This window comes from Eleutherodactylus coqui, chromosome 3 (assembly GCF_035609145.1).
Source record: "Eleutherodactylus coqui strain aEleCoq1 chromosome 3, aEleCoq1.hap1, whole genome shotgun sequence".
Lineage (NCBI taxonomy): Eukaryota > Metazoa > Chordata > Amphibia > Anura > Eleutherodactylidae > Eleutherodactylus > Eleutherodactylus coqui.
Genome location: NC_089839.1, coordinates 102,430,084 through 102,502,172, shown reverse-complemented (window position 1 = coordinate 102,502,172; position 72,089 = coordinate 102,430,084). Strand labels below are relative to the sequence as shown.

At 46.2% G+C, this 72,089-nt stretch overlaps 1 long non-coding RNA gene across 1 annotated transcript; it reads left to right on the top strand.

Annotated features, from left to right (window-relative positions):
• Positions 1-15,228: 15,228 nt before the first annotated feature.
• LOC136619793 (uncharacterized) lies at positions 15,229-42,081 on the top strand. Its single transcript, XR_010791034.1, has 3 exons — positions 15,229-15,288; positions 41,790-41,878; positions 41,953-42,081. It is a non-coding gene; the product is annotated as an uncharacterized lncRNA (long non-coding RNA).
• Positions 42,082-72,089: the final 30,008 nt, after the last annotated feature.

The following is a 72,089-nucleotide window of genomic DNA, read 5'->3' as shown; positions in this document are numbered from 1 at the left end:
GAAAATGAGCAAAAAAATACTTTTTAAAATGTACTTATTTAATTTTGCTTTTTGACACTGTTTATGTCCCTGAAGGGGACCTGATCCATAGCAGCTATGATTACTATTACAACCTTATCGATTGTAAAAACAATCATAGGCAACAGTAAAGCAAGACGCCTCTATCTAGCATCCTGCCACCCATCGCAACCCATCGGCCCTCTGCGATTACATCGCAAGGGTCCAATGACATCACAAGGAAAGCGCCCTTCCTCTGTGAATCCTTTAATTTGCCGTGATCTACATAGATCGTGGTATGTAAGGAGTTAACAGCAGGGGTCACTGTCCTTCTGCACCCCGGCTGTCACAGCAGGAGGCCGGCTATCAGAAACAGTCAATGGGAAACCTCGCATCACACGCCATACAATCTGTTTTCCTGTCCCATTGAAAACAATAGACAATGGATTTTGAGGAACATGCAAAGAAAACATGCTGCAATTTTTTTTCCTTGCACCAAGATGCGGTGCGGGACAAAAAGAGAAAAACGCTCATGTATATGACTCCATTCAAAAGAACGGGGTTCTAATTTGCACAATCTTCTTGGCCATGTGAAAGCGCCTAGTGATAAATCCACCATGTGATAAATATATATGATTTTCCCTTCTGGCCGCTGTCAGTGATAATTTCTTATCTGCTTTCTTAAGGTGGTCCTGGCATCTTTTCCTGGAAGGAACACCTTCATGGCCATCAAGGTTGTTGACAGAGGAAAGAGCAAGGCAGACGTCATAAGGAGAGAGCGGCGGATACTCCTGAAGGCCCAAGACTGCCCCTTCATCTACCATCTGTATGCCGCACAGCAGTCTGCAGACCGGGCCTACTTCATCACGGAGTATCTGTCCGGAGGAAGCCTGGCGGCGATGATCAGGATGTGCGGCAGCTTGGACATCAACCATGTCAGGTGAGTAAATGACTAATCAGGAGACGGGGGGATACTGAGGGCGACATGACAGATATAGAAGAGTGGAGGGCGTACAGGTGACACTATGATGGTGACATGACGTCGGGGACTTATTTCATGTCATTGATACTACACTCTTTTCTCAGATTCTACACAGCGGAGATTGCATGCGGCCTCCAGTTCCTGCACCGACGCTACATCATCCATCGGTAAGCACAACTTTCCCACATCTCCCTGTTTCCCTGGTGAAGATAATGTACCCAGCTTTCCCAGAGTCCTGAATTAGGACTGGTTAAGCTGTGGTACATTATTTCTCTACTACATTATTACTGCATCACTCAACAGATTAACCTTTTTACTTTTCTTCATTGTAGTGACATAAAGCCGGCGAACATCATGCTGGACGGAGATGGACACATCCGCCTGATTGACCTGGGGCTGGCCCAAGACGGCGTCGTCCCGTCTAAGAAGATCAGCGGAGTGACAGGCACTTATAGATTCATGGCCCCAGAGGTGCTTCGTGAGAAGGACTACGACGCAGCAGTCGACTGGTGGGGCCTGGGGATTGTCGTATCCTGGATGGCGACAGGACAGTCCCCCTTCTACCACGGCTCCTCCAGGAGAAAGATCATCAAGTCCATCACCAGAAAGAAGCCAAAATTCCCATCTTGGCTAGATGCTGACGTAAAGCATCTTCTGAAGAGACTGCTGCGGAAGAAGCCAAAGAAGAGGCTGGGTGTCCACAAGAATATCAGAGGTCACCGATTCTTCAACACCGTGAATTGGGAGGAGCTGGAGATGAAAAGAGCAGAGCCGCCATTCAAACCCTTCAGCAGAGTTCCCAGGAATCGAGACCTGCCGTGGCCGGAGGGTGGTACACCCCTTCACCCTGTGGACGGATTTTCGTACACTTCACCAAGCTGGACCCGGTAAGATCTTCCTCCTCTAGGGTTGATGTTCTTCAGGCAGACCTCTGTGTTGATTATCATTGTTCCTCTGGTGTCAGACAGCTCAGGAGGTCATATAATAACATTATTATTGCTCCTGTAAATACCATGTCTCTACTTCTTCTTAGGATGACGAGAAGAATCCGATTGTGAAGGAAGCCGCGACCATCTGGTAAGTATCCTCTATACACACTCACACATACATATCTGTACACCTATACACACAGGACACCTACAATCATATCCATACACTGTAGCAAAACTTCACATACCGTAGAAAGCTTAATACATAAACCATTTCCTCTAACATAGCAAAGGACTTTGGGGAAAATATATTAAGACCAGCAATATGGCCTCTATTATGGCTTCCACAATCACAAAACTCCCAATACCTCATAGTAAAGACACAGTTGCAGAAAATAACTTTTTTATATCAGATCCCAATCAGATCCTGATACAAGTCATTATGTTACAGTAGTTCACTGGTTTATATCCACAACTGGTAACACTGACAATTCCTTCTTATGTCTTGTAGGCTCGGCCCACGACAACTGTCTGCTGAACACACGACTCTGCTGCTGTAGAAGACCCCGGCTTACCAACAACATCCTCTCTCCACCAACTGCATCCTGCGTATTACCATCATGCTACCCCGACCTTGGCATCCTTCGGCTGGCATCGAACATCATCCTCTCCTGAAGACCCTCTACGCCCCCAGGAGCGGCCTGTGCTTGATTGGTAACTGGCGAGTTCAGGAACAATAGCCCGAGTGACTATCATCCCTGAACTCCTGGTTACTAGTAAGACCTCGGCACAGGCCAGGTAAGCAGCACGCACCACATACATGAAGGTTAGACACTAGTGTAGACACTAACACATACATAGACACAAATATACACACAGATAGGTGTAGATGTCGGCTTTGATCTTGGGACTTGCTCTGATCGCCATATTTGGGGTCAGGAAGGAATTTTTCCAACTTGAGGACAATTGGCTCATACCTCAAGGAGGTTTTTGCCTTCCTCTGGATCAACTCACAGCCTTAAATAGGGTTAGGTCTTATTTATAAGGAATCAGCCACATAAATAACATAATATAAACATAAAGAAACACAATCTTTAGCTGACATCACATACACCAGGGAGGTGAGCGGCTGGCGTTTGATCCTGAGATTTATTCTGGTCGCCATATTTGGGGTCAGGAAGGAATTTTTCCCCCTTAAAACAGGATAATTGGCTCTTTCCTCAAGGGGGTTTTCGCCTTCCTCTGGACCAACACAGTCTATAAACAGGTTTAGTTCAATACACTTTAGATTCCCCACAAACAATAAATGGTAAGAGATTTATTTAGATTTCTGACAACAAGAATACATTCTAATAAGTCAGGTCAGATGTCGGCTTTGATCCTGGGACTTGTTCTGATCGCCATATTTGGGGTCAGGAAGGAATTTTTCCCCTTTATACAAGGATAATTGGCTTCTTCCTATCAAAGGGTTTTCGCCTTCCTCTCGATCAATAGCCTCAAAATACCTCATAATAAAATCTACCATTTCCTACAGCTAGAAATAAAATGTTCTTTCTCCCTCCATAAACCTTTGTGTCGGTGTCTTTATTTCTATTGGATGTCTTAGGCCTCATGCCCACAGCCGTGGCGGACTCCGCTAGTGGAATATTGCAACGGAGTCCACCACGGCGCCCCGGAAAACCCTAACACTCAGCTTCCGGTTCCGCCATGCTGTTACCGTCCTTCGAGCCGGTGCGCATACGCAGTACAGTGCATGATGCGCCGGCAGTGCCAGATGATGCAGGTAGGCACGCGTTTTTACGCGATACTTCCGAAGGATAGCATGACGGCTATGTCAATGGAAGCCGGCCACGCATATTCCCATGGCAAATAGAGCATGCCACCGTTTGTTGCACGCTGCGGAATTCTGCAGCGTGAACATTTAGCTGTTAGGTTCAATAGAACCGAATAGCTCCGGGGTAACGCCGCGGATTTCCGCCGCGTAAAATGTGGCAGAAATTCGGCAATGGGCATTAGCCCTTATTTAATGTTCTCTCAGACAAAAATGAGCGATAATCGCTACATGTAAACGCAGACATTGTGTACTTTTAATTTGATCGATGGATTTTAGCTAAACTTAAAATTCATCATGCAGCCGCTGAAAGACTGAGCACAAATACTCCGTTTGAACGTATTTTACTCATCCTTCAATAGACTGCAGGATGTTCTCCCTGTGGTATGTTTACACTAGCCAGGAGGAGAATAATGGAATGTGCAGGCAGCTGTTTGCACAGCTTGGAGTGTGTTTAAACACACACTGGTCTCTGCAAACAACTTCTAGAGGTCCTTTTACATGCAAATGAAGCTGATAAAGTGTTAATGTCCATTAACACTTTATACAAATAGATTGCTAAATCTTTCAATGTTTCAGTCCTTTGAAAGATTACCTTTGCACATAAAAGGGCCTGTAGTTATGCCCCTTCAACCTTCAGGGCTCAGACAGACAGACATTTTTTACATGCGTATATTCGCGCATAAAAAAAAAACATGTGACCACATCCATTGACACCCATATGTTCTTTTGTACGTGTCAATTTTATGCACATGTAAATATCGGACATGTGACCGCTACCATTGAAAAGCATTGGTTCTATATAGATGCGGATCGCAAACGCCAAAAACATTCTCAGCAAAAAACACCCGTCTGCCTGAGCCCTCAGATCACATCTGTCTTTTTGAGTTCTAAGGAGAATTGATGGATCATCAAGAGTGCATGTACCACAGGGACACCACTTAGGCTGGGTTCACACAGGGCGGATTTACAGCGAAATTTCCCTGCAGAATTTCGCTGTGGCCGCTAATACCAAAATTAGCCAGGCATGTGGACGAGACTTGTCAAAAATCTCATCCACACGGGGCGGACAATCTGTTGCGGCAAAACCAGCATCAGCTGGCGCTACGGCGCCGTTTCCTTGGATGCAGCATATCAATTCTTTTTTTCGCTGCGGCCTTGATCCTCTCTATGGGAGAGCTGGACGCAATGGAAAAGCATGTGGCTAAGCCGCTCCAAAACCCGAGGCTAAGTCCTGTAGGTTTTGAAGCTGCACTTATCCTGCAAAAATCTGGCAGTTTTTTGCTGCGGCAAAACCGTGAAGCCGTCCTGAGGAAACCCAGCATTATGGTGTGAGAAGAAGACAACACAATATGATTAAAAAGAGCATCGCTATTAAGGTATTGTGCTTTACTGCCAAGGACTTTTAGTTCGGGTCATTATATCGGTGGTCAGGAGTCCTATGCGTCACCAAGATTTCTGGTTCCATCTATTTTAGGCCGGCTGCACACGACCGGGTCTGATTGCAGATGTGGATCCTGCACCATGACCTGCCCTGTGCCCGGCCGGTGACACCGTGTACCTGTCTCTTCATCTTCTATTTTGTACTGCGGATAGTTCGTGCGTGTCGACATCAGACACGTGCACTACAGTTTTTTATACCTCTGCTTTCCCCGCATCACCGCCTAGCAAGGACACGGGAGCGGACAATATGAGCGGACATGCGAATGTTCTATTGGCTTGAATTGGTGCAGAATGCTGTGGATTGTCCGTGCAGGAGGCGACTGCAGATTCCGTAATTCAAACCCCATTATGTGCACAGCAGAGCCCGGTTATGGACCTATTTGGCAATATGGCTATAAATTCCTTAGTACAAAGGTTTATAGCCCCTGTACACTATTGTGCACGTCTGTCGGGAACGGTATACATGGAAACATTCTCCAAGAAGCTGTAATCTTGTCATGTGAATGAGCCCCAAGAGAACCAGGGAGTTTAAAGGGCTTTTTCTCTGCTTTGAAGTTTTTAGGAAGAACTGTTAAAAAGGCCTTGGTGACTGGAGTTAGGGTCCTTTTACACAGTGATGATCATTTCTGCGCTTTTAGGGTAAATGCACACAGGCAGAAATTCTTCAGCGGGATTTCCCACAGAATTTCCGCTCGTGCACGCTGCCATAGGATTGCATTAGATAATGCAATTCTATGCAGACTGCCGCGATTTGACCGAGTGAAAACCCGCGCGGTAAACAAATCGTGTCACCTCTGGCGCGCCGCCTCTGCTCTGCACATGTGCCGGCTGGGCGGAAGATGGCACACAGCAGAGCGGAGTAGACGCTGGAGGAGGTAAGACGCGGGGGTCACTGCAGGAGCACGGCTCGCATCCCACTGTGAGAATTCTCGCAGCGGAATCCGACCCAGCGGTCTGCATGAGGCCTTATCATCGCTCAGTGAATGGAGGTGGAGGCGGCTGGGGATCTTTCCGGCCCATCTGCCTCTATTCACAGTAAATATGCAGTAATTCATAAATGTCGGTGCATGCACGTACACTGAACGATAAGTGCCAAAATACTCACCAATCTACTACAACACCCAGACAGATGGAAATATCTAACAAGTTAGTACACACAAGGGATTGTATTTTGGCCAGAATATGTAAGTCCACAAGCCCACGTCCTCTAGATGGCGACAGGCAGTAACACACACTGAACTGGACAATTCTCACCTAATGTGTAAACACCTACATACAGACCTTGAACATGTCACTGTTCACACCAACGAAGAGACAAGGGAATCCTACCCAGAACCTCATGTGTGCAATAACACCAAAGCAGAACATGCATGATGCCAAGCTCCACAGTTCTGAGAGGGAATGATATAAATGACAAATGACTAGAACCCTCTAGTAAGAGGGGCTGGTATATATGTGCAACAGACCGGTGGAGGTTGGCTAGCTGGAGCAATACACAACCAGCCAGCTCAATCATCCCACACCTGTGGAAATGTGCTGCTGGAAACCCGTAGCACTACAGGTCCCAGTAGCACAACATGACAGACACATATCGGTGTCAATGTATGTAATTCCTGCACTTCTGTATAGTAGTGCATTAGAAAGCCTATGAGGTTAGTAGAGGCTGAGCCTCCTCGGCCACAGACCCGGAGGCTACATCCAAGCTTCAGGGTTCCATAGCAACCCATTGAGACCTCGTAATCACATTACGGGGGTCCAATAGGTGACAGAGGGAGCCCCCTTCGTTTATCTGCCTCTTATATTCCGCCGTTACACTGCAACGTGCAAAGAGTTAAATAGCGTGTAACAAAAGGTATCTTCAGTCCCCACTGTTAGAACAAGTGCTCAGCCATTATCTGACAGCTGAGCACCTGCTCCCTCTGGCAGAAGAGACCTGCGACAGACTTCTAATGCAGCGCCATATTTCTACAGCGCTGAAGAAAAAAAAAGAGCTTTAAACGACCGCATCTGGAAGCAGAAATGCTGCATAATTTGCCACATTCCACAGCATTTCCGCCAAGTATAAACATAACCTAAGTCAGCTTAAGGTATCCTGCAGAGTGGCATCAATAGTAATAGTGCTTGCCCTATATCAGCCCCAGTAGTGATAGTGTCCCCCACAATGGCCTCAGTAGTAATATTGTCCCCTATAATGGCCTCAGTAGTAATCTTGTCCCCCACAGTGGCCTCAGTAGTAATACTGTCCCCCACAGTGGCCTCAGTAGTAATAGTGTCCCCTATATCAGTTCCAGTAGTAATAGTGTCCCCTATATCAGCCCCAGGAGTAATAGTGACCTCCACAGTGGCTTCAGTAGCAATAATGTCACCTTTATTGGCCCCAGCAGTAACAGTAGCCTCCACAGTGGCCTCATTAGTAATACTGTCCTCTGTATTGACATCAGTAGTAATAGTGACCCCCACAGAGGCCTGAGTAGTAATACTGTCCCCTGTGTTGGCCTCAGTGGTAATAGTGACCCTCATAGTGGCGTCAGTAGTAAAAGTGTCCACTACATCAGCCTCAGTAGTAATAGTGTCCCTTATATCAGCCCCAGTAATAATAGTGACACCCACAGTGGCTTCAGTAGCAATAATGTTATATATATATATATATATATATATTGGCCGCAGCAGTAATACTGTCCTCTATATTGACATCAGTAGTAATAGTGACCCCCACAGAGGCCTGAGTAGTAATACTGTCCCCTCTACTGTCGCGCTTAGTAATAACAGTGACCCTCAGTAGTAATACTGTCCCCTGTATTGGTCTCAGTGATAATAGTGACTCCCCACAGTGGCCTCAGTAATAACAGTGACCCGCACAAAGGCCTCAATAGTAATACTATTACTGCTGGGGCTGATACAGGGGACACAATGATTAATGAGAATGTTTAGAATTGTAAGAATCATAAGATTTTTTGGTGACCTTTAAAAAAGAAAAGAATTGGTCACTAATTGTATTTAAAAAAAAAAAAAATCCCTAAAATCCTATATTTTCATACTGATCATCAACCCAACTTTTCCTGTTCTGTACGGAAAACTTTTCAGCAGTCACTATTATCACAGGCAGGATTGCAATGAAAGGTAACACCTACAATACATGTAGATAAAACAGGATGTACCATTTAAAATAGGTAATGGTCACAGCTCACCTCTTCCCCCTCCCTGCGAAATTACCATTGAACATGTCAAAGCACATGTCTAGAACAGTCTCCCATAGAAGCAATGAGTCCCTTCCTGTCCGTTGTGTAAATGATCCATGAGGCTGCTGTAAAGCGTATCTCTAAATGCTGTTGAATGCAGAATGGGCGGCCCCATAGTCATGCACTGATAATAGAATTGAAGAAAAATCTACAAATCGGAAAATAAAAACAGATTACAAAAATAAAATGTGCTATTATCGGGTTTTAATTAGTAAAACCCTTTAAGGAACAGGCTGTTATGCACCTTAGGGACTGGACACTTTTTAAAGAATTTACCCATGTGCTGGTTTTACTGCCCTATTGTTTTTCCTTCAGCTACCAACATAATTTTTCCCCTGACATATGGGGCTATTTTTATATCTTTTTTCAATGACTTTTTTTTTCTATTTTTTTTCAAAAGATTTTTTGAAATTTATACCTGTTTTTTTCTTAGTTTATTTACGCTAAAATAAAGTACAGGAATGGGTTCCTCATTTTGCTTTGGATGTTTAGATATATATTTTTTGTATAGCTTCGGATTACAGGATGCATACGATGACGGTTTGGGTTGGTGTCGGCTTTGGGTCATTTTCTTTTTTACGTGTATAATTTTATTGTATTGTTTTGTTCTTTTACCAATTTTTAAAATAATTTTTGTTTACTATCTATGATAGCCATGACGTCGTTTTCACGACCGGCGGATATATGCTACCATCTGAGCTGTCTTCCACTTTCCCTCCCCCTCCCCGACTCACTGCCTCTCCTCTCCTCCGGCTGTTTGCAATGGCTGTGGAGAACAGGTGGGGAGGGGGCAGCAGCTTAGCTCCACCTCCGTCTCACCCCTCCCATTGCAAACAGTCAGAAGGGAGTAGAGATGTAGAGAGCTGTTGAGAGGGAGGAAAAGAAGAAGAAAGCTCAAATGGTAGTGTATATCGCCGGCCGTGAAAACGGCGGCCGATATACGCTCCTGTGAATTTTTTTTGCTCGTACCAATGGTAAAGATTAAAAATATTGCAGCAGGTTCTATTTTGAGTGATTTTGTTCAAGAATGCCCACTATTTTCTGTGGGTGCATGAAAAAAAGGCCTCTGGCTTCCATGACACCTGGACGGCTCCAGCTACGATTGTCAGAGCAGAGGCGTATTCTAAAGTGATAATGCGCTAAAGGTCAGTTTATTTGACGGTCACTTACCTTGCAACCTTTGCATCACATTTGCGATGTCCCTGGTGCTTCTGTTCGCGAGCCGTGAGGTGGCCATGTTGACTCTTCAGGGTATCCTTAGCTATAGGAATGTTGACTCCAAGTTTAGCTCTTAAGATGTCACACAATATCTTGCACGGCTCTCCTGAAGCATGCTCTACCTCCTATTCCCACTAGGCGGCTGATGCTTGAGTCACTGGCACCAAAACAACAGCAGACCACTCACGACTTCACTGCCGCTTTCAATCTCTTCTCATGGGTCCTGTCCTTAAGCTGCCTGAAAAGACACAGAGGTAGGATTTAGAAGAGACTTGCATGCTTTCTTGCAATGCTAAAACCTGTAAATCTCATTAGCAATTCCGACAAAGATTGGCAGGCCAGGATATGTAGTATTATTTATGCCAAGCAGACAATTACTGTTGAAAGCGCATTTCCTGCAACCGCGCTGTATAGAGTGAAATATCCGTAAATATAGTCATCCGTGTGAGCGATGCGCCAGTACTTTATATATCGAAGACGTAACTGCTACCTAGTACTATCCAAGATGCTTCTAATATACTCTAACCCCGGACTTGTACGAAAGGCAACAAAACCATCAGCAAGAACACTATAAACGTTCTAAACAGGTAAGTGCTGTATAATGAGTTTAATCATTTCAAGCCTAATGCCCTCTAAGATGATTAAATACTGCAAATATATATACACCGAGGGTGTGAGAGCAGTGATCCCCGTAGAGGGACTGTCCATATAGCTGCTGTATGATCCGCGCCGGGAAAAGTCATTCTACACGCCAATATCCCGGTCTTCTGCTGTGTTAGGGCATGTAAGGGGTGTAAAAGACATTAAAGACCTCTGTGCAGGAAGATATGGGTAACTTCTAAGATATGATTAAAGGGAATGTCCTAGGGATAAAGAATAAGCATCTGATTGGCAAGGGTCTGACTGCATGGATCCCAACGATCAAGAAATTAGGAACTTTCACATGTCCATGAATGTTCGGACCAGTGGTCATGCGTGTGCACTACCTCTCCATTCATGACAGCCAAAGATAGTAGAGCAATTGGCTTGTCGATGTGACTACCACAGCCATGTGACCACTACAACCAATCACTGGCCTCGCTAGCATGTATGGCACATGTCTACTGAGGCCTCGGATTGGCTGAGGTTGTTAACCAGAAGTATAGTGCATCACTGCACCAGGAGAATAAAGAATGGCTGGGACCCCAGGAGCATCGGCACCAGAGTGCTGGGTGATTTAACGGAAGTGTAATGATTGCTATTTTTATAACATTTTACTGTTAGCTTTATTTCTTAAACTCTTGGACAATCCCTTTAAGAGACTGCAAAAGTGAAATTGACCAAACATAAACCCCTGACTATAATCCCTGTGGATGCCATAGAAGGTGGCTCCCGGCTCCGGATCCTTCTGTATGTGTGTCGCTCTATAAGACCAATTTCTGCATTGGCAGCACAACCCATAAATACATGACATTACCGGGCATCAGAGCAGCCGGATCAGGGCTGATCACTATTGATTTCTATTAAAAAAAAAGGGATGGTCTACCGAAGACAGATGTTTTAAAATTGAACACCTTCACCATAAAGGGCGTATATATACGCCCTCCTGGGGAAGGTTTGTGTGGAGCGGGACTGGGAGCCAATTTTACTCCAGAGATGGTGAATACCGACTATTTTTGACAGCTGATAATTCACCACAACTGCCATGATCAGCGTGAGCGCTAACACCGATGGTTAACCCTATAAATATCCAATCGGAGATTGAGAGTCCCGAACGGCGCCCTCGTGATGAGATTGCGAGGTGCTGTTCGCTTGTCATGGCAGCCCAAGGCCTTTTGAAGCCCTCAGGGCTCCCTGTGGCCCGTCATAATAGAATGCTGATAAAAATACCATATACAGCAATAAGTATTCCATCAAATGTTAAAGTCGATTAAACAACCTCAAGTTCAAGTACCCTAAGGGGACAAAAAAAAATTTATTGTAAAAAACATACTAAAAGTTAAAAAAAAAACAACTTTTCTTGTATTTATAATTAAAAAATACAAGCAAAAAAACCCCCCAAATATATTTGGTACCGCCGCTAATGTAAAAGTCTGATCTAAAAAATAATGCATTATCTATCCTGCAGGGTGGACGCGGTCAGAAAAAAGAAATTACACAATGCCACAATTGCGCCTTTTTGGTCACTCTATGTCCAAGAAAAATCACTCTGCATTTCATCTAACATTTTATTTTCTTGTGTGAATGCACTGGGGAATAAACCTTTTAACAGATTTGCTTTCTCCCCATCACCCTCTACCATTCTTACAGGGCCTACACATTCCATTTTAATCTGTTTATATACTGTTTATAGGAGAAGGGGCTAATAGATCCATTTTGGTGCACAGATGAATTATTGATTTACTTGTACTTGTAACACATAATCGTGTTATTACTAGTTGGGAATATTACCAGACTTGGCAGTCCTGGAGGTCACTGTTTGGCCTCAACCCATTAGTCCAGCCGTGAATCAACTCATCCACTCGCTGACGATTTGTGTCAGTGGTCGCAGCTGATGGTCTCCCACTGTGTGGTTTGTCTTCAGTGCTGGTTTCACCTTCTGTAAACCTCTTCATCCACCTGTGAACATTCCTCTTGTCAATGGTGTCATTCTGCAGCCTTTTGTGGATGTCGGACAGCCTTCATCCCTCCTTCATCAAGAACTCTATGACAGCACGTTGTTTCTGTTTGGAATCCATTACTGACCTGCAAGGAAGATCAAGATTCTGAAGCCCCCGTATAGAGGAAGAGTCCCTCCAACTACATGTGCAAGTTGAACAATCTACATCAATTAATAAAGAATTTATGACCACTTCTGCACTTTCGGTACAGCCCGCAGATATATATACGTTTTTTTTTCTTTACTAATTTTAATAATAAAATGTCTTCTTTAATAATATAGTATTTTCTGTTGCCGTCTTCTCACCGCCATAACCTTTTTATCTCTTAAAAAGCCGAGTCACAAGTATAGATCCGTGACGGGAGGTGAAACTTTTTAAAAATCTTTTACGTGATCGCCGTTATCCATTGGATAGCAGCGACCATGTGACCAAGGACCACGGCCCCCTGTGGCATCTCCAGACTCTCGGCAACGTTTCGTAGCCAAGAGCGGGGGGATTTTATATTATCCCGGCTTTTGTGCATGCGCCCGCTATTTTGGCGACAGGCACGTCCGCAACAGCCAGGGTAAGGTCCACATATAAATCCGAGGGCCGATCGTAATCTCATCTCCCCTCACAGACATAATCCATGACGGGAGAGGTTTTCTTTTACACCTTTTTTAAACTTTTACATGGTCGCTGTTATCCATTGGATAACAGCAATGAAGTGACCGGGAACCACATACAGCAGCTTCCGGTGACAGCTCTGTGCTTTTGACTACTCATACTATGATCATGGGTTATTCGGGCGATACTGGCGATCGTGTAACTGTGGGAAGGGGGCTTCTTGCGGCCCCCCCATGACAGCTCCAGGTTGTCGGTTACCTCCGGGAGCTGGCAGCCAGGAACTGCGATGTCCAGAGCCTGCAGGGCTTTAATCCCCAGAGGAAGCATGTTTTTACGTCCCCGGGAATTACAGCTCACTTAGGCAGGACGTAAAAACACTATGGAGTGGTCAGATTAGCATTAATTGTGAAAACATGTCTCTAAAAATTACCAAAGAAGTATTTTAGTCAACTTAACTTCCTGGCAGAGGATAGGATAGGAATTCTTCACTTTCACCCCAAAACATTCATAGCCACAGTGTTGTAAAAGTGCTTGGGCTTCGCTATCGCGTTTCAAGTCATACAGGTGTCACACGGGTGTATTATTATTGTGCATGCGCACTTCTCCTATATGCAGCTCGTGATGTCGTTAGCCCATTGACTTGTATTGGATCGCTCACATCTGCGGGTTTTCACACGTGTATTACTGGTGCAGAGAATAAATCCACAGCATGTTCTATCTGGACGTGTATTACGTGTGCGTGGGGATTGGCGGGCGCAGCGAGTATGAATGTCACTGTGTGAGCCCGGCCATATACTCAGCATACATAAAGGGGTCGTATGACATTAAAACACGGACAGCGCAACGGCTTTCTTAGGCTGGGTTCGCACAGGGCGGATTTCTCAGAATTGTTGTCCACACGGGACAGCGAATCCGTCGCGGCAAAGCCGGCAAAAGCCGGTGCTGCGGCGCGGATTCGCTGGCCAGGCCGCTTCAAAACCTGCGGCACAGTGCCGCGGGTTTTGAAGCAGCGCTTTTCCCGGAGGAAATCTCACGCATGTGAGAACCCAGCCTTACATTACAGGACCCTGAGGGGCGGAATACGGCAGGATTACTTCATGTCCCTAAACTGTTGATCTAATTCCATGCTAGTCATCATACCCGCTCAGCTCCATGCCAGCCCTCACACCCCCCTCACCTCCATGCCAGCCCTCATATCGCCCTCACGTCCATGCCAGCCCTCATAGCCCCCTCACCTCCATGCCAGCCTTCATACCCCCTCTCATCTCCATGCCAGTCCTCACAGACACCTGAACTCCATGCCAGCCCTCCTACCCCCTCACCTCCATGCCAGCCCTCATACTCCTCTCACCTCCATGCGAGCCCTCATACCCCCCTCACTTCCATGCCAGCCCTCCTACCCCCTCACCTCCATGCCATCCCTCACACCCCCCTCACCTCCATGCCAGCCCTCATATCCCCCTCACCTCCACGGCAGCCCTCATACCCCCCTCACCTCCATGCCAGCCCTCATATCCCCCTCACGTCCATGCCAGCCCTCATAGCCCCCTCACCTCCATGCCAACCTTCATACCCCTCTCATCTCCATGCCAGTCCTCACACACACCTGAACTCCACGCCAGCCCTCCTACCCCCTCACCTCCATGCCAGCCCTCATACTCCTCTCACCTCCATGCGAGCCCTCATACCCCCCTCACCTCCATGCCAGCCCTCATACACCCTCACCTCCATGCCATCCCTCACACCCCCCTCACCTCCATGCCAGCCCTCATACCCCTCTCACCTCCATGCCAGCCCTCATACTCCCCTCACCTCCATTCCAGCCCTCATATTCCCCTCCCCTCTCTGACAGCCCTCACACCCCCTCGTGCAGGGCTTCCCTCCGCAGCCTCCTCTCCTCAGGCAGCCTTGTGTTGTGGCTGACAGTCCTGCTCCTTGGTAACCAAGTACAACAACTAGTCCGGGCTGCATGCTGACTAGACCAACTTGTTACCCCCGTGCCGTACAACTGACATGTCCTCCCGACCCCCATGCACACATACAGTATATACACACAGCAGTCTGTCTGTCTGTCTGTCGGGATATACAAGATATCACTGGCGTACATATACGGGGTGCTGGGGGTGCGGTTGCGACCCGGCCCCTGAGCCCCAGGGGGCCCACGGGGCTTACTTTGCAGTCAGTCAGGCGACACTGACTGACTGCACTTACTTTCACTATGGTCTCTGCGCAGGCAGGAAGCCTCTCCGGGCACATCGGCGCTCCTCCCAGGACCTCCGCTCAGACCCCTCCCCCATCTGGTTCTCCAGCACAGAGATCATCAGAGGGGAGGAGTCTGAGCGGAGTTCCTGGGAGGAAACGCCGATGTGCAAGAGGGGCTGCCTGCGCAGAGACCATAGTGAAAGTAAGTGCAGTCAGTGAGAGGGAACGTCCTCGGTATGATTAAGAGGGGGGAGGGGAGTGAGGGGTGTTCTGTGTGTGATGGTGAGTGGGGGAAACGAGGGGTGTTCTGTGTGATGGGGAGTGGGGGTGAGTGAGGGGGGTTCTGTGTGATGGGAGTGGGGGTGAGTGAGGGTTGTTTTGTGTGATGGGGAGTGGGGGTAAGTGAGGGGGGTTCTGTGTGATGGGGAGTGGGGGTAAGTGAAGGGGGTTCTGTGTGATGGTGAGTGGGGGAAACGAGGGGGGTTCTGTGTGATAGGGAGTGGGGGAAACGAGGGGGGTTCTGTGTGATAGGGACTGGGGGGGGCGAGGGGGGTTCTGTGTGATGGGGAGTGGGGGTGAGTGAGGGGGGTTCTGTGTGATGGGGAGTGGGGGTGAGTGAGGGGGGTTCTGTGTGATGGGGAGTGGGGGTGAGTGAGGGGGGTTCTGTGTGATGGGGAGGGGGGGTGAGTGAGGGGGGTTCTGTGTGATGGGGAGGGGGGGTGAGTGAGGGGGGTTCTGTGTGATGGGGAGGGGGGGTGAGTGAGGGGGGTTCTGTGTGATGGGGAGTGGGGGTGAGTGAGGGGGGTTCTGTGTGATGGGGAGTGGGGGTGAGTGAGGGGGGTTCTGTGTGATGGGGAGTGGGGGTGAGTGAGGGGGGTTCTGTGTGTGATGGTGAGTGGGGGAAACGAGGGGGGTTCTGTGTGATGGGGAGTGGGAGGGCGAGGGGGGTTCTGTGTGATGGGGAGTGGGGGTGAGTGAGGGGGGTTCTGTGTGATGGGGAGTGAGGGGGGTTCTGTGTGATGGGGAGTGAGGGGGGTTCTGTGTGATGGGGAGTGAGGGGGGTTCTGTGTGATGGGGAGTGAGGGGGGTTCTGTGTGATGGGGAGTGAGGGGGGTTCTGTGTGATGGGGAGTGAGGGGGGTTCTGTGTGATGGGGAGTGAGGGGGGTTCTGTGTGATGGGGAGTGAGGGGGGTTCTGTGTGATGGGGAGTGAGGGGGGTTCTGTGTGATGGGGAGTGAGGGGGGTTCTGTGTGATGGGGAGTGGGGGGGGTTCTGTGTGATGGGGAGTGGGGGGGGTTCTGTGTGATGGGGAGTGGGGGTGAGTGGGGGGGGTTCTGTGTGATGGGGAGTGGGGGTGAGTGAGGGGGGTTCTGTGTGATGGGGAGTGGGGGTGAGTGAGGGGGGTTCTGTGTGATGGGGAGTGGGGGTGAGTGAGGGGGGTTCTGTGTGATGGGGAGTGGGGGTGAGTGAGGGGGGTTCTGTGTGATGGGGAGTGGGGGTGAGTGAGGGGGGTTCTGTGTGATGGGGAGTGGGGGTGAGTGAGGGGGGTTCTGTGTGATGGGGAGTGGGGGTGAGTGAGGGGGGTTCTGCGAGCCGGCACCTGACTTCACTATTAGAGGTATGCTAGAACCGAGCCGCTGTATTGGTGACTGAGGGCTCAATGCCACAGCTGTAAGCCTACAACACTGTGGGAGACCACCGGCATCTCACACATTTCCCAACCATGCACGCTGCCGGCAGGGACCACATATGGCCTTGTGTAGCACTGCACATGCACAGGGGGATTCTTTTTTTAATTCCCCACTCTGTTTAGAGTGACAATGCGTATGAAAACAATGTAATGTGTATGGGCAGTGTATCATACAAGTGTACAGGGCTCACGTTACGTGGTACGCAGAGAAAGAGAGCATGCTGGGATTACCACGTGTGCATAATACGTGGTGAAAACCTGGTCGTGGACATGAGCCCTAACATGTGATAAAAGTTAGCTCATGCTGTCTCCAATGTATGTGTGCCTGTATTATGTATGTGTATATAGAATTATTTTTTTCTTTCCTGAGGAAGCAAAGCGTGCCTTGAGGCTTGTGTTCTGGATGTTTTAAAAATCTAAAACCCCTGATTACTAATGATCCATTGATGGGTCATTAAAAAAAACAGTAATGTAGCTAAAAGTGATATACAAGGAGTAGCTGTGAAAAGGAGTGGTGGGTGGACGGGTCTGGAAGGGGGCCCCAAGCTAAACTTTTGCACCCGGGCCCATGAGCCTCTAGCTACGCCCCTGCACGATATATCACAGCTCATCCTCCCGTCTCCCCCGACTCACCGTGTTTCCCGCCAGTGATGACTGCCGCATCCTCCTGTCAGCAGCCCGGCTCCCATCACCGGAGTAATGTCCTCCGTCCGAGACTGTAGCACTGAGGCGGAGAGTGAGGCAGCCGAGGAGGAGGGCTCTGCTCTGTCACCAGCCTGGAGGATGTCACGACAGGGGCCGTCTACAGAATACATGTCCCGACAGACGGCTGCAGTCCCCTTCCCACGGCCGTTCACACACTGCGGCAGCGGCCCCCATTCTGTAGGGAAGCAGCTGGTGGCCCTATTGGGGCAGATGAAGAAGCCATGGCTGGTGGCTGAGGGTTCTGCGATGGCTGTTACCTCACAGCCTGTCTCAGGGCTAGTCACACATCCGTATGTTTACAGCGTATTACATGGGATCTGTACGCCGTGCGATACGCGGTAACTCAACATCACTTACATTGCTGTACGCTTATCAGAAGGAACTGCGTAATACACAAGCACCATTAATACGTGAGTTAGAGCCCATTATTCTCTATTGCCAAGCATATATACGCGTATGTATATACAATTACATGCATACGGGCGGGGGTATACGCATCATCACTAAGGGGAGTATAAAAAGACACAGGTGTGCTGCGCATGGCGGGGTGCGTGAGTACACAGTCATGTGCAGTAGGATTTTGCCGCCATATGCAGGGTCACAGCCGGCTCCACGCTGCGCTTTACACTTTTGGCCGTGTGAGCCCGGCCTTAGAGCTTCTTCACACGACCATATGCAGAAAAACACTCGCCGCAGCGCATTATAGTGAATTAAGTATATTTGCGCTCGTGTTTGCGTGTAGTTCTGTACTTTGTGCGAACGCAGGGCCAGGTCACACGACACACCCCTCCGTGGATTAAAAAACCATTTAGCTTTAAAAGCTCCAGATGTGTTGTATTCCCCGTGTTTTGCGCAGTGTTTCACGCTCCCTCTTGCGTATTTGCGCTCCTCCCATAGACTTCTCTGGGGGACTTTGCTGCACAAACCACAGGAAAATACAACAGTTCCTACTTTTGTCCAAGTACGCAAAATCCTCGTGCAAAACGCACTCATCGGAGTAAATACATTGACGTTCTATTACACCTTTGCTTTAGGTACGCAAAAGCATGCGCAAATATGGTCATTATGTTGGCCATCGCTCCCGGGCCTGGCGTCAGCTGAAGGTCTCCCTCTCTTCCCTCAGGCGGCTGCAGCCTATCGGCCATGCTGGGGCCAAATGTATGAGCCCCCCAGGCAGGGCATCCCTCTCCAGGTAGTCGGAATAATGACAGCCCAGTTCCCTAAGGGCTCATGTCCACGGGCAAAAGAAGAATTAAAATCCGCAGCGGATTTTAACTCTTCTCCTGCCCGCGGATCCGCGTCCCATAGGGATGCATTGACCACCCGTGGGTAGATAAATACCCGCAGATCGTCAATAAAAGGGATTTTAAAAAAAATGAAGCATGAAAAAATCTGGACCATGCTCCATTTTCGTGCGGGTCTCCCGCGGGGACGGCTCCCGCGGGCTTCTATTGAAGCCTATGGAAGCCGTCCGGATCCGCGGGAGACCTAAAATAGGAATTTAAAAGAATTTACCCATCCGGAGCGGACCGGGAAGGTCTTCTATTCCTCACGGCCGGATCTTTCTTGCTTCGGCTCGGCGGATGTGCCCGGCGCATGCGCGCAGCACGCCGGCGACGTGCCGAGTTCATCCGCCGGCCGAAAAAGGAGATCCGGCCGTGAGGAAGAGAAGACTTTCCCGAACCGCTCCGGATGGGTAAATTCTTTTAAATTCCTATTTTCAGCGCTCATGTCCGCGGGGCAGGAGGGACCCGCTGCAGATTCTCCATGGAGAATCCGTAGCGGGCCTAATTTTCCCCGTGGACATGAGGCCTAAGGGCTCATGTCCACGGGCAAAAGAATTAAAATCCGCAGCAGATTTTAACTCTTCTGCACGCGGATCCGCACCCCATAGGGATGCATTGACCACCCGCGGGGTAGATAAATAACCGCGGATGGTCAATAAAAGTGATTTAAAAAAAAAATGGAGCATGAAAAAATCTGGACCATGCTCCATTTTCATGCCAGTCTCCCGCGGGGACGGCTCCCGCGGGCTTCTATTGAAGCCTATGGAAGCCGTCCGGATCCGCGGGAAACAAAAATCAGATTTTACTCACCCGCTCCGTTTCTTCTCTTCGCCGCCGCGTCATCTTCTCTCAGTCGCGGCCGGATCATTTTGCTTCGGGACGGCGCATGCGCGGGGCACGTCACCGACATCATCCTGCGCATCCGCCGGGCCGAAGAAAGAAGATCCGGCTGCGACGCAGAGAAGATGACGCCGCGGCGAAGGAAGTATCCGGAGCGTGCGGGAGGTGAGTTAATTCTGATTTATTCTGATTTTCAGCGCTCATGTCCGCGGGGCAGGAGGGACCCGCTGCAGATTCTCCATGGAGAATCCGTAGCGGGCCTGATTTTCCCCGTGGACATGAGGCCTAAAGGTGCCTACAGGCGGAGCGATTATCGTTCAAACAAGCGAAAGTGAATAAAAATCGTTCAGTCTAAAAGCGAGCCAACGACTGGACGACAAACGATATTCATTCGCGTTTCATTCATTTTCTGCAGGCATATACGCCACCATCGGCTCCTTCACTTATTGTTCCGTTTATACAGACTGAATGATTCAACAATGGATCTGCCTGTCTAAACAGAGAGCACAAGTGAACGAGGCCGCGGTGACGCCATTCGCCCGGTCGAACAATAATAGAATCGGCTCGTCTAAAAGGACCTGAAGACAACTTTATATTGAACAACCCGATAGCTAGGCTCAGTCTCCGGGGGACGGAGGTTGCAATTAGTTACAAACCCGCAACTAAAGAATAAGGCCAGTTTCACACGGCTGATAAGATCGGGTGAGATTTCTGCGTTGCGAGACGCACAAACATGAATCCCATTCATTTTAATAGGTTCATACACATGAGAGATATTATCCCACATGGCAGCACGGTGCTATGTGAGAAACAGATCGCAGCATGTTCTATCTGGCTGCGATATCGCCCATTGCTTATTGAAAGCAATGGGAGAACTCGGTCATCCTCCATTACAGCAGCGGCAGGAGATTCCTTCATCCTCTCGGGGAATCCCTTAAGATGTGGTGGGGAAATCCCTTCAGCCCTGACTGGGGTGAAGCGATTCCCTGCGGGGATGAAGGAATCCCCTGCTGCTGCTGTCACAGAGAATCTCCCAGAGTTCTCCCACTGCTTTCAATGGGGCTGGCGCTGCTGCCACATGAAAATGCCTCACATCCACAGGTCTTTCACGTGACCTTCTGTAACTAGTGCTGCTTAGAGTATATACAAGATTACTACTTGTACCCATTAGGCCGTGTTCACATGGTTGGACCTCCTGTAACTAGTGCTGCATAGAGTATATACAAGATTACTACTTGTACCCATTAGGCCGTGTTCACATGGTTGGACCTCCTGTAACTAGTGCTGCATAGAGTATATACAAGACTAGCTGATATACCTGGCTTTGCCCGAGTTAATTTGGTACTGGTGTTTATCTGGTGTTCACACGGAAAATCTTACGAAGTCGTGGTTACTTTAGAGATACTGAAGAAAAACATATGTTCACCATTTTGCATAGTTCTCTGCGTTACCCAGGAAACACCACGTGGAGGAAACCATGCGACGTTTCCTTTATATAAAATGTCATCAGGAAGTGAGAGAATTAGATTACGTACATAAAATTTGGACACTAATTCTTTTGCGCTTAGAATTGACTAATCGAGTTGGGACCCATTAACTTTTCATATTTATGACACAATCAATGCTTGTGTCAAATTTCATGTTTTTATGACATTGGGAAGTGAGAGATTTTCATTATCTACGTAACATTTGGACGCTAATTCTTTTGCACATAGAATTGAATAATGGTGTTGGGACCCATTAGCTTTTCCTGTTTATGACATAATCAATGCTCGTGCCAAATTTCCCATTTCTATGACACCGGAAAGTGAAAAAATTACATTCCGCACGAAAAATTTTGAAGCCAATTCTTTTGCGCTAGAATTGAATAATCGAGTTGGGACCCATTAGCTTTTCCTATTTTGGAGATAATCGATGCTCGTGCCAAAATTCATGTTTCTACGATATCGGGAAGTTGGAGAACTTTTGGCGAGTCAGTCAATCAGTCAGTGAGTCAGTGAGGGCTTTCAGCTTTATATATACAAGATTACTACTTGTACCCATTAGGCCGTGTTCACATGGTTGGACCTCCTGTAACTAGTGCTGCATGGAGTATATACAGCATTACTACTTGTACCCATTAGGCCGTGTTCACATGGTTGGACCTCCTGTAACTAGTGCTGCATAGAGTATATACAAGATTACTACTTGTACCCATTAGGCCGTGTTCACATGGTTGGACCTCCTGTAACTAGTGCTGCATAGAGTATATACAAGATTACTACTTGTACCCATTAGTCCATGTTCACATGGTTGGACCTCCTGTAACTAGTGCTGCATGGAGTATATACAGCATTACTACTTGTACCCATTAGGCCGTGTTCACATGGTTGGACCTCCTGTAACTAGTGCTGCATGGAGTATATACAAGATTACTACTTGTACCCATTAGGCTGTGTTCACATGGTTGGACCTCCTGTAACTAGTGCTGCATGGAGTATATACAGCATTACTACTTGTACCCATTCGGCCGTGTTCACATGGTTGGACCTCCTGTAACTAGTGCTGCATGGAGTATATACAGCATTACTACTTGTACCCATTAGGCCGTGTTCACATGGTTGGACCTCCTGTAACTAGTGCTGCATGGAGTATGTACAGCATTACTACTTGTACCTATTAGGCCGTGTTCACATGGTTGGACCTCCTGTAACTAGTGCTGCATAGAGTATATACAAGATTACTACTTGTACCCATTAGGCCGTGTTCACATGGTTGGACCTCCTGTAACTAGTGCTGCATAGAGTATATACAAGATTACTACTTGTACCCATTAGTCCGTGTTCACATGGTTGGACCTCCTGTAACTAGTGCTGCATAGAGTATATACAAGATTACTACTTGTATCCATTAGGCCGTGTTCACATGGTGGAATCTGCATTACTCCGTGTGCACACCTACCGTGTGTACAAGTTGCGCCCGAGTGATTGGGGTTTAACTTGCATCGGACAACACGCGGACACTTGTCCATGTGCTGTCGGACTCACTTGGATATAGCACATAGCCATGCATCAGCGTGATACGGACAGGAATAGAGCATGCGATGAGTTAGCGGTCCTCGTTAATCTGCATAGACCCATAGGCTATAATGGGGTCATGTGCTGCCCGGGATTTACCACAGACAGCACATGGCCCAAAGGCTTCATGGAAAGAAGAGAAGTGACATGTCCCTTGTTGATGTGGATTCCGCAGCGGTGTATCCACATACAGACTGAATGCAAGTAGTTGGTGTGCGTACCTACGGCAGCTCTAATCCAGATCCATGTCAGAGATCTACCGTTAACATGCAGATTTATGCCATGGATTTCCATTGAAGTCCGTGTTGGATGTTTCTGACGCTGAATATGGCCTGACTACTGGAAGACGGGGAACAAGGGGTCTGGTGGGACAACCGTCATCGGTGGGGGGCATCAGGAGACGTCAGCAGCCGCAGGCACAAACTCTTCAGCTACTTGGTTTATGTAGGTTGAAAACAGACAAATATCCATCAAGTCCAACCTTACTAAGCGATTAAAATCACGCCCGCAAAACGTGACCAATGGTTTCACAAGCCGACATCCACAGAAGATCTGTACTTAGCTCTCCAAGATGTCTGGAACAACCTCCCTGCCGAGCTCTTTCACAAACTGTGTGCAAGCGTTCCTAGAAGAGCTGATGCTGTTGTGAAGGTAATGGGCGGTCACACCAAATACTGATTTAGATTCCTCTCTTCACTCACTTTGCATTTTGGTTTTTGATGAAACTGAGAACACTTCTTCTCTTTCTGAAAGCATTCTCACTTTGCAGCATTTTTCACACCTGCCTACGGTCTCCCTCATAGAGACATTTTTTACCACGACTAGAGCGGCGTTTTCAGCATCGCGGTATAGCGCTCCCATTGTTTTCGATTAGACCGCTCAGACAGCCGCTCGATTGCAGTGACTTTTAGCACTGTGATTTTCCAGCAGGGTTTGTTCTATTTTTGAGCGTTTCGCGTTCCTCATCAAAACTAAAGTAAAATGCTGCAAAGCCCCGCAATTTAAATCGTAGCGCTTACCACAACGCCTGTGTGAGGGAAGCCTGAAACTACTGTTGTTGTATGTGTTACATTAAGATTAGAGATGAGCGAGCGTACTCGGCCAGGCCCTTTTTTCGCCCGAGCGCCGCGATTTTTGAGTACTTCCATACTCGGGCGAAAAGATTCGGCAGGCGCCGTGTGTGAGTGGGGGGTTGCAGCGGGGAGTGGGGGGGAGAGGGAGAGAGAGAGGGCTCCCCCTGTTCCCTGCTGCTATCCCCCGCTCCGCCACGCCTCCCCCCGCCCCCCCCGAATCTTTTCACCCAAGTACGGAAGTACTTGAAAATTGCGGTGCTCGATCGAGTAATTACTCAAAACGAGTAGGTTCACTCATCTCTAATTAAGATCAAAATGTTTGAGATTCTAAAACATGAAATGACTTGGAAGTTCTGACAAACACATATATCCCACATACAAAACACGAGGCACAGGGATTACAGAATAAGGCCGCGCTCACACCTGCGTGACGGTCAGTTCACGGTTTCCATTTTTAGAGGAGAGAAAAAATGATTTATTACCCAAGTGATTTCAATGGGGTTTGAAAAATAACAGAAAGGCTTCTGTTTGCCTTCATTCTGTCAGGCCTACGTTTTTTAAACAGAAAAATCACGCTGCAGACTGCGCTATTTTATCATCCAAAGAAACGAAAATCTAATGAAATGGAAGCATACGGAAGCCTTTCTGCTTTATTGAAACCCCATTGGAATCAATGGGGAAAAAATGGATTCGTTGTTTTCTGTTTTATTTCAGTTTCTGTTCTCCAAAAATGGAGCAGAGAGACGGAAACCCTGAAGCGACCCCAACGCAGGCGTGACAGCAGCCTTATACTGCTAGAGAAGACATTTGTCACATCTTAGAGAAGCGATTCGAGGAGCATCTGAGACCTTCCGGAATCAGCAGTAGTAATACTATAATAATGCTGACTAGTAATACAAAGTATAAGGGCAGGATCAGAATCTCCATGATTTTGCTGTGATTTGGTGATAAATCCAGTCTCATGTAACACTATTTTGCTGCAGGTTTGTATTATATAGCATCTTGTAAGATCCCCGATGAATATCCTTGGTAAGGGCCTCAACACACGGGCCGTTATGTGGCCGCATGATGGGACGATACGAAACCACTGATCACTGGTTTAGTTTCCACTACCGGGACGCTCGCATGTTGTGTGCAAGAAGAGTTACGGCAGGACCCGTCTTTTCACGCTCACACACACTGGCGCGAAGTTCGAAGAGTCAGAATATGTTGGGGTTTTTCTTGTTTTTTTTTTTTAAAACCCCGCTTCATACGCTAGAACAACAGGAGCTAAAATAATTCATGCAGATTAAAAATCAGCTTCATCCCTTTTAGCAGTGATTACTTGTGTGCAGTGACCTCTTCTTCTGCTTGTGTAGAGCTTGTTGACCACTAGACGCCTCTAAGACACACAGAAGGTTTTTCTTGGGATGTAAGAAGCTGGATGGTCATATTAAGGAATTGCCGACACCTGGACCGTTCTGACCAGACTGTTAGGAGGTGTTGGGACCAGTGGATGTGTAAGGGCACACAAGGGGACTGGGCTCAGGACCCCCTCGACAGACCACCAGTAGACAACATCATATGATCGTTCGACAAGTATGAGCAGTTCAGAAACAGGTGACACCATCGTTAGACCCCTGCATCTGTTGTATCCATTTCCAGGTGTTTGGCTAAAGGACCTTTGGTCTCATGGCACACATGATGTGTACTGCCTTTGACACCCACCATCACCATTTGTAGTGGTGTTATGCACGATTAAACTGGATGCTACAAAGTGGATTCCAGTTGTCTTCAGCGATTAATCCAGGTTTAGTTTGGGCATTGATGGCGGCTGTGTTCGTGTTTGGAGACCTGAGGGTGAACACTGCAATCCTGCCTTTGCTGTGGAGCGGTACACTGCTCACACTGCTGGTGTGATGATCTGGGGGCCATTGCATGACAGTCGGCTACCGCTAGTGGTGGTACGAGGGACAATGGCAGCTCAGTGATATGTTCAGCACATCCTGCAGGCACATGTGTTGTCTCTCATGGCGGCCTCCAACAGGATAATAGTTGGCCGCCCACAACAAGGGTTTCTAGGAATGTCTCTACAACACTGTCACACTTCCATGGCTGCCCAGTTGCCAGATTTATCGCCAATAGAACATGTATTGGACCATCTGGGATGCCAACTTCGACAGTCTACGAGTTTGCATGTTCTAGAGGCTCAATTACAGCAAATGTAGACCTCCTTCCTTGGTCTCTCACAACTCACAGCCTCTCCCACTCACAGAGATGGCAATACTCTTGATCTAGTCTTTCTCCGTCTCTGCTCTGCTTGCCACTTCACTAACTCCCCTATCCCGCTCTCGGACCATAACCTCCTCTCTTTGCCTGTCAAGCTGCCTAGAATCTCATCAGACCCACCAGCCTACCATATGTACAGGACCTTCAGACCGTTCACACCCAAAACTCTGGCATCTCCCCCTCCTAATTCAAATAGGCTATCATATCCCAACTGCTAAAGAAATCGACTCTTGACTCGACCGATGCTGCCAACTACCGACTCTTCTCAAATCTCCCCTTCATCTCCAAATTATTAGAAAGCCTAATTTACTCCCGCCTTAAAAGCTATCTATCAGAAAACTCTCCTCTTGACCTCCTACAGTCCAGCTTCTATCCTCTACACTCGACAGAAACTGCTCTGACTAAAGTGTCAAACAACCTCCTAACGGCTAAATCGAGGGGCAACTATTCCCTACTGATCCTCCTCCCTTGCTGTTGGGGTCCCCCAGGGCTCAGTCCTCTGCCCCCTCCTTTTTTCCATTAACACAGCCACTACCATCAGGACAGACCATCAGGAGATTTGGCTGTCAGTACCATCTCTACACCGACGACACCCAGTTATACACCTCCTCTCATGACATTACAGCACCGTTTCTTCAGTATGCAACCGGATGTACGTGGTCTCTAACCCTATGTCCACTCTCTACCTTAAACTGAACCTCCCAAAAACTGACCTTCTCCTGTTTCCGCCCGCTACTAACCGACCTCATCCTGACATCTCCATCTCAGTGTGAGGCACCACAGGCCCATTCGACTCCAATCCCTCCTTTACCCCTACATCCAATCTCTGGCCTGAACAGTTCGCTTGCACCTCAAGAATATTGCTGCGCTCCAGTCGGCAGCTCTGTCCAGGTCTTGGACAGCTCCTCTGCTGAAACCTAGCCATGCTTCTCTGTTTCCCTGTCTTGTCCCCACCATGTTCCTGATTAGGCCTCCTATATAAAAATGGCCATGCTTCTGTTTCTGATTAAGCCTCTTATATAAACCAGGCCATGTTCCCGCCTCCTTTGCGTGAATATTGTGCCTCAGCAGCCATTGATCAAGCTCTACTACTGCCTGCTTCTCTGCTATTCAACGAAGACCTTCTGATAAGACCCCTGGCTTCCCTTCCGACAACGTGACCCACTTTCTCCATTTCTAACTCAACACTGAGACCTTCTGATACCGACCCCTGGCTTCCCTCTTGACAACACGACCCATCTACTCCATTTGTTCTGCCCATAAGACCTCCTATTGCGGACTCCTGGCTCGTCCCCAACTACTCTTTCCACATCTGCGGCTGCTACACCTAATGCTCCAACCCAGTACCTAAAACAGCTATAGAGATAATGTATGAATGTTCCTTATGAGAGGAATTATATACAACTGTAGAAGTGTCATGAGGATTTTTTACGGGGGTTCCAGGAGTAGGTGAATGAGCAGATTCCGCCAACCTGGAGTCTTAATGCCACACTGTATGTGAATGATAGATAATAAATGCAAGGCATTGGTTGGATGTTGGCCAAGATACATGAGCCCACTAGCCACTTCACGGTTCCTTGCGTTGTAGTGGGTCCCTACACTAATATAAATGCATCACAGAAGGGGAAATCAAGAATTAAAAACAATCACAGAAAATGGCCGTTACTTACTGAGTAAGGAGTGCATATAGATGCATCCTCTCACCATGCAGGTAGCTGACCACCAAATGGAGGAGCCAATAACACCTGTGCAGGAGACCGATAAAACAACCACTCACACTGCCTCTTGATAGTGAGGGGGGTCCTGCACAGGTGTTATTGGCTCCTCCATTTGGTAGTCAGCTACCTGCATGGTGAGAGGATGCATCTATATGCACTCCTCAGTCAGTAATTAACGGCCATTTTCTGTGATTGCAATGGGGCCGCCAACAGCAGCCGTGGCCCCATTGAGGGCAATGGACACAGACCTGCATTCATGCATGTTTGTGCATGTACATGGGTGCGCGGTTTTGTGTGCACCTATGTATGTACAAGCTCATGTGAATGCACTCTCATGCTGAAAAAAGACACATCCATCCAGGTGAGCCTATTACTCCCAAATGTTGATCCAAAGGAAGGCAAATAAACAAACAAACAGTGAGGTAGAAGCCAATTTTCCTCAATGAGGCTGGATGTCCATGGGCGAGGTGTCATTGCGAGATTCGTGGCAATAAATCGCACACGGAACTCGCATGCCAGGATTACTATGGAAAGCGTAGCCTACTGCACACAAGCAGAAAATGAAAGCGATTTTCCGCTCGTGTGATTAAAATTGCTGCATGCAGTGACTCTTCGTGGTGAGCCTATCATTAATATAGGCTGATCGCGAAGACCTTTTATTGCTTCCCCCTCCTCCCCTATGGCAGAGGGGGGAGCACTAAGGCTGCCTGTTCATGGGTGTTGCGGTTTTACGCCCGCGGGCAAGCAGATTTCTGTCGTGGAAGGACACTAAAGTCACCGCAATTATCCTATCATTATGATAGGTTCATCGAGGAAAATATCGTGACATGCCGCAAATTTTATACTTGAGCGGAAAATTGTGGCGGATTTCCATTTGTGTACATCGGGCTGCGCTTTCCATAGTTGTCCTATGGCAAGCGTTCATTGTGTTACCCGCATGTGGATTATCGCCGCGGATAACGCAATGCAGAATTGCCCGTGGACAGGAGGCCTTAGGGCTTTTACCCACTAGCGTTTTTTTCATGCTGCAATATCGCTGCGTTCCCATTGAAAAAAGCGCAGCGATATCACAGGGGAAAAAAAATCCTCCATGACTCCAATCTGGCGATTAGAATAATCCCCGGATCACCAAACCTTCTGTAGTAATCAGTGATATAACATGTAAGATTGTATCGCTCAAGAAAGGCGTCCAGGCCCCTCTTATATTCTTTTACCAACTTTGCCATCACCACGTCCTCAGGCTGAGAGTTCCATAGTCTCACTGCTCTTACAGTAAAGAACCCCCTTCTATATCGGTGTAGAAACCTTCTTTACTCTAGATGTAGAGGGTGCCCCCTTGTTACAGTCACAGTCCTGGGTATAAACAGACGATGGGAGAGATCTCTGTATTGTCCCCTGATATATTTATACATAGTTATTCGGTCGCCCCTCAGCTGTCTTTTTTCTAAACTAAATAATCCCAATTTTGATAACCTCCCTGGGTATTGTAGTCCGCCCATTACGTTTATTACTTCAGTTGCCCGCCTTTGTACCCGCTCAGGCTCTGATACGTCCTTCCTGAGTGCCCCTAGACCTCTTTTAATGCATCTGATGATCCTATTTGCCTTGGCAGCAGCTGCCTGACACTGGTTACTTCAGTTAAAGGGGTTGTCCCGAGGCAGCAAGTGGGTCTATACACTTCTGCATGGCCATAATAATGCACTTTGTAATGTACATTGTGCATTAATTATGAGCCATACAGAAGTTATAAAAAGTTTTATACTTACCTGCTCCGTTGCTGGCGTCCTCGTCTCCATGGTGCCGACTAATTTTCGCCCTCCGATGGCCAAATTAGCCGCGCTTGCGCAGTCCGGGTCTTCTCCTCTTCTCTATGGGGCTCCGTGTAGCTCCGCCCCGTCACGTGCCGATTCCAGCCAATCAGGAGGCTGGAATCGGCAATGGACCGCACAGAAGCCCTGCGGTCCATGGAGACAGAGGATCCCGGCGGCCATCTTCAGCAGGTGAGTATGAAGACGCCGGTCCGCCGGGATTCAGGTAAGCGCTGTGGGGGTTGTTTTTTTAACCCCTGCATCGGGGTTGTCTCGCGCCGAACGGGGGGGGGGGGGGGGGTTTAAAAAAAAACAAAAACCGTTTCGGCGCGGGACAACCCCTTTAAGTTTACAGTTAACTAAAACCTCCAAGTCCTTTTCCATGTCAGTGTTACCCAGTGGTTTCCCATTTAGTGTGTAATGGTGACATGTATTTCCCTGCCCATGTGCAGAACCTTATATTTATCATTGTCCCTGCCATTTCTATGTTTTGCCTCTAGGTGGCAGAACTTACCTTACTATGATTTTGTACTTGCTATAGGGCACAGAGCTTTCCCTGTACAGTTCCACAGAGTTTATGGTTAAAAAAACCAGACAAATCCCATTACTATAAAAGTAGTTATTTTATATGAAACATAACTATGTTTTAACCAGCCAGCTCCTTTGTGAAGACCCGATGTCCAGGTGCGGATTTTAATTATAAAATCCGTGCGTGTCTCCTGCACAGGAGATCTGCGCGTCTTGCCACCCATAGGGATGTATTACCATCCGCATGGCAAGTAAAAGCATGCGGATATGATTTTTTTTCCAGTGTGCGAGATGCACGCATAGGAAGGAATCGCAGCATGCTTCAATTTCCAGCGGGTCCAACAGCGACGGGTTCTATTGAAATCAATGGAATCCACCCTCACCACAGCACACCTGCAGCTGTCACTGTGGAGGTGCTACAAATCCACAGGAAAGCAGGAGATTTGAAGGAGAAAAAAAAAGCCCAGACACATCCGCAGTGCTGAAGAAAGAAGATCCAGCCTGTACGGAGGGGAGCCGCGCTGGATTCGGTGAGGTAAGATAATGTTCTTCTCCTCTCCATGTCCCCGGGCACACAGGGATTCAGCAGTGTAATCCGTGCATGCAAGTGGACATAAGGCTTTAGGATTAGTTTTGACCACTCACAGATACAACTGAATATACAATTTATTCCACCATTATGGTTATAGTGTACAATCCACATGAATTAGGAGAAACAGAAAGAAACATAATTGCGGTTTCATGTCATGGTCAAAATTCTTGCAAATGGTGCAAATTTTCAGCAGTTTTTTCCTACATAGATAAGTGATAATGATGCATTATAGTAGCAGCATTCTGCTGTTTTATTACAGCTAGGCTACTAACATGACCAGCCTTTGCAATGTCTTAACCCTTTCCAATCCACTGTCTGATGTCTGAAGACATTATGATTTAAGGCTGTACAGCTCCGATGTTAGAAGACGTCCATCGGGGTTCTCTTACTGTATATTGCCAGCCTCTCTGCTGTCGGAGCCTATCCAACGTGTCACCTCATGCAGTACTTGCTTTAGCCAACAGATAGCGCCATTGTATAACGGCAGAAAAAGAGTAAGTCCCCTAGGAAAACCAGGATACAAATTGGATTGGAAAGGGTTAATAGTTGTAATAATGGTATAATGATAAGGTCTTATGATTAAAAAAAGATCAATTGATTAAATGTGTTATAATTGAGAAAGCGACCTGGCTATGTGCTAGGAAAGTAAAGGGTTTTAAAGAATACCAATACCCCTTCCCTTTTATCCATATGGCCCAGACTGCGATCATGACTTCTCCCAGTCACAACCTGTGTCTGCAGAATTTGACACATAGACATCTGTGACTCCTCAATTTTCTAGCCACCTGCCTTTGTTTTGCATACTTCTACATAATCTTCCTATCCAGAGTGGCCCAGATAGTAATAAAGCATAAGAGTATTCCCTTTTTGTGCTCTCTGTAGGCACCACAGAGTAAGTACCACTTTTAGTGCCCCATACAAAGTAAAAGTGCCTTCTTTTATACTCTCAGTAAGTAATAAAATCCTATACGGGCTCCTTTAAGTAACAATGCCCCTACTGTCCCCGTTCAGTAATAATAATGCCCCTCATGGCCACCTTCTGGTAATAAAAATAATGCCTCACTTGTCCTTCTTTTGGTAATAAGAATACTCCTCCTGATCATAATAATAATATCCCCTTTGCCCCCTATTGTATGCATTAAAATTAAAAACCACATACACTCACCTGGGTTTCATGGTCACGTAATCGCTACGTCTAGTGCCAGTCCCTAGCATTGGTGAGGCTGGAGACTGATTGTAGCAACCACGTGACCGTGTAATGTGAAAATCAGTGCAAAACCAATGCTGAGTGAACTTCAGAGCCCATGAGCCGAGAAGACAGACCCAGGTGAGTAAATGTGTTTTTTTTATTTTATGTCACTTCTGCAGTCAAATTTAAAAAAAATTGTCACCCCCAGCACCGGCCCCAGGACCCAATCGACCCACTGGGAATTTTCCTGGTGAGTTCACTGGCCAGTCCACCCATGCCTATCATCAATAGAAGACCTGAGAACAAAGATCCCCATTTCAATTTTCTGGTTTCGCCTGTCGCTAGCTGGTAATTTGACTCATTTTGACCACTACATTCCTCACTGTTTATTAGCAAGAGCTAACCTACTGGCAGAAAGCTACACGATAAGATGTGCCGCTAAAGTAGAGGATGTATATATACATTGTAGCTGCATGGTGCATCAACAAATACAAATGCTGAAGGGGTTAATATTTGCAGTTTCAGTGCACTGGTGTTGATTGACAGTTCCTGATCAATTCTGAATTAAAAGGGATTTTAATATCATATAGCTACAAGAAAAAGTAAGTGAACCCTTTGTAATTAACTCTTTTTCTACATTAATTAGTAAAAAATGTGGACTGGTTGTTATATACAGGACAATTATAGACAAACAACTGTAGTTGCCTGAGGTTGGGGCCCCCACAGCTCTTGTTTGGCTATCTCATGTGGAATGTGTATGTGTGTATGTCTGTGTCATTGTTGTCCCAACCAACTTGTATGTTCTTGCACCCCTGTCACCCTAACCTGCTCTGTGTGTTGTGAGCGGTTTCTGTCTGGGTTAGGATTGATTGGGGGGCAGAGTTTAATGTAGGGAGAGAGACAGAGAAGAGAAGATGTGGTAGGAGAGATCGGACACAAGAGGGAAAGCTGAGTCTCAGACCAGCCAGTCTGAGCCAATCACAAGCCAGGGAGATAGTGATACAAAGATGGTGGACCCAGCCGTCAGAGAGACTTTTTCCTCCCTGCAGCAGCGAAAGTACGAGTCAGAGCAGACCCCACGGAATCTGGAAGGAACACAGGCCTAGGCATTGTGAGTGCAAATTATCCCAACTAGGTCAGAAGTCCAATAATATTTGTGTATATTTATTAAAAGCGCCAAAATTGGGCAATTTTTTTTTAAATTCTCATTTTTTCACATTTTCAATTGTAATATAATAAATATGTACAAACATACTGTACACATTTTTGCTAGGATATATATTTCCATCCGTTTACCTTATTTTGGATGCAGATTTGAAAAGCTTTCGTTTTTTTAACCATTTAGAAGCCGTACAAATTTAACATTGATTACACTGCCCAATGATGATTTTGTTTCGGGCTCAAAATTAGCGTATTCTTATGTATTTTCATCTGCTGAATTCAAAAATCAACATAAAAATGACCGATTAGCTCTTGCTTTGGAGATACAGTGACATATCATTTCTTAGAGTTTACATTCTTATTTTGTTGGAGGTTTTTTTGGGGTGGGGGTAGTTCTCACACCTCTCATCTGACATAACACAACGTTCTCCATATGTTTGTAGGTTATAAACATAATAAGTGTTGCTATGACTGAGTTTCATATTGTTTTTGCTTTACCTTTTCTCAGAATTTCTGGTTTTGGAGTGCCTTTGAAGTGTAACATTTTCTATATCAAAATGCCACAAAAATGTGTAAATTTAGTGAAGAATTTTTGTTACATTTGTGGTGAAATAACATTTTCGTCTCAGAAACGCAATCTTATAAAGACTGCCTATCAGCATTATTTTGGTATGAATGTAGGGGACCGGGATAAGTCATGGGCTCCACATATATGTTTCAACTCTTGCTCAGTTAAACTACGAGATTGGCTGAAAAATAAAAAATTATCTATGGCTTTTGCCGTTCCTATGGTTTGGCAGTAGCCTACAAACCATACAGATGACTGCTATTTCTGCTTGACTCAGCCTATAAAGGAAGGATTGTCAATGAAGAAAACAGGAACAGTTCAATACCCAAATCTTCCATCTGCTATTCCACATTCAGATAGTTGACCAGTTCCTATTCCACCCCAACATTATGAGTTTAAAGTAGAAACTGAAGAAAGTGTGGAAAAAGAAGAACTCAACAAGCCTTCCACATCCCATGACCCTGACTTTGAGGTAAAAGATGATACATGGCACAGACTGAGTCACGCGGAATTGAGTGATCTCATTCGAAAGCTTGACTTGTCAAAGGAGAAGGCGTAACTTCTAGGGTCAAGACTACAGCAATGGAGTCTTCTCCAACGTCAGGGGGATCTGCTTCTTTTTTTCGGAATAAAACCAATCTGGTTGCTTGCTGCGACGTTAATGGCTGGATAAAATGTTTGAATCTGAACCATGATCCAACTAAATGGAGGCTATTCATAGACTCCTCCAAGCTTAGTTTGAAAGCTGTATTACTTCACAACAGCAACCGTCTTCCTTCTTTTCCTGTTGGTCATGCAGTTCACGTGAAGGAGACTTTTATGCAAACATGACAGCCCTCCTCGACTCAATCAAATATGCTGAACACAAGAGGAAAATCTAAAAGTCATGGTTGTACTCTTAGGAATGCAACTGGGGTACACTAAATACTGTTGCTTTTTATGTATGTGGGACAGTAGGGATAGGAAAATATTTGAAAAGAGGTCTGCAGCACTTGGAGTAGGGATAGGAAATCAAATTACATTCAAGCGGACTGGCCTGCAATAAATCTTGACTCTGCCGAGAAAAATGTCGTTGCTGAGCCTCTTGTGGACCCAAAAGATGTTCTTCTTCTACCCCTTCATAAAAAGCTTAGTTTAATGAAAAAACAAAATGGTAAGAATTTTGCCATGGATTTTGGTGCAGTTTGCCTTAGGTCTTAAAGGTTGAATTCTGCTCTCAAAACCCACATACAGATTTAGAATCCGCCATGTACACTCATTGTCAAAAAACAATCTCTCCCATAAGAGAAGTTGTTGGAATGGAATGAAACTTTCTCTCTGATATTTGATACAAGTAAGTGATTACAATATCAGTGCAAAAGGATAATTTATTGTGAAAAACTGACCCCTTGAAAGGAGGCTCTAGTAGTCAGTGTAAAAGGTTGCCGTCTTACCTGTGGCCACTCTACTCGCCTCAGTGATGGCCTTTTTAGTTCCGCTTCTTGTACTGCGACATGCGGAGCATTCTGCTTTTAGGACATCTTGTTGTGTGACCACTACATATCCAGTGTGGAGTCGTCAATCACCCTGGTACCATCTATAAAAAACAACTCAAAATATGCATTGTTAACAAGGGCTTTCAGTAACTTTTTAAAACTTAAATTTTCTTGTTGCATCAATGCTAGACAATCAGGCTGATATTCTATTTCAAAAAGATCAGAATCTTGTTGCAAAAAATTTAAAAATGGCTGATTTGCAATACCTAGATCACCTATGCCTTCTCCTCCCCCCCCCCCCCTTTGAACCAGGATACTCAATTGTAAGAAGAGTAGCCGAGTTCAAGGTAGTATCACATTGTAAAAAGATTTGATGGATGCAGATAAGGCCTGTAAGATGTTAGCACCAATAACAGAGACATGAGTTACATCGGGGCAGAATAATCTACAAACATCTATTAATATTGGAAATGTGATATCCTTTAAGCAAATTAATTATTAATCTGATCCTGCCTGCAATGTCTTATCAAATTTGAGAGAGAAAAAAAAACAAAAAAACTTTTACTAGCTGCTCAAGATCCTCACCCCCTCCCTTGTGGACAAGAGGGATGAAACATTACGTCCTTTACATCATCTAGCTCCACCCCTTCGATATTGGTCGCTTGCGTCTTTTTTTTCACACCTTCATTTCAGCTTAACCGTCCAAGCATCCACATCACAACCAAGTAAAGTCCCATGCATGGGGGGGACCTCCATCCCTAGTCAATATCTGCATCACACATCCCACATTCATCACAGCCTGAGCACTGGGCATTAACTTTCATCCATCCATGCGCTCAAGTCTGCTCCGTCACCCCCTATTGAAGGTGTCCCAGTACACACAGACGCACAGACAAAAAAAAGTTTGACAAACAAACATACATCAGTTGAAAAACATTGAGGTGAGTGCTATAATGTTATAAAGTACATGATTCTATTGAGATGAGATTGTGAATGAGCGCTATCTTTGACAAATTATGTGAAAAAAGTTTGCTGAGTGACTGAGACATTCTCTCTTTCTTATTTACTGAAGCTATTATATGCTATATTAAACGCTAAAGTATTTTAGTTTCTGTGACCCTGAGTTTGGAGTGAAATCTGAAAGCCCCCACCTTTGTAAAACCAACTGTTATCTCTCCGAATATGCATTCACTGACTGAGTTGTTTTGCATTTTCAACCCCTGTATAAGTAAGAATATACCTTAGAAATTGCTATATTTCCTGCCTTGTAAGACAGTATAATTAATTAAATTCATTATAAGCTTTCATTCCATTTAAGCAAGCAAAGATATTTTCCAGGGTCATTATTTCATTCTCTCTACTTTGTTATCGCTTGACCTTGAAAACTAAACACAAGCTCTGCAGCTTCATGTAAACAATCTTTCTCATCTAAAAGCAAGCTCAGTTAACCATTTGCACATACAGTATATACATATATACACATATATATATCCATCCAGTATGGATTATACATATTATACACCTTTTCCTCTCTCTTTGCCAACAAATCACATGCATTGTAACCTTCTTCTCGACTTTGCTTGTTCCCCATATTTCTCTCCCTACCTAACTGCCAATGTAACCTTCAATAGACACTCTCCCGACACCCTCTTGATCACTTACTGTACTTTCCAACATTTCACTTACGGATACTTTACTAAACAAATAATGTGTACATACTTAACTTTCTCTGACTGTCTCTCTCTCCTCCTCACTCCAGCACTTTCTAGCAAACCTTGGTCTTTCAAGGCACGCTTCTTGGTCCTAAAGACCTCCTCCCAGACACCATGCTGTAATCTACCGTGCGGGTCCTTGTTACACATTTTCATAAGTTTTCTTACATTTTACACATTGGAACTCCTGTCTCTCCTCCACCAATTGATCCGCACGGCGGCGGCCCATAAAGGGCTCTGTCTTCTTTAATAAGATCTTACGCATATTAGAACAACAACAATAATAATAACACGCTCCATAGAGTGCATCCCTCTTAATTCCAAATTGTCAGCCCCTTATATACCGGCAAAACAACCGAGGGTCCTTTCTCCTATGGAACCAGCCTCACAGAATGCATCTCTCTGAAATCAAATCGTTAGCCCCATATATAAGGCAAAACAACCGAGAGTCCCTTTTTCTATGAGACCTATCTCATAGAGTGCATCTCCTCCTCAGCTAAACCATTAACTAACTAAACTAAAATCGAGGGTCCCTTCTTCTATGAGACCTATCTCATAGAGTGCATCTCCTCCTCTGCTAAACCATTAACTAACTAAACTAAAACCGAGGGTCCCTTCTACTATGAGACAAAATGAAAAGTAAGAGGAAAAAAAATTCTGCAGATACAACAATCTCCACTATTGTTAAAACACTATGGACTTCAAAGTACAAATAGACTACAGACTAGTTTCTGGGTGAGCGATTGGTGCACATATCACGGTCAGTGGTCCATGACGGCAAACCCGAAGCCCACACGAGTTACCGTGTAGAACTCTTAACCCAACCCGTCCGGTCACAAAACACAGATAGTCCCTCCTGCTGCAAGACTCGCAGTGTAAAACACAACATAAATATATGCTGGTCTTACCTGGAGTTCTGTGAGTTGATCAGGCTCGGTTTGCAGCAGGACGGCTTCCCCGTGGCGTGGATCCGGGTGGACAGGGCTGCACGGCTCCGGTTTTGTCGTCCCGGGTTTCGGCACCATTTGTCAGAGAAATTCTAAGTACAGCACCAATCAGGCCCACCCCACTTGCCCCGCTGCCGGCGGTAAGGAAGAAAACACCACACACGGAAGTCTGGTATAGTTCCTCACACGGGGACATGACTGCGCCGCGCGCTTTATTACAGATTACATGGGATCTTATACCCTTTGGTCTCATAACTAGAAATGGGTGATGAGCTCATTGGCTCAACTCCACCGTATAACCATATATGGAAAGTCCGGATTTCCGGCCTGAGATAGTGAAAGTTCAGATGCATAGTTGAACAGTCGTTATCTTGATATGGCGCCTCTGGCTTATGTACAGAAAATCACATATTCAATTAACTCCAGTGCAAAGAATCACCCACTCAATTCTAAAAAAGCAGCTAAGCATGCATTCTCCATATCTCTTCTCTCCTTCACTTTAACCTTCATCCAGTTTCTTTGGACATTCTTTCTCTGTTTGCCTTGCAAAGCATCTTGGCATATCTGATGTAAGGCGAAGTATTAAGTTTTTCATAGAGTTAGTACATATGAGAATAAAGTTAGTATACATATAAAAAGAAAGGCACATAACTATATCTATATAAATGTATATATTCCATTGTTTTCTCTTATCTACCTACAAGGATATATATATTTCCTTCTCATGGAGGCTCTAGTAGTCTGCTGTACCACCTCTAGCTTACATACAAGATGTGATAAGGGCAGCATGGAGGCTCTAATACCCTGTTGTACTGCCTCTAGCTTGCATACAAGATGTGATAACGGTGGGCATAGAGGCTCTAGTATCCTGTTGTACGGCCTCTAGCTTGGATGCAAGATGTGGTACAGCATGCATGAAGGCTCTAGTACCCTGTTGTACCACCTCTAGCTTGGATGCAAGATATGATATGGGTGGCTATGGAGGCACTAGTACCCCGTTGTACCATCTCCTGCTTAGATAAAAGATGTGATATGGGCAGACATGGAGGCTCTAGTACCCTGTTGTACCGCCTCTAGCCTGGATGCAAGATGGGATATGGGTGGGCATGGAGGCTCTAGTACCCTGTTGTACCACCTCTAGCTTGAATACAAGATGTGATACGGGGGCATTGAGGCTCTAGTACTCTGTTGGGCTGCCTCTAGCTTGGATGCAAATTGTGATACAGGGGGGCATGGAGGCTCTAGTAACCTATTGGGCTGCCTTTAGCTTGGATACAAGATGTGATACAGGCGGGTATTCTGTTGCATCATTTGCAGGGAACGGGGCTTATGGCTGGCATCAGTATTGTGGAGGGAGTGTGGGGACTCCCACTGCTTCCCTAAAAGAAGCTCTGCAACTTCCTCCTACACCAAGTCCCTCCGGCTCCTGATATGGTACTCCACTCTCCTGATGTACCACAGGATGGGGTGCCCCTGCACCAGATAGATCAAGTGCTCCTCGTCTATATAAATGTATGTCGTGTTTTTGAAAGTTGCCAACAACTCCTGCCTCCACGCTGCTCCAAACAGGCCTCCACACTGCTAAGAAGCTGATGAGCACGTCCGCTTAAATTTGCATATATTCCCATAGCAATACGCATGAAAATGCATCACAGAAACATTGCAAGACAACACAAGGCAATGCGAGAATACAGAGGGTCCTTAGGAACACATGGGCAAGAAGACATACCATTCTGAAACAAGACAGGACATGCTGCGGTTTTAAATTCTCGCAGGATCACATAAAGAGAAAAGTCGCACATGGGAATAAACACATTGAAAAAAATACATTTCATAGTTGTGTCATTTTCCGGGCTCTTGCATCGCAGAAAACTGGCGCAAGTTTCTCGCCTGTGTGATTCCGGCCTTAGAAGTAAAGAGACATTCATGTCTGAAAATTATTTTGATAGTGTATATTTTGATGTTCTGCAGCAGCTGTGGCACAGCACTAAAAAATACACCCTGCAGCTGGTAGGATAACGGTGTGAGAATGGCATTTTTTGCCACATTTTAGAGTCCTAAGGAAAATGATCATACTATATACATTTAGAAGAACTTTTATATATGGCTTTAAGCTAAGCACAAAACTTTATATTCCCAGTAAAGTAATGGAGCAGCTTAGAGTTAAGATAAGTAGGTATATTTTCATAGATGCTAAATAAACAAAAATTAACTTCAAAGTCAATTAGTTTGAATTATTATGTTTAGTTTACCTGTTTGTACAACAGCTTCTTGGATTTCGCATAAACATTCATCTTGAGCTCCCAAAGCTTTTCTGAAATTTAATTTGTTTTAAAGGGGTTGTCCCGAGGCAAAACCGCAAAATTTTATATTATTAGCCCATTCCCCCTGTCACCCCCCGTCATAAAGCAGCCCTTTTGAGCGGTTATAAACCGCATCCTACTTACAGTTTAGCAGAAATAATAACTTTTAAACTTCTCCATGTAAGATGGCGCCTGCGTTGTCCCTGGGTGCGTTCCACGGTGCAATGCTCGCTCTTCCTGGAGGCCTTCATGCGCGCTCCCGAGACGCCGGTCACGTGAGCAGGTGACTGACGTCATCGGTGGAGGCGTGCACTTGCAAATGAATGAAACGCCGCTCCAGCCGCCACATTGGCTGGTCGGCAGAAAGCGTCACAGCGGGAGGTGGAGTCTACCGGAGAAAACAGCAAACAGCTGTTTCTCCCATCTCTTGACCACACAGAAGCGCAGGTAAGTGCACCTTTCCGCGGTACTCTTTCATGCTTTTATTAGCACAGGATCATTGCCTTATGCAGTGAGTCTGTGCATGAAAAATGTATTGTGCATGCCCTGTATAGTAATGTGTCTTACATTTTTATAGTGCCTGCCATGTGCTGCGTTTTTTTTTTCCTGCTGTGTGCTGCTATCGCGACTGCAGTGTTTATTGTGCATGCCGCCTGCTTCCATTCGCCTGCCATGTGCTTATTTTTTTTTTTTTGTGCCTACCGTGTGCTTTCATGTGCCTGCCGTGTATTTTTTTTTTCTTTTTTTTTGTGCCGGCTTTTTTTTTTTTTTCTTTATTTTTGTGCCTGCCGTGTGCTTTCATGTGCCTGCAGTGTATTTTATTTTATTTTTTTGTGCTTGCCGTGTGCTTTTATGTGCCTGCCGTGTGCCTGCCAGGGGTATTTTTTATTTTTTTGGTGCCTGCCGTGTGCTTCCATGTGCCTGGCGTGTTCTCGTTTTTTTTGTGCCTGCCGTGTGCTTCCATATACCTGCCGTGTGCCTTCCATGTGTTTTTTTGTTTTATTTTGTTTTTTGCCTGCCGTGTGCTTCCCTTTTTTTTTTTTGTGCCTGCTGTGTGCTTCCATGTGCCTGCCGGGTTCTAACATGTGCCTGCCGTGTGCTTCTGTGTGCCTGCCATGTGCTGCTTTTTTTTCTGTGCCTGCCGTGTGCCTGCCATGTCCTTTTTTTTTTTATTCTTTTTTGTGCCTGCCGTGTGCTTCCATGTTTTTTTTTATTTTTTTTTGTGCCTTCCGTGTGCTTCTTTTTTTGGGGGGGCCTGCCATGTGCTTCCATTTGCCTGCCGTGTGCTTCCATGTGCCTGCCGTGTGCTTCCGTTTGCTGCTTTTTTTTGTGCCTGCCGTATGCTTCCATGTGCCTGCCTTTTTTTTTTTTTTGTGCCTGCCGTGTGCTTCCATGTGCCTGCCATGTGCTGCAATGTGCATGTGACTGCAAACCGCTTTGAATCAGCATACATTCCGCACAATTCATTCATACAATTATCATGCAATCTTCGGAAAATTTGCATGGAATAGACATAGCATCTGCATGCAATCTACACACAAACACTGCCTTCAATCGACACTATTAACCTGCATTCTACATACAATATGCATGCTATCTGCCTACAGACTGCGGATAATGCTAGCTATCAACAATCTGTCCACAATCGCCCAGTAATCAATCTAAAATTTGCCTAAATTATGCCTGCCATGGACCTTTAAAAGATTGTTATTAGAAAATGCTGCTGCTTCCATAACTGTTATTGAAGTGCCACTAACTTGGTGTTTTTTTGTTTTTTTTAAAAGTTTTTTTGTAGTCCAATTCAAGAACAAACATGTACCAGGAAGATCTTGAATTTGAGGAGCTTGATTATTCATCCGATTCTTTTGGAGAGGTAAGTTTTTGCTGAAAATAGAAAGGTTGCAGCAAACCAATGGTAATAAACAGAATACATTTTTTTTTTTTTAGCAGGACTTTTAATCTGATAGCGAGGAAAATGATGAGGATTTCCCCGAAACTCGGCATTATTCGGCGGTATGTGTTGAAATATGTATAAAATTTTTTTTGTTTATTGTTTGAAACCGCAACTATGCATCAGTCCTGTACAATTTATTATTTCAATACATTATTTCATGTGTGTATATACATACACACACGTGTGTGTGTGTGTGTGTATATACATACACACACGTGTGTGTGTGTGTGTGTATATACATACACACGTGTGTGTGTGTGTATATACACACACACACGTGTGTGTGTGTGTGTGTATATACATACACACGTGTGTGTGTGTGTATATACATACACACACCTGTGTATATACATACACACATGTGTGTGTATATACACACATGCGCGTGTGTATGTATATACACACGAACGTACGTGTGTATCTGTATATACATACACACGTAGGAACGAGTGTATGTGTATATACAGTCACACGTAGGAACGAGTGTATGTGTATATACAGTCACACTTAATTACGTGTGTACACACACATTATATTTAATATATATATATATAGATATATACACACAGACACACGCGTGTACGTGTTTAGGCATACACTGGTACGCACGCGTGTACGTGTTAATGCATACACACCCGTAAGTCAGTATATACATACAAACACGTACGTACATCTGTGTATATACATACAAACTCGTACGTACGTCTGTGTATGTATGCACATATACATACAGGAATCTGTGCCCTGCCTAATAAGGATGATCATGCCGCTTTCAGCAACACCATACAATTAAAAATGTACCCCTTCCTTTTTTCCTAAAACATTAAATACAGTATTCTTCATATTAATCCCTTCTTAGGTTCAACAACAACTGGCAGACTCGCTATATGCTCAGGCGGACATAAGCAGTCTCCAGTGTTTTCAAAACGATCCGCAGGGTGCACCAGAAGCGGGTGCTTCAGGATCCACTGAAGATCCCCATGGCAGGCTTGCCAACAAAGAGTGGTGTCACTGTGGGCAGTGCATTTGCATGCCCACAGTGGCGGAGTGTGTCTGTTGTCGAGAACACGAAGTAGTCCTACAGATGTTACCAGAAGCTTGCGTATGTGTTACACAACATCCGTTATTTGCTCAGTATGCGCTTGTGCGCGAAAACATAGAACACGCGATAAGACTATCTGCACTGGTCACCCAGAGACAGTACGACACCACAAACAATAGGTATTTATTACAATTTTATTGTACAACACACAAGACAATGCAAGTATAATTTTTAACAAAGGAAAAAGTTTATTTGAAAAGGAAAAAAGGTTAGTGAAAAAGGCAACATGGAAAAACATAAGATATCAATGCGTCTTTTTTTTTTTGTTTTCATGTAGACTATTAAAATTTTTTCAATAAGTTTAGAAATATTAATATATTTCCTTTCGTTTTTTCTTAGGGTTATGCGTGTGGGCGCATATCGCTCTTATACAGCGTGGATACATGGATTCTTGGGGAAAAACAATAGAATCCCCATACCAGCGTGTGTGATTAAATCAATACGGACAGCTTACCCTGATCCGCAAGGAAATTACACTGGTTTCCAGTTCTACATGGACCCGACTGAAAGCAATTTGGATTTCCAGTTGAACTTGTAGGATGTTTTAATTTGTGCAATTTTGTATTCAGGCTTTACAGATTTTAAAATGTTAATACATTTTTTTGTGAAATATAGTGTGTGGTTTTTTTATTTGGAACGTCTCGACTATAATCACTAATCGTTCTATCATTATGTATATACATGACTACATATGCGTATGTTAGTGTGTATAATATATACACACACAAACTGTGGGTTGTGTGTGTATGTATTTTGACACACATATATATCTGTATGCCTGTGTATCTGTCTGCCTCTCTCTATCTATCTGTCTGCCTCTCTCTATCTATCTGTCTGCCTCTCTCTATCTATCTGTCTGCCTCTCTCTATCTATCTGTCTGCCTCTCTCTATCTATCTGTCTGCCTCTCTCTCTCTATCTGTCTGCCTCTCTCTATCTATCTGCCTCTCTCTATCTGTCTGCCTCTCTCTATCTATCTGTCTGCCTCTCTCTATCTATCTGTCTGCCTCTCTCTGTCTGCCTCTCTCTGTCTGCCTCTCTCTGTCTGCCTCTCTCTGTCTGCCTCTCTCTGTCTGTCTGCCTCTCTCTGTCTGTCTGCCTCTCTCTGTCTGTCTGCCTCTCTCTCTCTATCTGTCTGCCTCTATCTCTCTATCTGTCTGCCTCTATCTGTTTTTCTGCCTGCCTGCCTGTGTATTCCTTTGCAGGTCTCTATAAGGGAGGAGGGAGCTGTCCAGTGCTGAACCTTTCCCCTGCACAGCGAGGCAAGGCTTCGTTATAGCAGGGAGCTGTCGAGTGCTGAAGTCTCAGCAGAAAGTACTGTAATAGCTGCAATGCACTCCCAACATCGATGGTGTGATGGAACAAATAGTTTTCTTCACCAAAATATGTGTGGGTATATATGCGTGTACACACATATATATAGTATACGCGTGTATGTCTATGTATGCATGTATGTAACATACCCACAGGTGTGTGTGTATGTGTGTAATACATACATATATGCATACGTCTGCGTGGGTGTGTATGAGAGAGATATATATATCTCCCAGACAGACGTAACCATGTACACATGTACGCTTGTACACTTGGACAAGTGGACACTTGGACAAGGTGCGCGTGCGTATGTATTCGCAAACACATGCACCTACTTTGTAAGTCATGTTAGTACAATAACTTACATCAAAAAAAATTTGCAATGAGGTATTGGTTAATAAAATGACCAAATTAAGAATTTTTGTGCAAAAACATTTTATAAATATTATGGCTATACTTTTAAATACGAGTGTCATTAATTTGGTCATTTTACCGTAAGCCCGCAATCCACGACAAGGATCCTCATTCTCTTGCGAGACCAATCTAAAAAAATTAAAAATTCCCTAACTAAAAATTCTACCGTAAAGGACCGAATTTTTTACAAAATTTAAAAAATTAATAAAAAATTTAAAATTAGTTAGAAACACCCGTGGAAAAATGCATAGGATTTATGGGATAAGACCGGCAACATTTCACATTGTACCAGTTATACATTCTATACAAAAAAGACATTTTATGCAGATGATTGCAAAGAGTAAAAAGGGATGTTAATGCGATTAACAAAAGGGACTAGAGGGCATAGGAAATAAATAAGGATAAGTGACCAAAATGTTAAATAAATATCACTATACACACATGGAAATAAGATTGCAACGCACATGTAAACTATACAAAAGACAAAGTAAGTAATAAAGAGACACAGATAAAAGAGACAGACGAACCGTTGAAAATTGTAGTTCACTTATTTACAATAGACAGACATGAAACAATGGTTGCACATGATACAAAAATATTACTAAATTTTTCGTTAAAGTGTGTTGGTTTTTTGTTTTTTTTTTTATACCCACCAAAATTTTTTCTTGATTACCTTGGAAATCGACTTTGAAATTTGTGAACCAATTCCTCTTCACTGGGTTTCACAACAGGTGCAATATTATGAGGGAATTCTGAGGATTTTGAATGCCAGGAGATGGACATCTCACCTTTGGCGAACATCACAATCTCACGAATTATGTCAAATACAAATGCAATGAACTTAGGCTCATAAAGAGCTTTCAAAATCCACTGCTTCCGTGCTTTTGAGTACTCCACTCGGTAACACTTCCGGTCCTCTATCCCGTCTTCTGATTGCGTTTTTCTGAGCTTTTGAATCCTACCTACGTTGTAATTGTGGTCTAGAACAGCAAGTTGCGTTCTAGCCACCATTCCGTCATAAAAAAAATGAATTCGTTTGGGCCTGTATTTCAATACACTTGCGTGAAAAATCTCCAAATCGCCAGTGTGACAAAAATTGGAAAGATGGCGGATGTCTTTCAGTAAACTTGTTTTCAGAACCACGGTTTTGAATTTGGTATGTGCTGTAGTGTTAGGGGCTAACCAAGCGGTGGTTGGTTCAAGAAGGGCGTGACTGCAGCGGTGATATTGGGCATTGTTCTCCCACTCGTGAACGTTGATAATGTGATTTGTTGCCGATTTCCATTTTTCTACCAGTAATTCGGGATTTTTTTGACTGGTATGCGAACACCACCACAGATGATTTTTGAGGCTCGATATCCACGGGGAAATGGTTGCGCAGTGTGTGCTTTTGGAAGCCACAAGCAACTGCTTGCCGACAGCTTTGGCCACATGCCAGACATCAAATTCATGCATAATTTCTGGGAATTCCTGGCGCATTACCTTACGTATGGAGACATGCCGATCAGTTGTGACTATTTGAATGTTTAATTCATCGGCGATCAATTCAAGTAGTGTTTTCCGGAATGCAGTGGTTTCGAGCGAAACTGACGAAGCAGGTGGAACAAGTTGTTCCACCGTGAAGCCCACAATTTTTTTGCTCTTCAACTCCAAAAAAGTATAAACGGTGTACTTTGCTGAAAAACCCAGGCTATCGGATAGCCCATCGCCAGCTAAATACAAGGGTGTTGATTTCATTTCTGCTATTAGATTTGCCCTCTGTTGCATCCAATGATTATCTATCACTGAGAATAATAAGTGATGTTGGTGGCGGTAGAAAGTGGTTTTTGAGATTCCTTGAAGTTTCAGAATATGTAGCATATTACTAACTTTTGCAAAATTAGATCCGCTAAGAAGGACACTGGAAGCAAGTAAAATGTTCCCCGCCGGGCAATTGTGGATGAGTGGTTGGCTTCGCCACAAGTTGCAGGTGTAGCCTCTTTCACAGAAAGATTTCACAATTACCATTGATCCCTTTGGGAAAATCTTGACATGAGTTAGTTTAAGAAAGCATTGATTTCGGTAAGGGCAAGGGATCATTGAAAATAAACCCATCAAGGAGCTTTTGAAAACTATGTACTTTTCTTCAGCGGATGGGTCCATCTCTGTTGGAGCTAAGGTTACAAATTCTGGAAAGGGGTAGCTCAAGGGGTTATTGGAATCAGAAGGAATGGCAAAATCCTCACTACCGGAACTCTCCGATGCTTGCGATGCTTTGAATGTCGAGTCGTTTTGATCATCAGAAAAAACACTTGAAAGGCTTTCCTCAAAAGTAGAAGCAGTATTGCAACTTGAGGGTTGCATATTGATTCTATCGGCCTCATTGGCTGTTTTGGATATTGGGCTCTCTTCTGGTATCTCTTGGAAGGCAGTATTACCCATATTGGTTTTTAATGGTGTAGAAGAGCACGGAGTGCCCTGTGGGATTTTAAATGAAATTGGATTCCGGTGTGGACTGGCTTCTACTTCATTGCATTGGATGCCAATGCTTCTTGACTGGAGTTGTGTCCTGTGTTGCGATTTATTTGCCGCTGCTTGACAGGCCTTGCATTTACCCCTCCCTGCATTGCTTGCTTCGTTGTCGGTTTCTCTTTGCTCAAACTGTCTTTTGAAATTGACAATTACCTTTGCATCTACTGTACAACCTTCACTGATTACTGTCATAGGAATTTCTAGCTGTGTTTCATCACCTTGTAGATACACGTCGACTGTCATTTCTTGAACCGCGCTAGGTGCAACCAGGGTAGATTCTTTGTGCGAAGTTTCTTCCCTCGAAGTTTCTTCCCTCGAAGTTTCTGTGGCTGAACTTTCTGGCTGCTGCGTCTCCCCAATTCTTCTGCGTTTTCTTGAAGGTTCACCTTTCTTCGCTAACCGGGTCTCAATTTCCAACGCTGTTGGGAATATACTTGGCACAGCATTGGGCTTCAATTTTTTACGGTCGCCGACTGTTATGTAGCAATCCTCCAAGAAATGTTTGCTGCACAAACGATAACTGTAAGAATCTTTTTTTGGGGAAATCTTAGTAAGCCACTCTTCAACGTCAACAAAGATGTGAGGAGCCTGCTGTAGCCAAAGTCTTGTTTTTTCGATTTCGTTGGAAAGACATGAAGACAAGCACTTTCGCCTCCCTTCTTCCAGTATGTAGTGCAAGTTGGAACCACGCAGCTAGGCATTGTGATTTTGTGTTTTAAAGTGACTGATCTGCTGTGTGTGGGAAAGAAAATGTGGTGCAAATACTCACCCTCCTGCAGTAACTTCGGAAGAATATCACGAGTCCAAACCCTGGAATCTCCAATGGCCACCGATGCGCTCCGACGTGTACGCTCTGCATTTTAAAGACAAGAAGGTGTAGATCAACAGAGATGCTAAGCTACAACAACCAACCCACCCACCCACAGATACAGACCAACAGACACATCCATCCATCTGCACATACACATACATGCATGCATCCATCCCTATACACACACACACAACCACACACACATCCGCCCATGTGGCCCCATCCATGCATCCACACAGACTTATGCACGCATCATCACGTACAAACACATCCGCCCTTGCGGCCTCATCCCAACGCCCATGCGGCCCCATCCATGCATCCACACAGACTTATGCACGCATCATCACGTACAAACACATCCGCCCATGCGGCCTACACACGTCCGCCCATGCGGCCCCATCCATCCATCCACACAGACTTATGCATGCATCATCACGTACAAACACATCCGCCCATGCGGCCTACACACATCCGCCCATGCGGCCCCATCCATGCATCCACACAGACTTATGCATGCATCATCACGTACAAACACATCCGCCCATGCGGCCTACACACATCCGCCCATGCGGCCCCATCCATGCATCCACACAGACTTATGCACGCATCATCACGTACAAACACATCCGCCCATGCGGCCTACACACATCCGCCCATGCGGCCCCATCCATGCATCCACACAGACTTATGCACGCATCATCACGTACAAACACATCCGCCCATGCGGCCTACACACATCCGCCCATGCGGCCCCATCCATGCATCCACACAGACTTATGCACCCATCATCACGTACAAACACATCCGCCCTTGCGGCCTCATCCCAACGCTCATGCGGCCTGCACACATCCATGCATGCATTCATTCATTCAGCCTCATCCATCCATGCATCCGCACGCACTTATGCACACATATCCAGCCATGCATTTATTCATGCACCCCAGACACCTCACCCCCCCCCCAGCGCCCACAGCACCCCAGACACCTCACCCCCCCCCCCCCAGCGCCCACAGCATCACAGACACCTCACTTACCCAGGCAGCTGCACGGCTTGGATTGTGTTCGTCCCGGCTGGCGGCTGCTGGTCCCGTGTGGCTCCTGGCTGCTGATCGATTGTCCCGGCTGGCTGCTGGTCGGTTGTCCTGGCTGGCTGCTCCTGGATAGTCCCGGCTGGCTGCTCCTAGATGGTCCCGTCTGGCTGCTCCTGGATGGTCCCATCTGGCTGCTGCTGATTCGGGGTGAAAGGCTAGACTGCTCCTTCACCCGTGTTTAAAGGGACGCCGGGAACTGAATAGCCGCCCCTGCGCGCTCCCGTGCAGTGACAGCTCGTCTGCGCATGCGCAGATGAGCTGTATCGCGTGGGCACGCTCGAGAGGCTCATTCACAGAGGGAAGAGAAGAGACTGCGCAAGCACGTCTAAAACGGACTGGTGAAGAAGAAATTAGACGGCACCATGGCGACGGGGACACAGAGACAGCGCGAGGACGGAGACAAGTAAGTGAATAACTTCTGTATGGCTCATATTTAATGCACAATGTATATTACAAAGTGCATTAATATGGCCATACAGAAGTGCTTACCCCCACTTGCTTTCGCGGGACAACCCCTTTAAATGCTTTATGCAGGGCTCTTAAAAATGTACATCCTGCTTGTACCCAGCAAGATAATCATCATGTTATATGAGTAATGTATGGAGGGGGCAATATACATTAAAAGGAGCTTGGATAAACAAACAAAGGCTTCAGCCAAAAAAATAATAATGAACCCACAAAAGATAATTGGTTCACCAGCAGACGGTCTTTCAGAATGTTTGCACAAAACATAATCAATGTTAATACTTTTGATGGGTACATAATTTAGTTTTATGCTTTCTTTAGAATTTAGCATTTTGAAGGACTTGTGTACAAGGTAGAGCTGTAAGCACTGTGTGCTGCCTTATGGTGCCTCCATAAGCTGCCATATCAAGGATATTTTCTGCCGAGAAGCAATGGAGCATAATCACTCAGACTAGCATTTCATATGCTGATCTAAGTACTGCTGTTCACCGTGATCGATCAGATTTTTGCCAAATTGGATTGGGACTCTTGCAGCCTCTGGTACGGCAAGCTCCTGGGTACATTCATGACTACACAGGTGTCCACAGGAATTCTGAGCCTAAAGTTGGTCTTCTCAGTTTTTTTTGGATAGGACGTGATGCGGTTTCTATTCATACTTGTATCCCACATGATGTGGCTATGTTGGCTTAACAGTATCATTTGAGACATTACAGCAATTATATGATTGATCTACAAGAATTTATCACAGAGGCCATGCTGATAAGTCTTTGGCTTTACCCAGAAAGAAACAAGATAGGAAGATGAAACTTTACATTTATTCCACATACTCTCCACTGATATCAACACTCTTCTTACATCGGTATTCCAAGTTCTGTAAGCCTTGCGAAAAGAAGGATTTCGGTTGTGCCTCAAACCAGTCATCCGTACCAGCCATGGTATCAGAATTGGTGTGAATTTTGGTACTCTTGAGGTGTTTCTTCAGGTTTGAAAACAGATGAGAGCTGGAGGGAGTTAGATCTGGTTAATAAGGTGGGTGGTCAACCAGCTGGAAGCCTAGCTCCACCAGTTTTGCCGTGGTTGCTTGTGCAGTGTGAGCAGAGGCGTTGTCTTGCAGGAACAAGATTCCTTTGGACAGCTTGCCACGCCTTTTGGCCTTCAGAGCTGCCTTCAATTGGTCCAAAAGTTCAATGTAATACCTTGAATTGATGGTGGAACCATTTTGAAGGTAGTCCACTAGTAGCACGCCCTCCTTATCTCAGAACACAGAAGCCATCACCTTAGTGACTGATTTTTGCACCCTGAACTTCTTTGGGCGAGGAGAACCACTGTGCCTCTACTCTATTGACTGCTCCTTGGTTTCAGGGTCATACAAATAAATCCAGGTCTCATCCATAGTGACCAGTCGATCCAAGAAGTTCTTATCAGTCTGGAAACGCTGACAAATGGACTGGGAAGTTTTCACTCGCATGCTTTTCTGATCTTTTGTCAAACATTTGGGGACCCACTTTGCAGATAGCTTCTTCATGTTCAAATGTTCATGGATAATGACACAAACACGTTCACGAGAAATCCCCATGATGTCTGCTATTCCTTTAGCTGAAATTCTCTGATTCTCCAGTATGAGGTTGTGCACAGCATCGACGATCTCCAGGACAACAACCTCTCTCGGTCGTCCAGGACGTTCCTCATTATTGGTGCTGAAGTTGCCCGTTTTATATTTGGCAACCCAGTTCTTAACTGTAGAATATGAACGGCATTGATCCCCAAATGTCTGTGACATATCACCATGAATATCATTTACGGACTTTCCTTGCAGAAACAAGAATTTTATCACTCCTCTGCTCTCATTTGCTGTGAATATCGCCTTAGACTCCACCATTTTGTTTTCCCGACTGCCTAGATCACTGTTGCCATAAGCTACAAACAAAAAATTTTGAAAACATATATTAGACATATAAGGCTTTCATGTGATGTAACATTCGTTACCATAGAAACAAAAAAAGAACACAAAGCCAAAGACTTATCAGCACCCCCTCGTATCAGTTCTGTCTGGTAAACGGGGCTTTGAATACCCCGCCTCCAACAAAGCGAGCACTGTGATAGGATCGAACGCCGGCTATGACTGGCTGGCGCACGATCCAATCACAGCGCTCGCTTTGCTGGAGGAAGGGTATTTAAAGCCCCGTCACCAGAAAGAAATTATATAACATCAGAATGTGCCTCAAGCAATTATATGTATATAAATAAAAGTGGAAGGTGAATATGTAACTCACCTGGTGCTCGAAAGGTTAATTCATCTCACTGGGAGAACCCTCCGGCACCTGTTGTCCAAGTCGGCTTTAGGAAGTTTCTTTTTCTGTCCACTTTCTCCTTGGTGGGGAAGAGGCGTCCAGGGTAACACAGGCTTTTGCTCTCAGGCAAAGCCAGTTCAGGAATATCACTATATACTATTTAAAACCTACCCGCGCCATTATGAACTACGAAACTTCTATTGATAAAATCTTTTATTCCGCTACGTGTTTCAGAACTATTATTGTGACTTTGTGAAGTTTAATACATTGTTACACAGTTACATCTTCCGCCTTCCAATTCATGACGTAATGGATGTGGGAGGGATTCCCCTCTTTCTAACGTGAATCATCACCCGATTTAGTTTGGACCGCAAGGTGCGTCTCAATTTCTCTATCAACTTTATTGACCATCCTGTGATCTCAACAGGATTTATCTAAGTGCTCCGCCCTCAGTCATACACTGGAGATAGAATTCTTTTCATCATTATTATAAATTCATTCTTAAAACCTTTCCCTAAAACCATCTACCAGTATAATACTGTATAGATAAAATGTTGTTAACCAATTATATCTCATTTAAAAATATATTGTACACAAACATTATAAAATATGCATATGCATATTAGAAAAGCCTGTTAATAACCAGTGCCATCATAATCATAAATTAAGGATCATATTTAAAATATGTTACAATTAGAGATGAGCGAACGTACTCGTCTGATGCTCGGGCGAATATTAGGGTGTTCGGGATGCTCGTTACTCTTAACGAGTACCACGCGATGTTCGGGTTACTTTCAGTTTCCTCTCTGAGACGTTAGAGCGCTTTTCTGGCCAATTGAATTTCTGGCCCTGTGACGTTCAAGCCCTATACCACCCCCCTGCAGTGAGTGGCTGGGGAGATCAGATGTCACCCGAGTATAAAAGTCGGCCCCTCCCGCGGCTCGCCTCAGATGCCTTGTGACTGAGTTAGCTGAGGGAAAGTGCTGCTGCTGGTTCTGCTGTAGGGAGAGTGTTAGGACGGAGTGTAGGCTTCAAGAACCCCAACGGTCCTTCTCAGTGCCACATCTATCCGTGTGCAGTACTGTGGAGGGTGCTGTTAGCAGTGTTGCACAATTTTTTTTTTTCAAAATCGGCTGTCTGCAGAGCATTGCGCCCTGCAGTAATAGTCCAGGGACAGAAGTGGTGGTTAGGCAGGGAGAGTGTTAGGAGTGAGTGTAGGCTTCAAGAACCCCAACGGTCCTTCTTAGGGCCACATTTAACCGTGTGCAGTACTGTGCAGGCTGCTGTTAGCAGTGTTGCATTTTTTTTTTTTTCAAAATCGGCTGTGCAGAGCATTGCGCCCTGCAGTAATACTACAGGGAGAGAATTGTGTAGGCAGGGCCAGAAGACATATATTATCTGATTGAATATAGTCAGTGGGCCTTTTCTTTTAAAAAAAAAGGGAAAAATTGTATGTGCCCTGCCTCTGTCAGTCCTCAGCGTTCTGTGTACGTGTGTGGTGGGTGGAGATAGTAAAAAATTCATACGCAGCCAGCTACGTTTAACAGCAGGCTTGCGCCAATTTATTTCCTGCCTTCCTGGGAAAAATCACCGCTCTGCTGCACTTCATATAACTGCATTTCTGTGGAACAGATTTCTTATCTGATTGAATATAGTCAGTGGGCCTTTTCTTTAAAAGAAAAAGGGAAAAATTCTATGTGCCCTGCCTCTGTCAGTCCTCAGCATTCTGGGTACGTGTGTGGTGGGTGCAGAACGTTAACAAAAAACATACGCAGCCAGCTACGTTTAACAGCAGGCTTGCGCCAATTTCTTTCCTGCCTGGGAAATCAAATCACTGGTAATACACCATGCTGAGGGGTAGGGGTAGGCCTATAGGATGTGGACGCGGGCGAGGACGCGGAGGCCCAAGTCAGGGTGTGGGCACAGGCCGAGCCACTGCGGTGGCCAGGGGTAGAGGCAGGGCCAGACCGAATAATCCACCAACTGATTCCCAAAGCGCCCCCTCGCTCCATGCCACCCTGCAGAGGTCAAGGTGCTCTACGGTGTGGCAGTTTTTCACAGAGACGCCTGACGACCGACGAACAGTGGTGTGCAACCTTTGTCGCGCCAAGATCAGCTGGGGAGGCACCACCACCAGCATGCGCAGGCATATGATGGCCAAGCACCCCACAAGGTGGGACGAAGGCCGTTCACCGCCTCCGGTTTGCACTACTGCCTCTCCCCCTGTGCCCCAACCTGCCACTGAGATCCAACCCCCCTCTGAGGACACAGGCAGTACCGTCTCCTGGCCTGCACCCACACCCTCACCTCCGCTGTCCTCGGCCCCATCCAGCAATGTCTCTCAGCGTATCGTCCAGACGTCGCTAGCGCCGCAGTTTGAGTGCAAGCGCAAGTACGACGCCACGCACACGCACGCTCAAGCGTTAAACGTGCACATTGCAAAATTGATCAGCCTAGAGATGCTGCCGTATAGGCTTGTGGAAACGGAGGCTTTCAAAAGCATGATGGCGGCGGCGGCCCCGCGCTACTCGGTTCCCAGTCGCCACTACTTTTCCCGATGTGCCGTCCCAGCCCTGCACGACCACGTCTCCCGCAACATTGTACGCACCCTCACCAACGCGGTTACTGCCAAGGTGCACTTAACAACAGACACGTGGACAAGCACAGGCGGGCAGGGCCACTATATCTCCCTGACGGCACATTGGGTGAATTTAGTGGAGGCTGGGACAAAGTCAGAGCCTGGGACAGCTCACGTCCTACCCACCCCCCGAATTGCGTGCCCCAGCTCGGTGGTGGTATCTGCGGGGGTGTATGCTTCCTCCACTAAACCCTCCTCCTCCTCCTCCTACGCAACCTCTGTCTCGCAATCAAGATGTATCAGCAGCAGCACGTCGCCAGCAGTCGGTGTCACGCGGCGTGCCAGCACAGCAGTGGGCAAGTGTCAGCAGGCCGTGCTGAAACTACTCAGCTTAGGAGAGAAGAGGCACACGGCCCACGAACTGCTGCAGGGTCTGACAGAGCAGACCGACCGCTGGCTTGCGCCGCTGAGCCTCCAACCGGGCATGGTCGTGTGTGACAACGGCCGTAACCTGGTGGTGGCTCTGCAGCTCGGCAGCCTCACGCACGTGCCATGCCTGGCCCATGTGTTTAATTTGGTGGTTCAGCGCTTTCTGAAAAGCTACCCCCACTTGTCATACCTGCTCGGGAAGGTGGGCCAGCTCTGCGCACATTTCCGCAAATCCCACACGCACGCTGCCACCTGCGGACCCTGCAACATCGGTTTAATCTGCCAGTGCACCGACTGCTGTGCGACGTGCCCACACAGTGGAACTCTACGCTCCACATGTTGGCCAGACTCTATGAGCAGCGTAGAGCTATAGTGGAATACCAACTCCAACTTGCGCGGCGCAGTGGGAGTCAGCCTCCTCAATTATTTACAGAAGAGTGGGCCTGGTTGGCAGCCATCTGCCAGGTCCTTGTAAAATTTGAGGAGTCTACCCAGATGGTGAGCGGGGATGCTGCAATCATTAGCGTCACCATTTCTCTGCTATGCCTCTTGAGAAGTTCTCTGCAAAGCATAAAGGCAGACGCTTTGGAATCAGAAACGGAGGCGGGGGAAGACAGTATGTCGCTGGATAGTCAGAGCAACCTCATGTCTATATCTCAGCGCGTTGAGGAGGAGGGGGAGGAGCATGAGGAGGAGGGGGAAGAGACAGCTTGGCCCACTGCTGAGCGACTGGGGGGACTCCCCACTCTTCCCGCTCCCTTCCAATAAAACACGTGACCACTTCTTAGTAACAAAACTTCTTTATTAACAAAACTTCTTTATTAGACATCTATATATCACTCTATGCTGGCATAAATTATGTGGGAAGGCCACAGCTTATTTATTATTAATATATAACATCAACTTGTTTCCTTCTTTCCATGCCTATCGCCTATTCTTAACTTCTAATGCTCTAAACCTTTCGAGGCGTGAGAAAGCCCGTTACGGCCTGTACGCACCCTCAATCTTCCAGCTGGCATGGAAATACCGCTAAACCGCCACGAAGGATGCAGCCTGCCTACGCTGCCATCCGCCCCCCACATGCCAGCGTCAGCGCCGCCTCAACCCCGTCCTGCAACCCCGATAAGAATGTGTCCATGCCTATGTCGCTTAAATGGACACTATCCTTCCTCCACATCCCTGGCACCTTCTTCTCCAACTCCCAATGCCTAATGGCTACCCCTCCTATAGCCTTAACAAACTTTGAAATTTTAAAATTCACATTTTTTCTGACCCTGTCAATCGCCTCCACATCCCTTGCTTCCTTCCACACTCTCCTAGCGATTATGTCGGACCATACTATAACAGTCTCCTCAAAACATTTTTTAAACCTCAGCATATCCTCCTTCATGAGGGCGACAAACTCCGCTACCTTCACCCTCCCCAGATCATTACCGCCTGCATGAATTACTAGGATTACTTTTCCTTAAGACCATCTGCTGATACACAATACCTCGTGCAGCAGCCTGGCCCATTGTAAACCTCTTATCCCGTGCCATTTCACCTGGACCTCTTTCAGGCCCAGGTTCCTGCCAATGGGCCGGGTCCCCGCTCTTTTCTCTGCCCAATGAATGAAAGAGTGGCCCACCACCCAAACTGTCCACTCCGAACCTGCAAAACAAACACATAACGGCACACCACAATGTAACTTTAACTATAAAACTCTCAAATTTGGTCGGACGTACGCCCTGTACGCCTCCGACCTCCAGCGTCCAACCCGCTTCACCTCGTCTCCTCTTAATCCGCAAGCGAACGCCGACGTTGCTGCGCCAATCCTGAATGAATGCGTGCCAAACTCGCTGGGTTCGAAACCTAATCTCTTCAAGCATGAGCGCATGACCGCCCCAAATTGGAACTTGGTTAGTGGGGCGCCTAAAGCATGCGCCAACAGTTGTCCTTTTCCGCTGTGTTGCGACAAAAACTGTTTCAGCAATGCCACAGGACACGCAGCTGTCCCCAACGCCGTCAAGCGCAGCCACTCGCCTGCGCCATACACATTAGTCTTGGACTTTTTGATGCATAACTTTATATCATCTGTACTGCACAGCACATCCTCGAAACGCAACCCCCCCAGCTTCCTACAGCTGGGAGCCACTATTTCGCTCAGTCTCAATGCTGCGAAGAACGCTAACGAAAACGCAACCCGAAAGAGCAGCACCTCGCTTTCGTCTTTGCACACTGCTCCCAAAACGTTCAGCATTGCATTTAGCAATTCAAATGTTATCGGCCGCCTGTCGTCTCTTGACGACCTTTCTTTTTTCCAACCTTTAAGTATCTGTCCGAAGACAAAATCCTTTGTCACATCGCGCCGTCCGTGCAGGCGCAACAAAAACGCAATGGCTGATAAGTGCTTGCGCGCCGAGCTCGCCGATGCGCCCCGACGCCGCAGCTCCGCCATAATGTCTAACGTCACCGCTCTCGCCCGCGCTCCATCAGGGAATTGTCCCCGTGCTGCCATCAACCATGTTTTCCATATTGCATATATATATATCGCTTCCACGTCGATTCCGCAACGGAGTTGCGAATCAGAGTCGTGAGCTCTCTTCTACTATCTCTCATAAGATCGCCGGGCAACATATCCCTTTGACATCCGCTGTCGGGTGGAGTTCCCTGAATCTCTCCATCTGGAAACGAGAAAGAGCGTCAGCCGTGTTATTGTTTACTCCGGGTACGTGTCTCGCCTTCAGCTTCATATTATTTTGCAGGCATCTCAAGACCAAATGGCGTAAAACTGCCAAAACCAAGGGAGATCTGGATGTCTGCTTGTTCACCGCTGTCACTACAGCCTGGTTATCCGACCAGAAGCAGATATTCCTGTTTTCCAAAACCGGCCCCCAGATCTCCACCGCCACCATTAGCGGAAAAATCTCCAGCAGTGTTATGTTCTTCACCCACCGTCTTTCGAACCATTCTCTGGGCCATGGTGCACTGCACCAACTGTCCTCCAAAATTATACCAAAACCACAGGAGCCCGATGCATCCGACATCAGTCCCAGCTCCTCGTTTGCAACTTCCGCAGTTTGACAAATCACCTGACCATTGAACGTTTGAAGAAAGACTTGCCATGTGTGCAAGTCCTCCTTCATACCCTTTGTCACTCTGACGAAGTGGTGTTTCTCTTTTATCCCGACTGTCGCCAATGACAGCCGCCTTGCAAACGGGCGTCCCATCGGAATGACCCGACACGCAAAATTTAACAAGCCTATAATTACTTGGAGCTGGTGCAGTGTAACTTTTTTAGAACTGCCAGCCAACTTAACTTCTTGCCGCAACCGTGCTACTTTCTCGTCCGGTAAACGAAATACCATTGCCATGGTATCGATTTCAATGCCTAAAAATGTAAGACATGTCACCGGACCGACCGTTTTCTCGCGTGACAGCGGTACTCCCGCTTATTCCCATCAGATCCTGAAATTATGCCAATAACAACCCGCATACCTCTGAATCTGATGGCCCGACGAAAAGGAAATCATCCAGATAATGTAACACCGATCGGATGCCCGTCTCGTATCGAAGCATCCAGTCCAGAAATAAACTGAACGCTTCAAAGTAATAACAAGAGATGGAACACCCCATCGGTAAGCACATATCCACAAAATATAAGCCGTCCAGGCGGCAGCCCAACAAGTGAAAGCAATCTGGATGCATCGGTAATAGTCGAAAAGCGGACTCGATATCAGCTTATGCCAACAGAGCCCCCTTTCCGGCCAGTCGTACTAGGCAGACAGCCCTATCGAAGGAAGTATATGATACGGCTGTTTGCTCCTTGGAAATCCCGTCGTTGACTGACTCGCCCGTCGGGTAGGATAAGTGATGGATAAGCCGGAACTTACCCGTTTCCTTTTTTGGTACCAAGCCCAAAGGTGAAACGCGTAAGTTCTCGAATGGCGGTTCCTGAAAAGGCCCCGCCATCCGACCCAGTTCTACCTCCTTTAGCAGCTTCTCCATCACCATCTCTTTATTGTCTTACGCCGATTTTAAATTGCGACTAAGCGTTAACGCCGAACCCGGTTGATGCGGAATGACGAAACCCGTGTTAAAACCTTCTTTAAGAAGGTTTGCTTCCCTTATCCTGTGGTACTTGCCTAACCACTCCTCCAGGAACAGCGCGTTCACTGGCGTTGCCCCCGGGCGACGCTGTGGCCGCGGGCAAGTTTTGCTTTTGTCTCCGAAAACAACGTACCGCTGCATGCGCACCGCCGCAAAAGGAGCACTCGTGCCGGAACTTACATGCTGCAAGAAACCGACAGTTACCCTCATTGAATGCCCAGCAGGAACCCGAGGGCTTATGTGCCACGGGTGCCTGCTGTCCACCAGTTACCGCGTTATTGCTCTGAAAAAGGGGCTTCGCCGGCTTTTGCGCCGGGATCAACTGGATCCAAGCATCTGTCGCTTTTGTCGCCCAACTCACGTTACTCATTCCCAAAATCCGTCAACGAAAATCTTCGTCATAGCGCCACCATGCTGCACCGCCGTGCAGCTTGTAAGCGCTATGAATAGTGTTAATATATACCAGTAGCTCCGGGCCTTTTCCCGGCTGGTACTGGCATATAACGTGAGCCAGGGTCAACATGGCTTGTAGCCAATTGCTAAATGTTTTAGCTATTTTGGGCTTCTTGTCCCGTTCAGCGAAGCGCTCCTTATCAACCGACACATGCTCCACCGATAGGAGCGACCAAATGTCCACGTATATTCCACTTTTGATTTTCTCAATTGTGTCCTCCGCGAGGCCCACCCCCAGCGGGGCCACGCCACAAAATAGAGAATCTGAAAAACGTAGACCATCTTTTACCGACTCTTCGCTTTTCCCGGTCGCCACCGCTGGCGAACACCCGGTAGCGTGAGCCACATCACCAACCACGGGTGAGTCTCGTCTCCCCGGGTTAACACACGACACCGTTCCTTTACCTTTATCAAACTCATTCACCAGCGCTCTCAGCGCTACCATAAAATTATTCACGTTATTGGGCGACGAATCACCCCACACTCTATCACATTGGGACTCACCCTCCAATTCGTCCTCCGGCCCTGCCGAGGGGAAAGACGGGTGACTCGGTCCCGGTTGGCTCCTTTCCGGACTCGCCACCGCGTGTCGTACCCTGTCCCTATTACGGGAGACACCACGGGGTAGCATGCTATAGCCATAGGACGCCCTGGAGGCTGCGGCCCGTTCGCCCTGCCTTTCGGTACGTGAGGCCCGCCTCTCATCTGTGGAGGAAGCCGGTGAACATGGTAACGCCTGCTGCGAAGCCCAAACCGAAGTCCCATAGCCGCTGCGCCTACCGCTCCTGTCCACCGCTTCCGAACGCCTGTACCCTCTGGCGAAATGGGGCGCCTCCCGACGTGTACAAGGCTCACCAGACTCCGATGACGAGCTATCTATCCTTGCTTCGCTGCGCCAGCTTCCTCGCGCCATGCTGCCAACCCCCTGCCTGCCGCCTAACCCCCCCTCCGTCCCGCTACCGACCCCTTGACTACCGGGCAGGTAGCTTCCCCCCCCCCCCTTTACCCTTCCTCTGTTTCACCTGTCCGCTTTGCTCCACCCCGTAAGCCCCTTGCCGGCCTGAAGTGCCTTCGACTGCTTGTGCTCGACTGTCCTTCGCAAAAGGGAAAGAACCCCGGGGCGACATGTGATCGCTGCTCGCTGCCCCTCCTCCCCCTCCCTCCTTCCTTCGTACCCCGTAAGCCCCTTGCCGGCCTGAGGCGTCTTTATAATATATCCCGCTGCCCCTCATATTAGGGCATGAGCCCTGGGGCGACAAGGGGGCCATACTGCCTAATAGTACTCCCCCCCCTTCCCCCCCTCTGTTTTCCCGCCCTTCTCATCCCCCCCCCTCCCCCTTGTACTGCGCTCGCGCTGCTGTGGCCGCTTGCGCTGTTTCCAGCCTCGCTGCCGCCGCTGGCGCTCATCTCCCTCCGCTCGGGAGTCCCGGCGCCGGTACTTCTTCCGGCCCGCGGATCCATCCGCCCGCCGCCGGCACGGCGCGCAGGCCGTCCCCCTTCTCTCTCCGCCTGACGCTGGACAGCCGCGGGGCAACCCCTTCCCACTCTGGACTTACTCGCTCCTGATGCCGCTGCTGAAGTCCCGGTAAGTCCCTCGGGGGTTTCTTCTATTCTTCCGGCGCTTCTTCCGGTCGCGCCCATGTTGTTTCCCGCCGCGGCTCGCTGCGGCCGCGCTCCGCCACCGATACTTGAACGCGCAGGTCTCGGGCTTGCGTTCTGGCCCCCCTTCTTCACGGCTGGGCTCGGGCTCAGCCTGGTAGGGGGAATCCTCCTTCTCTGGGGTCTTCCGCGGGGCGCACTGGAAGCCATCTGCGCCGGCTGTTCTTCTCCTGCCCCGGCTTCTCCCGACGGCGTGGCTCCGAACTCCGCGGCCATCCTCATCAGCCACTCAGGTCCCTGGCTGGCAACAGCTTCCTTGATCTGCAGAACAAGCTGGTCCATGTTTTCTCTCTTTTAATCTTCTGCCTTCCTTCACACGTCTTCCTTCTTCTCTTACTCCACGTGGAATGGCACACTACTCCTTCTCCTTCTCTCTTCTTCCTGCATTAACTCCTCCCACCTCCTCTGGTCGCTTAACCCTTTCCTGTCCTAATCTCCCGCCCCCCAGTCCCTCGCTCCTACGCTACCTGCTTTGTAGCTATCTAGGGGACAGATGCAGCTTGCCTGTCATCCTTTCAGCGTGTATGGCCTGAGGAGGAGGATCCTGAAAGTGATCTTCTGAGTGAGGACAGCCATGTGTTGCGTACAGGTACCCTGGCACAAATGGCTGACTTCATATTAGGATGCCTTTCTCGTGACCCTCGCGTTACACGCATTCTGGCCACTACGGATTACTGGGTGTAAACACTGCTCGATCCACGGTATAAGGAGAGCCTTTGCACTCTCATTCCCGAAGAGGAAAGGGGTTCGAGAATGATGCTATACCACAGGGCACTGGTGGACAAACTGATGGTAAACTTCCCATCCGACAGCGCTAGTGGCCGAAGGCGCATTTTCGCGGCCCAGGTAGCAGGGGAGGCGCAGAGATCAGGCAGCATGTACAGCGCAGGCAGGGGAACACGCTCTAAGTATGAAGCAAAATGCAAAGAGTCCCACCTTATCTTCTTGTGCTGCAACCTCAGTCCCGCAGGCAAGTATACTCACAAGCCATTGCCATCCAGCTACTTCTGGCTTTGATTAGACGCAAAACAATCCATTTGCAGGAGTCCAGCTTATTGTGAGAAAAACTTGCTTTTTATTTTCTTTAGTGCTTGAATGATACAGAGAACGCGTTTCGGTTATGAAACCTTGCTCACCTCTGACTAACAAAACTGTTGCACAAACCTTTAAAAAGCTTAGTGAAGATTAGTGAATTAAAAACACATGCAGTTAACCCTTATGGCAATCAGTTACTTCAGTTTCCAAAGTTCGTCCCTCCTGCAGGAACTTACCCTGATTAGTTACCATACATAATATATCAAATGGCATATAGAATAAGACATTTATACATTATATATTCCAATAAATACAATATAGCATATAATCAATTCAATCTTAGTTGCAGAAGCAAGACAGTCCTCCCGACAGCAGCAATAAATTTAGTCATAGATTATTATCATGGGATAGTACCAAAGGTAACATATGATGTTCAAAATCATTGCATTATACAATTACAGCACAATGGAATCATATTGGAATCAGTGTATATTACTTAGTGGATGTTATTTACCAAGGCTAGTAAATGTATAGAAGGTCTGTTTTATAATTCATTCCCTTTGGGAATCTTGTATTTAAATTCAAGATCCAGAACGCCTCCCTTTTAAACACTCTTTCCGGGCTAACCGTTCCTTTCTTTTTATTTATGACCTTTTCCATTCCAAAAAATGAGAAAGTGTTTAGATTTCCTTTATGTTTATCACAAAAATGTTTAACCGCACCCGAACTATTCACATTGTCTTTTCTAATGTTACGGATGTGTTCATTGATTCGAGTTTTTAACTTACGTGTGGTGCAGCCTATATAATTCAAATTACACTCTCTACATTGAATCATATATACTACATTGGTACTATTGCAGTTGATATAGTTACAAATTTTAAACTCTTTATTATTGCTGCTGTCAGAAAAGGTCTCTCTTCTATCAGCCAAGTGACAGACGGTACATCTAGAAGTACCTTTAGAGAAATTCTGGTAATAAAAGATTTAATGGAGTTGGAAAAAGAAGGTGGGAGTGAATTGGTTGATAGAAAAAATGTGAATAAGATCGATTTCCATGTTCCAAATCCAAGCTTCTACCCATTGAGTGCTAGAACAAAACACATGGATGACTTTCAATTAGCCATGGAGAAAGAACTGTTTAAAATCAAAGAAACCAATTTACATAGAAAAAAGAAAAAAGATAATCTCACTACAAAAGAGAGAATCGGTCTGAAGGAACTCATGGATAATAAAAATTTAGTGATACGTAAATCTGATAAGGGGGGCAATATAGTATTGCTAGATTCTGACCTTTATGCAAATCTTGTCAAAAAAATATTGAATAATAATGATATATATAAAAAAATTGATATTAACCCGTTACAAGGCTGTTTAAAAGAACTTGACAGATTATTGCATGTAGGCAAAGAATTTGGCATCTTAGATGATAAAACTATTTCATATTTGTCTCCCTCAAATCCCACCATGGCTGTTTTCCATGGTCTTCCCAAAATCCATAAGGGTATATTTCCACCTCCATTACGACCGATAGTTGCGGGGATCGGCTCACCCTGTGAGCATTTAAGTTCGTGGGTGGAACGATCCCTGCAACCGTTAGTATATAGAACCCCTGGTTTTTTGAGGGACAGCAAACATGTAATACAAAAATTACAACATATGAAGTGGAGTGATGATCTGTGTTGGATTTTGTGTGATGTCAAGGATCTTTATTCTTGCATACCACATCATGCGGCCATAGAAGCAGTACGTTTTCATTTGCAGAATTTTAGCAATTACAATAATGAGCTGAAAGAATTTATTTTGCTATCTACTGAATTTTTACTAACCCATAATTTTTTCTCTTTTGATCAACAATTTTTTTTGCAAATTTCTGGAGCCCCGATGGGGTCTAAATTTTCTCCGGTGATAGCCAATCTCTTTATGAGTTGGTGGGAAGATTCCTTTATTTTTAGTCATAATAACCCTTTTGCTGGCCGCATGATGTGGTATGCCAGATACATTGACGATATAATAATTATTTGGAATAAGGGCCCAGCACAAAATGAGGTGTATGAACAAGTTAGTCAGTTTGAAAATTATATTAATAGTAATTCTGCTAACTTACAGTTCGTTGTGACATATAGTGAGGAGGAGGTACCATTCCTGGATTTAACCTTAAAAGGTAATTGTACCAAAGGAATAGAAACCAAATTATACAGAAAAGCAACAGCGGGCAATACCATATTACACGCAAATAGCGGTCATCCCAGACACACTATTAAAGCTATCCCCGTAGGAGAACTTATACGCGCAAAAAGATCCTGCTCGGATGGTTTTTCATTTAATACAGCAAAAATGGACATCAAAAATAGGTTGTATCAGAGAGGTCACAAACAGTCATTATTAAAGGAGGCATGTGCAAAAATAGAAGCAGTCAATAGAGAGGAGTTACTCAGAGATAAATGTAAGAATAAAAAAGGAAAGATTAATAAGGGAATAGTTTTCTCCACGGCATACAGCAGAAATTTTTATGAAATTAAAAAAATTTTTTTCACATTTTTGCCTGTTTTAAGACAGGACGATACTGTTGACGAAATATTAAATGAGGGAATCAAATGTGTTGCAAAAAAAAGTAAAAATTTGGGAGATCTGATAGCACCTAGTAATTTTTCCTCTAATCTGGGAAAACCGCAGTGGATGAAATTTCAAGGTTTTTTCCGCTGCGGTAATTCTAGATGTACCGTCTGTCACTTGGCTGATAGAAGAGAGACCTTTTCTGACAGCAGCAATAATAAAGAGTTTAAAATTTGTAACTATATCAACTGCAATAGTACCAATGTAGTATATATGATTCAATGTAGAGAGTGTAATTTGAATTATATAGGCTGCACCACACGTAAGTTAAAAACTCGAATCAATGAACACATCCGTAACATTAGAAAAGACAATGTGAATAGTTCGGGTGCGGTTAAACATTTTTGTGATAAACATAAAGGAAATCTAAACACTTTCTCATTTTTTGGAATGGAAAAGGTCATAAATAAAAAGAAAGGAACGGTTAGCCCGGAAAGAGTGTTTAAAAGGGAGGCGTTCTGGATCTTGAATTTAAATACAAGATTCCCAAAGGGAATGAATTATAAAACAGACCTTCTATACATTTACTAGCCTTGGTAAATAACATCCACTAAGTAATATACACTGATTCCAATATGATTCCATTGTGCTGTAATTGTATAATGCAATGATTTTGAACATCATATGTTACCTTTGGTACTATCCCATGATAATAATCTATGACTAAATTTATTGCTGCTGTCGGGAGGACTGTCTTGCTTCTGCAACTAAGATTGAATTGATTATATGCTATATTGTATTTATTGGAATATATAATGTATAAATGTCTTATTCTATATGCCATTTGATATATTATGTATGGTAACTAATCAGGGTAAGTTCCTGCAGGAGGGACGAACTTTGGAAACTGAAGTAACTGATTGCCATAAGGGTTAACTGCATGTGTTTTTAATTCACTAATCTTCACTAAGCTTTTTAAAGGTTTGTGCAACAGTTTTGTTAGTCAGAGGTGAGCAAGGTTTCATAACCGAAACGCGTTCTCTGTATCATTCAAGCACTAAAGAAAATAAAAAGCAAGTTTTTCTCACAATAAGCTGGACTCCTGCAAATGGATTGTTTTGCGAACACTCTCTAAGGCCTTTGACAGCTTTATGGCTCCCCAGCAAGACTGTGTCACCGGTCCCCAGTCAAGGCTGAGTCGGCGGGAGCACTGTAAAAGGATGGTGAGGGAGTACGTAGCCGATTGCACGACCGTCCTCGGTGACGCCTCTGCCCCCTACAACTACTGGGTGTTGAAGCTGGACACGTGGCCTGAACTCGCGCTGTATGCCCTGGAGGTGCTTGCTTGTCCTGCGGCTAGCGTCTTGTCAGAGAGTGTGTTTAGTGTGGCTGGGGGAATCATCACGGATAAGCGTACCCACCTGTCAACCGACAGTGCTGACAGGCTTACACTCATCAAGATGAACAAAGCCTGGATTTCCCCAGACTTCTCTTCTCCACCAGCGGACAGCAGCGATACCTAAGCAATACGTAGGCTGCACCCGCGGATGGAAGCATTGTTCTCTATCACCATCCAAAACGGGGACCTTTTCGCTTCATCTGTGTATTCTATTCATCCTCCTCCTCCTGCTCCTCCTCCTGAAACCTCACATAATCACGCCGAACGGGAAATTTTTCTTAGGCCCACAAGGCTCAGTCATGTAATTTTTCTAAACAATTTTTATACGTTTCAATGCTCATTAAAGCGTTGAAACTTTCACCTGAACCAATTTTTATTTTAACTGGGCTGCCTCCAGGCCTAGTTACAAATTAAGCCACATTAACCAAAGCGATTAATGGGTTTCACCTGCCCTCTTGGTTGGGCATGGGCAATTTTTCAGAGGTACATTAGTACTGTTGATACAGCAATTTTTGTGGGCCCCCGCCTACAGTGTAATCAAATTAATTTTTAGCCCACCTGCATTAAAGCTGACATTACCTCAGCTGTGCTGGGCACTGCAATGGGATATATTTATGTACCGCCAGTGGGTTCCAGGGAACCACCCATGCTGTCGGTCCACACGGAGTTGTAACTGCATGTGTCCACTTCTAAAGAACCCCAGTCTGACTGGGGCATGCAGTGTGGGCCGAAGCCCACCTGCATTAAGCACGACATTACTACCTCAGCTGTGTTGGGCAATGCAATGGGATATTTTTGTATGTACCGCCGGTGGCTTCCTGGCACCCACCCATGCTGTGGGTCCACAGGGAGTTGTAAATGCATCTGTTTCCACTTCTAAAGAACCCCAGTCTGACTGGGGCATGCAGTGTGGGCCGAAGCCCACCTGCATTAAGCACAACATTACTACCTCAGCTGTGTTGGGCAATGCCATGGGATATTTGTATGTACCGCCGATGGGTTCCTGGCACCCACCCATGCTGTGGGTCCACAGCATGGTTGTAAATGCATCTGTTTCCACTTCTAAAGAACCCCAGTCTGACTGGGGCATGCAGTGTGGGCCGAAGCCCACCTGCATTAAACATGACAATACTACCTCAGCTGTGATGGGCAATGCAATGGGATATTTTTATGTACCGCCGGTGGGTTCCAGGGAGCCACCCATGCTGTGGGTGCACACGGAATTCCCATTGCGGAGTTGTACCTGCCTGTGACTATATATAAAAAAACGCGGTCTGACTGGGGCATGCAGACACCTTGACAGAATGAATAGTGCGTGGCACATAGGTTCCCCATTGCTATGCCCACGTGTGCAGCTCCAGATGGTGGTGGCACAGGATTGGATTTCTGATTGCTTCTGTACAGCATTGTGGGCTATCGCCCCGCCACTTTTAAAGAGGGTCGCTGCCTAGCCGTGCCAACCCTCTGCAGTGTGTGCCTGCTTTTCCTGTGGCAGACGCACTTATAAATAGACATGAGGGTGGCGTGGCATGAGGGCAGCTGAAGGCTGGGCAGGGACAGTTTGGTGTGCGCTGTGGATACTGCGTCGTGCGGGGGGGGGGGGGTTTGCAGCATGTAACCCAGGAGAAGTGGCAGCGGACTGTCATGCAGGCAGTGATTGTGCTTTGTTGGAGGTAGTGTGGTGCTTAGCTAAGGTATGCATTGCTAATGAGGGCTTTTCAGAAGTAAAAGTTGTTGGGGGGGGGGGACCACTCTTGCCGCTATTGTGGCTTAATAGTGGGACCTGTGAACTTGAGATGCAGCCCAACATGTAGCCCCTCGCCTGCCCTATCCGTTGCTGTGTCGTTCCCATCACTTTCTTGAATTGCCCCGATTTTCACAAATGAAAACCTTAGCGAGCATCGGCGATATACAAAAATGCTTGGGTCGCCCATTGACTTCAATGGGGTTCGTTATTCGAAACGAACCCTCGAGCATCGCGAAAAGTTCATCTCGAGTAACGAGCACCCGAGCATTTTGGTGCTCGCTCATCTCTATTCTCCACCACAACATTATGAGCTTGAAGTAGAAAATGAAGAAAGTGTGGAAAAAGAAGAACCCAACAAGCCTTCCACATCCCATGACCCTGAGTTTGAGGTAAAAGATGATACAACGCACAGACTGAGTTGAGGGGAATTGAGTGATCTCATTCAAGACCATGACTTGTCAAAGGAGAAGGCTGAACTTCTAGAGTCAAGACTACAGCAATGGAATCTTCTCCAACGTGATGTCAGGGTCTTACAGTACAGAGAACGTCAGAGGGATCTGCTTCCTTTTTTTGAGAAGAAAAACAATCTGGTTGTTTGCTGTGACGTTAATGGCTTGATGAAATGTTTGAATTTGAACCATGATCCAACTGAATGAAGGCTATTCATAGACTCCTCCAAGCTTAGATTGAAGCTGTATTACTTCACAATGCCAACCGTCTTCCTTCTATTCCTGTTGGTCATGCAGTTCACATGAAGGAGACCTATACAAACTTGACAGCCCCCTCGAATCAATTAAATGCGCTGAACACAAGTGGAGCGTGCTCGCTCATTTCTAGAAATCCCGTTATATTCAAGTGGACTGGCCTGCAAGAAACGTACTGTTTGTACGTAGTTTGTAAAAGGGGTTTATGTTGGGGTGTGAGCGGAGTCTGCGGTGGAGAGGCAAGGAGGGTTTATTACTAAGTTCATAGTATCGCTGACGGGGCCAGCGTACTTTCTGTTCTATGGAGTCAGTAAGACAAAGATCCAGTTCAGTTCTAGCTCGAGATAATGCTTGGAGATTATTTTTAGATGGATGTTTTTTGGACACCTCTTCAAACTTAGAGACTCGTTCTAATTCCAGTTGTTGTGACATACGTTCCTGTTAACGGCAGGCGGCTATTTGTATTAGGTGACCTCAAATCACTATATTGTGTGCTTCCCAAAGAGAAATGGGGGAGGAGGCGGACAGGTTGTTAATTTGAAAATATTCTTCCAGTTGTGGCGTTAATAGGGATACAACCTCAGGGATTGATAAAAGAGAGTCGTTAAGGATCCAAGATGTGTTTCTGGATTTAGACATCAAGGAATTACAGGTGATGGACAGCGGGCTATGGTCAGACCATGGCACCGACAGGATTTTAGACTGCAGTATTTGAGGTACGAAAATGTCGGGAACTAGAATGTGGTCTATTCTCCTGTATAGGGAGTGTGAAGCTGAAAAATGTGTATAGTCTATAGGGGTTGGGTTTTGTTCCCGCCAAGTCTACTAAGTGGTATTGCTGAGGGAGGGACTTAACGTTGTGCAACAGAGGATGGGCACGGAGAGTGATAGAATTTCTATCCAGATTCGGGTTAAGAATGCAGTTTGAGTCACTGCAGAAAATTACTGTGCCCCTTTTATTGGCCTTAACCAGTTTGAAAAGTTTTGTGAAATATTGAATTTGCCTTGAATTTAGAGTATAGTGGGAGACGATGGACATCTTGCATGGAGCCTGTTAATAATAGGTAGCGACTAGAGATGAGCGAACCTACTCGGCCATGCCCCTTTTTCACCCGAGCACCGCGATTTTCGAGTACTTCCGTACTCGGGTGAAACGATTCGGGGGGGCCGTGGGTGAGTGGGGGGTTGCAGCGGGGAGTGGGGGGGAAAGGGAGAGAGAGAGAGAGAGCTCCCCCCCTGTTCCCCACTGCTACCCCCCGCTGCCACCACGCCATCTCCCGCTCCCCGGCGCCCCCTGAATCTTTTCACCCGAGTAGCCAGGTACTCGAAAATAGCGATGTTCGATCGAGTAATTACTCGAAACGAGTACGTTCGCTCATCTCTAGTAGCGACCCTCTAGGTCCACAATAGTGGAGGCGTGTGTGAAAGGAACTGATTTACTAAAGAAGATGGTGACTCCCTTGGTTTTGGTTTGTGCTTTCGCTGAATAAAATGTGGGGTATTGAGAAGAAAGCTAACGTGGGGCAGAGTTGGTGGAGAAGTGGGTCTCTTGCAGGCACACTATATCTGCATGTCTGCTCTTGTAATATCGGAACGCCTTTGAACACTTTGGAGGTAAATTAAAGCCTTGTACATTCTCAGAAATTATTTTTAGGTCCATGGGTGGAAGTAAGGACTATTAAGAATGGAAACTGTCTTAGATCCTTCACCCCATGGGAGGGTAGGTTGGGAGGGAGTAGGGAGAGGGAAGAGGCAGGGGGAAACAGGGTGTGGCCAACAAATACAATTAGCTCTAGGAGCTAAGTCAGCTCCGAAATGGGGTGGTTTATAGTGCTGATGGCTAAAGATAAAAGGTAGGAAAAGACCCTATGGGAGGTAGGGAGGGGAAGGGGGGGAAGCAGACAGCAAGGAGAGAGAGGGAAGCTTGTTTGTAGGTATTAATCTGTTTAGAAGGTGCGTTGTTCCATTCTCCTAAAGATTTGTCACCAGGAGCATGCCTGTTGTACTCTTTTCTCCTTGTTTGTTGGGTGGGAACTCATGAGTATTGTTGGGAGGTGATTTCCCACTCATTTGGATGCAAAGAAATGCTCACAACAGGTGAGGGAGAAAGAGCCAGCAGAAGAGTTCCAGGTCACTTTGCCTCGAAAATCTTATATAACCGTGATACCAAGAGATCCTGTTTCCCTGAAAATAAGCCCTACCCCCAAAATAAACCCTAGCAAGATGTTTAAATAGTGTCCAGGCAGTTATACATGTAAAAAAGAAACATATTGGAGCAAAAATTTATGTAAGACACTGTCTTATTTTCGGGGAACATGGGATTATGGATCATTTCTGGGAGTTGTGGCATTTTTCTCTCTGACTCCGGTGTAGGTATAGGAGGTGAGGGGATGTAGGAGATGAAGCTGCAGAGCCCAGCTGAGGAGGAGGTTTTTGAAGGTTTAATTCCTTATCAGCTTAAATGGAAAGCCCCATCTGTATTGTATCCTTTCCTGATGCAGGATCAATAAGTACGGCTTGAGGGCCCTCCTCTTGGATAGTGTTGATGGTGCCAAGTTGGGAAACAACTGATAGTTAAAGCCCTGGAATGTTAGCTTGCGGGAAGAGCGAGTGGCGCGCAACAATTGCTCTTTAGTGCGATTGAAGTGGAGTTTTAACACAATGTCCCTGGGGGGGGGGCCGTTTGGGTTTGGTGCTCGCAAAGCTCTATGAATTCTGTCAAGTTCTAATTGGTCAATTGTGATGCTCGGGTAGAGCTCCTGGAACAACGCCGTCACTGTTGATTGAAGATCTTTGAAGGATTTGATGGGGACTCCATGATTTGTATTTTCTCCCGACGCACCCTATTTTCAACAACTTCCAACTTATGATAAAGAAAGTATCTCTTCAGGGAGCTGCTCTATTTTTTTTTCATGGGAGTCTAGGACTATGGTAGCATTGCACATCCTGTCTTCAAGAGTAATTGTCCTCTAGCTAAGCTCTCGAAATTCGTTGGAAAGTTTAGTCGCTATTTTGGAGAGTTGGACTTTCTGAAGCATTATGGTTAGGGCTCCCAGTGTTGGCATTTGAGGGAAGCTGTAAGTCCTCCATCAGAGGAAATAGGGGGCCTCCTGCAGCGTTGATGATTTTTTAGCATCCTGCTGCGATCTTAGGCTATTTTTCCCTGCTCTGCATTGAATGGGGTGCATGGTTGCTGTGTTAGAAGTAAGTAGGCTAAAAGATGCTTTGTTCTAGTTCCTGGGTAGGGTGGGTCTTAGGGTCTCTCCGGAGTTGTGATCACTATTCGTAGCCGTATGTGGTTAACGTTGCATTAGTATGACAACATTCTATTTAGACACCAGAGTCTCTTTCTTGATACACTTTCAGTAAGATGCACTGGTGTGGCGATGCGTGCGTTATATGTATGTTGTACTGCAGGGGCTACCACAAGCTTCCGTCTGCGCTGTAACTAAAGCACGATTGCTTTTTGCTTGTTATAGCAAT